This window comes from Camellia sinensis, chromosome 11 (assembly GCF_055761805.1).
Source record: "Camellia sinensis isolate YWXY chromosome 11, ASM5576180v1, whole genome shotgun sequence".
NCBI classification, from domain to species: Eukaryota; Viridiplantae; Streptophyta; class Magnoliopsida; order Ericales; family Theaceae; genus Camellia; species Camellia sinensis.
The window spans coordinates 47,473,117-47,545,205 of NC_138971.1; the positions used below are offsets into that span (position 1 = coordinate 47,473,117).

A 72,089-nucleotide genomic window follows, 5' to 3' on the forward strand; every position below is an offset into this window, starting at 1 on the left:
AGTTCATCTCAAATGAAACTTTTTAGCCCCAAATTAAAATAGTCAAAAAATTAAAAAATTAATCCGCATCCCAAACGAAAGCTTAAGCTAATACAATTGTCCATCAAGTTAATTGAAAGAGTATAAATTTTAAAATAATAATAACAATAATAAATGTTATAAATCTCAAAGATTTTATTAAAATTTTTACCAAATATCTCACAAGCCACTGGGACCCACATGATGTAGGTCTCATACCCATATGAAATATTTGATAAAAATTTTGATGAAACTTTTAAAATCTCTAATATTACTTATAATAATAATAATAATAATAATAATAATAATAATAATAATTTGTACAAAATAATGTTTCATATATATATTCATTGATTTCAAATGAAAAACACTCATTGAAATAGTTTATTATTTTAAGAATGACGTTGTCGCACCTCCTCTACATTTAAAAAAATTAAAAAATTAAAAAAGTAAATTACAAATAAAATAAAATAAAATAAAAATTTGCTAAGGGTAAAAGTGATGTGCGGTTGATGGCATGCCCTCGTGAAACAGTTACATAAATGGAGATAGCAGCAAGGAAGCAGTTTTGTGGTCATATCGACCGCGGCGGTGGTCCACGATGGATCTAAATGTTCTGTCATTTTTTTCCTATGAGGCTGTGAATGAGCCTGAGCATTGGGTAATTCTTATTTATTTTGAAAATTTAATAAATTTTAAAATATATTTAAATTTGACTTATTTATATAATGAGTCAAACTTAAACAAATCAAACGTCAATCTTAATTAATTTAATTTTTATATAATATATAAATTTATCGAATCGAATAGTAAGTTGTTTAAATTTGACTTATAAAATTAATAGGTTTTAAAATTTGTTGAATAACAAATCAATTTTAAATTAGTTTTTAACAAGTCAAATATAAATCCAATTCGGGTAGTTTGGTGTGGTTCCGTTTTCTGCAATGATTTTCTAGGATTTTTTTTTTTTTGTAGATTAAAATCACCAATAGATCTTAAAATTTAGACTTAATTCTTATATAATCTTATTGAAAATAAGTTCTACTAGAATTATCGTTAAAAATAATTTTCTGTTAGAATTGTTTTACACATATACTAAAAATTGACAATTAATGACTTTTTTGTCATGATTTTTATAAATTGTTGCTAAAATTTATAATTAGTGATATTTTTCTGGATAGAATTTTTCAAACTATCACTGAAATTGAAAAATTAGTAATATTTTTTGTGACAATTTTTTTAAATTGTCATTAAAACTTATAATTAGTGACATTTTTTGTGATAAAATATTTAAACTGTCGCCAAAAATTAACAGTTGGTGATTTTTTTTAAGAATGTACAATGAAAAATGTCATTAATTATCATAAGATCTATTGGGCAATAAGTCCACTTAGTAGGACCTACACATAAGTCCATTTTTTTTTATCACACTAAGAAACATCAATAAAATATAGAGATAATTATTGAAAAGTCCAATTTAAGGAGGGTCTAAGGCATTAGTTCTAATGGATATTTTTTATTAGTGAAAGGTCCACTCTTTGTGAAATAGTTTGGCGAGAAGTTTTTTTGTTTATTTTGAAGAATATTTTGCCCTCGTTTGGCATGAAGATTTTTTGGGCTAAAAGGCTAAAATAACCATGAAAAGACAAAATAAGTCAAAAAATTGATAAGACAAAATGTCACATTCAAATCATAATCATTTCATTCTTTTCTCACAAAAGTCAAAAAAATAAAAATAAAAAATTTATCATAAACGAGGCTTTTTAGCCCCAAGCTAAAATAATTAAAAAGCCAAAAAGTCAACACACATCTCAAATGAAGCTTTTGTTTCTAATTTTACCCTTCAATTTATCTGTTGACTTTTTTTTTACTATCTATTCAAATTTAAATATATGTTTAAATTTATATCTATCCGTTCAAATTATTTTTTATCTGTTCAAATTTTGTTGACTATTTATTCAAATTTATATCTATCTGTTGCATTTTTTTCCTTATCTATTCAATTTTTTCCCTATATGTACAAGTTATGTAGGTTTATCTTTTTGTTTGTTCAAAAACTGTGGGTTTCTCTCTGTTATTATCTGTTGAAACAATATCTGTTAAAATATGTGTTTATTTTTTATTATCTGTCCAAAAAATTTCCTTTATCTATTTAATTTTCCTCTTATCTGTCCAAAATCTTTAAAATTTCTCTATATTTGCATACCAAGCCCCTATAGGTTTAAATTTTGAACAGATCTATCCTATTATCTATTCAAAACAAATCAGCCATTTTTGATAAAAATAGATATCAAAAATATATTTTTAAATTAAAAAAAATATTTTTAGCCTCTCAAAAGATAAGATAATATAAAATAATTTATTTTATTTTATTTTATTTATTTCTTTCATTAAATTAATTTTAAATTTTTTAGAAAAAAAATTTGAAACAAGTTTTAGAAAAACCAAACAAAATATAATTATTGATTGAGAGATAGACCGTTTATACTATATAATATAAGAAGTCACTCACGATCTAATTTTGATACTATGTTAACTCAAAACTAATTAATAATGAACAAAAAAATTCTTACATTATATTAATTGATAATGTAAATGACGACGTGAATTTAAGTCTTTAAAAAAACTTCATAAATGTGTTTCTAATTTTTCCTAATTTTTTAACAGTCAATTTTGTCATCATGGGTTTGGATTTTGAAAAATGCGATAAATCTCAAATTTTTTACCAAATGAATAATTAAATGACTCATATAAAGTGAATATTTGATTATTTATTTAATAAATAATTTTATATCTCTAATATCATCCTTAGACTTTAGTGCGGTCAATAGTTGGATTGGAATAGGAGAAGATGTCTGGTCTACACTGCATTAAATGATTGGTTACATGTAAAAGAGTCCTCCGATTCTCATGCTAATACAATTGTCCATCATGTTAATTGAAAGAGTCAATCGTATACAAATTTTAAAATAATAATAATAATTTGTACAAAATGATGTTATATATATATATATATATATTTATTAATTTCAAATGAAAATGACTCATTGAAATAGTTTATTATTTTGAAAATGACGTCACACCTACTTTTCATCTTAAAAAACATATATTAAAAGAAAAAGTAAATTAAAAAAAAAAAATTGCTAAGGGTAAAAGTAATGGTGTGGTTGATGGCATGCCCTCGTGAAACAGTTACATAGATGGAGATAGCTGCCAGAAAGAAGTTTTGTGGACATATGGACCGCGGCGGTGGTTCACGAGGGATCTAAATTCTCTATCATTTTTTTTCCTGTGAGGCTGTGAACGAGCCCGTGTATTAGGTAAATCACATTTATTTTGAAAATTTAATGAATTTTAAAATATATTTAAATTTTTACATAATGTGGTCTCATTTGAGAATATACTATTTTAGTAATTTTTTAATTTTTTAGTTAAAATATGAGGTAAAAAAAATAATATGTTTGGGATAACTTTTTGATTTTTTTATAAAAAGATGTGCAAAAAATAGAGAAAAGAATATTTTTGACTTTTTCTTTTAGGTATAATTTGTTAGATTTTTGACTTTTTTAATGACTTTTTGACTTTTAGATTAACGAGACTTGAGTTGATCTTGAACAAATCAAACGCAAATCAAGCTTGATTAATTTAATTTTTTATAATATATAAACTTATAAAATCAAATAATAGATTGTTTAAATTTGACTTGAAAACTTGACAAGTTTTAAAATATGTCGATTAACAAACCAATTTAAAATTAGTTTTTAACGAGTGGAAAACGAATGCAACTTGAGTAGTTTGGTTTATTCAAGAGTTCTATTTTTTGCAATGATTTTTTTTTTTAAGTAAACTATCAATAAATCTTAATAGTTGGATGTAATTCCTATCAAATCCTATTGAAAATAAGTCCTGCTACAATCGTCGCTAAAAATAATTTGTGTGAGAATTTTTTTACATATATGCTAAAAATTGACAATTTGTGACTTTTTTTTTTGTCATGATTTTTATAATCTGTCGCTAAAATTTATAATTAGTGATTTTTTTTTATAAAAAAAATTTCAAACTGTCGTCGAAAGTTGAAAATTAGTGACATTTTTGGGTGGCATTTTTTTGTAATAAAATTTTTAAACTGTCGCTAAAAATTAACAATTAGTGACTTTTTGTGTATGATGAAAAATTCATTAATTATTATGGAATTTATTAAACAATAAGTTTACTTAATAGGATCTACAAATAAGTTCCCTCTCCACTTCTTCTTTTTTTTTTTTTTTTTATCATATTAAGAAACATCAATAAAATATAGAGATAATTGTTGAAAAGTTCAACTTATGGAGGGTCTAAGGCATTGTACCCGGTAGATATTTTTTTATTAGTGGGAGGTTCACTATTTGCGAAATAGTTTGATGAGAAGCCTTTTTGTTTATTTTGAAGAATATTTTACCCTCATTTGCATGAAGATTTTTGGGCCTAAAAGGCTAAAATAGCTACAAAAAGATAAAATAGGTTAAAAATTCAATAAGACAAAATATCACATCCAAACCATAATCATTTTATTTTTTCTCTCACAAAAAAAAAATGAAAAAAAAAAAGAACAAAAAGCTTATCCTAAATGAGACTTTTTAGCCCCAGGCTATAATAACCAAAAAGTCAAAATGGCAACACACATCCCAAACAAAGCCTTTGTATCCAATTTTATCCTTTAATTTATCTGTTGACTTTTTTTTACTATTTATTCAAATTTATATCTATCTGTTCAAATTATTTTTTATCTGCTTAAATTTTTTTGACTATTTGTTCAAATTTATATCTATCTGTTGAATTGTTTTCCTTATCTATTCAATTTTTTTTTCTGTCTACTCAAATTTTGTGGGTTTCTCTCTCTATCTATTCAAATTCTATGGGTTTCTCTTTGTTCTTCTCTGTTGAAACAATATCTGTTAAAATATGTGTTTATTTTTTTATTATCTATCCAAATTTTTTCCCTTTATCTATTTAATTTTCCCCTTATCCGTTCAAAATCTCAAAATTTCTCCATATTTGCATACCAAGACCCTAAATGTTCAAATTTTGAACGTATATATCCTATTATTTGTTCAAAACAAATCTGTCACTTTTGTTAAATATTTTTATTTTTCTATTTTGTTGCAATCTGTTTTTTTTTTTTTTTCATCATTGTCATCATCATCAACGACAATAACAACAACAAAAAGAATCCCTAAATTATAAACATATAGATCTGGAGTGAGAGACAGATAGTAAATAATGACAACAACAACAAAAACCCTAAAATAATCCTGATCATCGGTGTCCAAACTCTCTACAAGTTTCTCATCTTCAAGGTTACGCAAAATCCCTAACCTCGCCATCACCATTTCCACATCTTCTCTGCATAGATGCTCATTTTTAGGGGTGGTTTGAGATGATCTAAATAAGTGTACTTTTTGACTTTTTATGAAATATGGATTGGGTATGAGTTGGGTTTGAAGTGATGTGATAGAGAGGTGATGTGACTTAACACTACAAGAATTTACACATTTGGCGACCACTTTTGCCGACCAAAAAAATTTTGGACGCAAAAAAATGACATTTGGCGACCAAATATTATTGGTCGCAGAAGGTTATATTTTGGCGACCAAAAAAAGAGTTGGTTGCAGAAAGTGGTATGCTTTTGCCGACCAACTACAAATTTGGTCGCGGAAGGTCACATATTTTTTGGCGACTAAAATTTTGGTCGCCAAAAACTTATTTTCAGCAACCAAAAAAAATTAGTCGCCAAATTTGTATTTTTAGCGACTAATATTTTAGTCGCCGTTGATTGAGATTTCGCGGCTAAAAAAGTTTGTCAGCAAAGATACTTTTTCTGCGACTAATTTGGTCTTTTGGTCGCCAAAAGTTTAGGAGGGAAATTTGAAACATGGAGGGGGGAAATGAAATTTTTTTGGCGACAAAAAAAATTTGGTCGCCAATCTAAAAACGACATCGTTTTGTACCTGGGAAACAGAAAAAAAAATTAAAAAAAGGCAAATCCAGTGAGTAGCTTTTGTGTATGTGAGGCCGATTTGAACCCTTCTTCCTTTGTGGAATCTATGGAAGGGTTGACGAGTGATATTATCGCGATGAGTTGAGATTTGAAAGGGGTTGCATCGTTGGGGTTAGCTTCAGTAGAGGTTACACAGGGGGATCCGTGTCGGCGAGTTACTCAGTCGAAGCCCTTTGAGGAGTTAAGAGAGGAGCTTAATCGTATGAAGGCTTCCATGTCTGGTGTGGATCGGGAGGATCTGATCCCGTGTGATCTTATCCAAGAGGAAACTTCAACCCTAACAGCTTCTGCCCTAAATCTTCTCCAATCTCGGTGGTCAGACATCGTAGAAATGGAGGGGAGTGAGGAAGCTGTTGTAGATCGCTTTAAGTATATCCCAGACAGCCTCTTTCTTGCTAGGGCGAGAAATCTGGTATCGAAGCTTGATGCCCTTCCGATGGCTGGAAGTGTCCATTCTCATGGAGTTGGTGGTGGTATGGCTGATTCGAAGGTTTATATATCTATTGGAGGTCGATCTGGGTCAGGTGGTCGTGGAGGAAGGGGAGGCAAAGGCCAAAATCCTGTGGCCCTAAATCTTGAGTTGAATGTGGTTTCAGCTGTAGACAATGCGGCTCTTGATAAGTCATGGGCTTCAGTGGTGGCATCGAATCAGAGGTCATCTGTCAAACTTAGGTATTTCCCACATTCTTCTTCTGATTCTACCATTGTGGTTGACCTCCCTAGGAGGGAAAGTGTAGAAATGTGGGAGGCTTGTTTAGTGGGGCATTTTTTGGGTAGGAATCTCAATTTTAATTATGTCAAAAATTTTGCTTTCAATCTGTGGAAAAATAAGGGGGTAAGGTAGGTGCTATCTACCTCAAATGGGTTCATCTTTTTCATGTTTGATAACTTGGACAGTAGTAGTGCTGTTTTAGAGGAGGGCCCTAAATGATATTGTTTTTGTAGTTGGTGTAGAAATGATATTGTTTCTCAATTCAGAATTGCAAAAAACACGTACACACAAGATACACAGATATTGCATAGTGTAGACAATTTTCAAGTGACTCATTTATTATTGTCAGCATTCAACTATTAAACTATCTGTGAGCATTCAACTGTCTGACTGTTACTGTACAGCTTCTGAGTGTGGAAGATCCGTGGACATTGATCATTGATGATGCCCTAGCTAATTCTTTTGTCGCACCGGCAACTGACGATGTTAAAGATGACCATCAGTTATCATGTAAGTCCTCCGCACATCTCTATGGCTGGTGTTCTAGTGCAATCTTATTTATATGAGACAACTGTTAGAAGCTTTTTGTGGGTTGTAGCCTTGTATGTCCCTTCTGTGGATGAAGATGTGAATACAAAAATTGCTGATACTTTCCCTACTACTTTGGCACCTAAGTAGGCTAGATTATTATTATTGATTGGGGCTCCATACCTATAAAAATTGTTTGTTGTTGCTACATATGTGGCTCTTTCTGCAAAAATTGCTCTCATGTATTGCCAATGCAAAAATTGCTCTCATGTATTGCCAATGCAAAAATTGCTCTTATGTATTGTCATGGGCAAATTTTAAACAGAGCAAGGATCTTAAGAAAACTGATGGGACAAAGGAGAGAACTTGTGAGTTTTGTGTTTGAGTTTATCATATATATGATAATGGTTTTTAGGATATAGAACTTGATTGAATTTTATAGTTTGTGCATTCAATTTACGAAGATATCTAGATAGATTTTATATTGTTCCATTAGTGACATTGTTTGGTCATTTTTAGGTCTGTGGATAAGTTTTTAGTCAGAATTTAATAGGATTTACAGACTACAAGTCTTCATACTTTTTATGTTTAGGGAAATTTAAGAAACTTTAGAAGTAGGTTGTTTGACAGTTTAGAAAGGTGTTGTTGGATTCTTTGGTTGTCATTATTTTGTGTGAACAATGTTTGGTGGAACACTAGTTGGGGGTGTCATATATTTTCATTCATGTATTTGAGTTGAGATTTTTTATTTTAAAGGAGAAAACAATTGGGTTATCAACGAATTAAAAACTTGGAGTCCTATTGGTTTAAGTCATATTTAGTGAATCTGCATTTATAGGTATGAGACCTGATGTTTTGTTGATAAATAGGTAGAGCATCTATATAGCAATTAGCAATTAGCAATTAGTCTATATAGCAATTGTTGATAAGTAGGCATATGCCTCAGGAAGGGTAGCCAGGGTAATAAGGCTCCCATAGCTCTGTTCACCCTGCTTACTCAAATGTAAGTAAAAAAAGCTTTGGATTTCTAAGATCACCCAGTTCCATAAAGAAAAGAACATGAGAAAAAGAGCACTTCACACGTCAAATGTCATACAGTTGCTCAATAATTGTTCTAGTTTCATTAATAAATGCATTCTAATGTAGAAGCAACAAGATGTATGGTCGTGTGGAATGACTTATCACCATGATAAAATCTAAATTTATTTGCTTGGTACAAATATTTGATTTCATTAATTGTTTGGCCATGATGCGTTACGCTTGGGTGGTACAGGTGCTTCAGTGTCTAGAAGGAAATTTTACTGACATTTATGTTTGGCATTTTGACAGGGGAATGATATGCATAGGACAGAAGCGTTTCCGCAAAGCATTGGAGCTTCTGCACAATGTGGGTCAATATTTTTTAGTTCATCCATATTATATATATGTTTATATATATATATATATATATATATATATATTTTTATGTAAAGTTTGTGACAATTGACTTGTTACATCATCCTTATGGTTTGCTGCTATCAGGTTGTAACTGCACCAATGTCTACTATAAATGCTTTTGTTGTTGAAGCGTATAAGAAATACATACTTGTCTCTCTTATTCACCTTGGGCATGTTGGCTTTATTTTTCTTCTTAATCATTCTATTTGATATTTATGTCTTGTAGAATAAGGAGAAGGTTTAAAAAGAAGTGGCTGAATGAGTTGGGAAGATGTTGTTGTTATAAGTGAATCTTGTCCAGTGTAGTGCTTTTGTTTTGAAGAAGAAATTATCCAATTGTTAATTAAGTTGCTAATTCTCTTGGACTTATTAACATGTTACTTCATCGAGTGGTTATCCCACATAATTTTGTTCCACTTTGTCATTGTTTCAGAATATTTTATGGCACAGCTAGACCTAGTTATTTCAATAGAAAGATTTAGATCTAGCCACTTTAGGTACTATTACATGTTAAATACGACTAACTTGAGCATTTCCAACAAAAACAAAAAAAAAACCCAAAATTGCCGAATTGGCGTATAGCATTTAATATTGTTGACCACCCCAACTGCTGCTCATTAACTTTGGTTTCTTGTAGGTAAGTAAGAAATTTGAAAAGAAAGAATTTAAGGTTAATCTTTATTGAATTACAAGGAGGTCATTTAGGTAGGTAAGAAATTTGAAAAGAAATAATTTTAGGTTAATCTTTATTGAATTACAAGGAGGTCAGTAGAGTAGAGGGGTCCAAATGAGTGGCATTTGTAATTAACTCTGATGTGTCCAGTTTGGTCATTGTGAGAATGAGGTCATCACCAACACTCTTTATGAAACCTTACCGATACCCTTGAAGATGGGGTTTGAAATATGATGTCACTGTCAATGTCTTTAAAAACACACACTACTGCAGTGCAAAATTAACACTATCATAGACAATAAATACTGCTGGATTGTCGATTCCAAAGTTCACAAACCAGGTGGACCATAGCATAGAACACCCTTAGGGGCGTCGATTCCGAGGTTCACAAACTTTTCAGGATCATTCCTTTGAAGTAACTACATAAGGAGAAATAAATAAACCATAAACAAAGAAAAAGTTTGTCAAGCTTGATTGTGTTTGCCATGACCATATATGAACCTTGCACTTTTCCCTGTGTAAACATGAGTCTCATTGTCCAATCTGTTAATACCCATTTCAAATTTGTAATTAGCAGCTTATACTCTGAAATTGATAATTTAATTACCTGCAAATGAGTTAGAAATTTTGATTTGAACTTACGATTCTCTGAAATTGATAATTTAATTACCCATTTTAAATATTTTCATTAAAAACAAACCTAACATTATTTCTCATTTTCTTTGGTATAGATGGATGATGGATGATCTCGTGCACGAAGCTAAATTGCACAAGACTGCTTGGCAGTATACGCATTTTTGGGAGGATTAAATATTTTTGGATGGATGTGTATGGATAACAAATATTAGTAGTTTTATTTGTTGATAGTTGCGCATGGATAACAAATAGTTATGTTTCAAATTGTTATGCTAGATGGATGTGACTTGTGAATGAAAACTTAGAATAGTTGTATTGTGTCGAATGTTAATGAATTATGTATTGTGTCGAATGTTAATGATTCAGTTGATTTGAATGATGCTTTAAAATTATAGGTTTATTATGGATTGAATGTTAATGATTCAATTATGTATTGTGTTGAATGTTAATGATTCAGTCGCGACAAATAAATAATTTTTTTTTTCGCAAAAAATGACAATTGCCGACCAAGAGTTTTGGTCGCAAAAAATACATCTATTGCCGATCAAAACAGGTCTTGGTCGTGGAATCTCACTTTTGCCGACCAAAAGTTTTGGTCGCGAAAAGTAACAAATGGCGACCAAAATTTTTGGTAGTAGAAACTATTATTTAGCGACGAAGAAGTTTTGATCGTTGAATGTAATTTTTGCCAACCAATTTTGTTGGTCGCTGAAAGTAATTTTTGCCAACCAAATTAGCGACTAACATGTATGGTCGTTGAATGTAATTTTTACCGACCAAAGTCTTTTTGCGACTAAATAGGTTAGTCGCGATAATTATATATTTAGCGACCAACAATTTAGTTGCCAAATAGAACGTTTTGCTGACTAAAAATCTTTTTAGTTGCTAATTACTTTCCGTGACCCTCAATTGCCGACCAAATTGGCGACCAAAAAAATTGGTCAGGAATATGTTTTGCTGACCAAAAATGGACTTTTAGCGACCAATTTTTTGGTCGGCAAATGTGTTTATTTTTGTAGTGTAAATAAGATGATGTGACTTAAATAGGATAGTGACTTTTTGACTTTTTAACTTTTTTAGTGTACCCCAAACCAAGCCTTAATCTTCTTAAGCCAGTCGGTTGCAGTTCGACAACTCAAAATCCTGAATCTTATTCTTCACCGCCTAAAATATATATCAAATATATATTCGGACACATTATACAAACACAACATCAAATACACATACATATATATATATATATATATAGAGATAGAGAGAGAGAGAGAGAGAGAGAGAGAGAGAGATGTATTGAAACTTCAAAACCTTTAATCTAAGATTTTCAATCTTGTGTAGGCCTACGGTGTTCAGATCTTCTCGGATCCAACAGATCCACTAGTAGAGGAAGAGGAGGATGTGGTGGTACGGCGGTAGTGGTGCGGATTCACTACAAGACCGTTTGATCTAATTCTCTTTGGAGATTTCAATGTCGTCGTTGTTCTTTGGCAGCGGATGTGGATGTAGTGGTGAAAGCCATGTTTAGATCTGTGACCCCATTGTCGCCACCATCATCGACGGTCTTGGTTAGGGAATTCCACTGAAATCAATGGTGAGAAAGTCCCAGAGAATGTCAGCGGTGGCAAAGTCGAACCCTTCTAATCCTATGTTTGGGAAGTTGGTTTTGGAGCTTTTTTGGTTCAAATAGCCACAAAAAACAAAATAGGTTTTTTAGCTTAATAAGACAAAACATTACATTCAATTCATAATCATTACATTCTTTCTCTCACAAAAAAATCATAAAAGCCAAAAGCCCTTCCTAAACCAGGTTTTTTAGCCCCAGCTAAAAATAGCCAAAAAAGTCAAAAAGTCAAAAAGTCAACCCACTTTCCAAACGAAGCCTTAGCAAAGTTGTTACGATATGATGATTCAAAAGCTATGCTCAGAGTTCGAAAACGATGTTTGTGTTTAGGGGAGAGAGAGAGAGAGAGAGAAGGAGATCGACAACTAAAAAAGGCGGAGAAGGGAGATCACCGGAGCAGATCGACAGAGTGATGAGTGAGAGAAAGAGAAAGAGAGACGAGCGGTTTGGTTGGGTTACGAATTTGGTTTGGTTTCAGAAAGGATATATATATATATATATATATAGGTGGTTTGGTCATTTTATGGAAGTTTGTCTTTATGGACAAAGTATTTCAGTGTTTGAACCTTTGGCCAAACAAAATTCAAAATTGAATTTACGGATCGAGTGCCCTAAAATATATAACTAATTATCTATTCAATCTATCCATTTATACTACACTCAATATGGTGCATTTTAGTAATTAAATGTGTTAAGTTAATACCCATAAGGAATTTTATGATATTCAATTATCTATATAATCTATCCATTTATACTACACTCAATATGGTACATTTTAGTAATTAAATGTGTTCTTTTAATATCGTTAAGGAATTTTATGATATTCAATTTATATGGCCTTTTATTTTTTATTTTTTATTTTTTAATTCGAAGAATCAAAGTGATACTTGACAACAATTTAAAAGGTTTCGTGTAAATAACCCTTAATTTATTTTATTTTATTTTATTTTATTTTTTTTTTTGGAGATTTGGTCAATGCACCCTCATAATAAAACTTTCATGCATTAAGAACAAGTATAAAAAGTTTTCTTGAAAAGTCCAGTACATACCACTATTACCAAAATAACCTTAGTGATGAGTTATTTAATATTTTAAATTTTAAAATAATATAATTTTTGATCTAAATGTCAGTTTTTAATAAAATTAATACTTTTAGAATATGCTCATCAAGATCTATCAAACAAGATGCAGATTGACTATTAAATTCTTAAAAATAAATAAATTACTGTTGAAATTGACGTAAATAGTAACATGTTACTCTGTTTTACAGTAAAATGTTACTCTGGTTGATAGTAAGATTTTATTATTAGTTCTGAATAGAGCATCAGCAACAAAAACAAAGTATGAGCCTCCCTGCATGTGAACTCACACTACTTCTAGAAATTCAGACCCATACTCGTAGAATACTCAATTGCAGCTTCAAAAACCCTCTTTGTACTAATTGAAAATGACACATCAGTAGCAGAAGAAGCCCCGTAATCAACTGAATTTTGATCATTACTTTACTGTCATTCTTGAACACATATTTTGCTTAGTTAATATGAGTTTTTCGTATCTTCAACACATATCACCTTCACTCCAACTCACAAAAAACTTACACAATGCAATACCAATTCGAAATTTGCAATGTCAAACCCTAACTGAGATTAAATTAATATATTCTATATATCAAAATGCAAATTCAACAGTTTCTCTATCCATAAAACACAAAGAATCATGAATTTTAACCATTAATCTTTAACATAAAGAATCAATTTCTTTGGTGTTGAAAAGCGTCGAGTTGAATCAAAATTGAAGAACATATGAGTCCAAAAGTAAGATACTGCATAGATACAAAGTGTCCAATACACCGTTCGAAGCTTAGCTTCTTCAATTAGATCTTGCAAGGCCTCTAACGGCTTCATTGTCACAACAACCTCCAATTTCCTTTCAAAAAGCACCAAACGGGCACAATTTTGAATCGAATTTTAATCTTTCAACACCAAAGAAATTGAAGGAAAGAATGTTTCGTTGGTCGTCGCTGAAATATACATCTAGGGCAAGATTGTCCTTCATGAAGAAAAAGAAGAAAAAATATTAATTTGTCTTTCGTGAAAAACATGCTTCTTGTTTAAGGGATTTAGGAAGTAAAATATTTTGAGTTGTCCTTTATACATTAACATGTTGGGCCTAGGGGGTTTTGGCCAAATTACCCAAAAAAATCTCAAAGTTTGAGTTTTATAACAAAATAAATAATAAATTTTTTATTTTATCAATTCAAATTCTAAAATTTTGATTTGTTTCCAATTTAAACTGGCTATTCACCTATTTTTGTTATGTAAAATTATCGGAAAAAATGTATTTTAGTCAATAAACTCAATAAAAATATGTATTTTAGACATTTTTCATACACTAACATTAAGTTTAAGGTTTGATTAAAATACAGATTATCCCTTGTAATTTAAAAAATTACAAATACCCCATTATTAGAAATTTTTTTAACATAATTAACTAAAAAAATAAAATTCATAATTGCTCTCCTATACAATAATAAAATTACCTAAATTATTAATTGAAACATATTTTGAACATCATTAAAAAATGTTAATTGACTTGATGATTTATTAATAAAATGAGTGATTTGTTATGAAATTAGAAATCTTAAGAGGTGAAATGTAATTTTCAAAATCACAGAGGGTGATTCGTATTTTAATCAAATTTTAAGGCGTGTATTTATAATTTATCCTAAATTTATTCATAATGATTTGACAAAAGAGTATTTTTTTACAACTTGGTAAACTAATCCCAAGAACTAATCATGCCGTTTACCAGTAATGAATTCAATTAAAGTTAAGGCAACGTATAAACTTATCTTAAGAAATTGTTTGAACTCGAGATTTTAAACTTAAGACCAAGTCAATCCTTTTGGGATTGATGTGACAAAGGAATTAAGTTGTATATCGTTTAAATTTATAACAAATTAAAAGATATATCTATTATACTATATATTGTGGGGCCAAAATAAAAAGTTTTTTAAAAGTATTTCAAACATTTTTCGTAGAATTAACTTCATAATTTAACCACATAAAAGATCTGAATCAATTATAAGCTGATATATCCTTCAAAGTCACAGAAAACAAAAATGTGAATTTTCCACAGGACTGGTTAATTCTTGTTCTTGTCCCATTCAACAAGGACAAATCAGTCCTTCCACTTTCCTTCGCGTTATGAGTGTGAAAGCTATAAAAATGGCTTATAAAAATCAAGAGAGAGAGAGAGAAGAACAGAGAAAGAAGAGAGAGAGAATGGTCAAAGTAAGAGTTTATTGTTAACCAAAGAAACAAGAAAAAAGGAACAAGAAAGGGAATTAAGAAATTAAAGAAAGTTCCCACCTATTCTATCCCTCTCTTTCAAACTTCCCATAAAGACATTTATATAGTTATCTTACACATTCCCTATTACACATTCTCTCTCTCTCTCTCTCTCTGTCTCTCTCTCTCTAAACAATCAAAGAGATGAGCGATAATGGAATTGTAGAGAAAGCTCTTAGCTGCCTGGGTAAAGGGTTTGATATAACATCTGATTTTAGACAAAAATACCACAAGGGAAAAGATAGATTAGTTTTGCTCAATGAAACAGAAACAAGAGAGCTTGTGGTACCGGGTTTCGGAACCTACAAGGATGTCTCTGTCGACATAAAATGCGACAAAGGTGATCGAACTCGATTCCAATCCGACATCCTCGACTTCAACCAGGTTTCTTTTTCTTCTCCATTTTCATCGTTGTTGTTGCCATTGATTGTTTTTTATTATACATAACAAAGATGTTATCTGTCATTTTTTTTTTGTGTGTGTGTGTGTGTTTGTGTATATTCTTGAAATTTGTTTCTTGTATAGAAATGATTATGAAGGGAGAAAAATGGAAGAGAATAAAATCTTAATATATAATTTAAGTTCTAATACTTTGTTTGGTAGAAAAGAAATGGGAGGATTACGGTTGGTAAGAAAAGAAAAAATGAGTGATTTGTTATTATTTAATTAGGATGAACAAGAACTATAAGAGGACAGCTATGTTATTTTTTTTTTCTTTATTTTATATTTAAATGGGTAATTGAGATATTATGAAATTCTATGTATAATAACTTCTTCTTTTTTTTTTTTTTAAGTGGTAAGCGAAAATAATATTATTACTGTTATTGGAAAGGTACCCCTATTGCAACTCAAATTACAATAATTTAGTAACTTTGGTTTATTACCAATTCATTTTCATTTTGATAAAAACAATTAAATCTTTTAAGTGATTTATTTTTCTCATAATTTCTCACATTCATCCAAATAAGACTATATTGTTCACTTTATTTTCATTTCTTTTGTTTTCTCACTAAATTCTTCGGTCTAAATGGACTATAGACGATGAATAATTGATATAGTGAAAAAAGTTAGTGATATATAAAATATTTATAGACATAAGAGTTATTTTTATTGCCTTAAAATTATGAGATAGTATATCGATGCAGATGTCGGAACTTTTCAACCAAAAATCCTCGGTGTCAGGGAAAATTCCTTCCGGTCAATTCAACTCTATGTTTGGTTTCCAGAGCGGATCATGGGCATTTGATGCACAAAAAACCAAATACTTAGCGTTTGATGGTTACTTCATAGTACTCTTCATTGTTCATATTGACCGGTACCCTCTTGTACTCTCCGATGAGGTCCGAAATGCAGTTCCCTCCACTTGGGATCCATGTGCTCTTGCAAGGTAACCCTAAAACAACGGTGCCATTTTTTTCTTTTAATCATAGAAAAAGCAAATTTCTTACTAAGAAAATTTGGTAAGAAATCCGTTTATATATAATATTGCTTTCTACTCATTCTCAATAGTTGTAGATTATAGCATGCTTTTAAATATCGGTGGCTACCTATTATATCGGGTCCGTGTTTTTGATATTGAAATATGTGGTTGATGATTTTAAAAAATTCACTATCGTAATTCCTAGTACATATTACTGATATTTTTAATATTATTAAGACATAATCATTACCAAATCCTACTACATATATAATTTTTTTATTTTTTATTTTAAAATTGATAAGAAGGGATTAGAGAAACAAAAACGCTACATAACACAATAATAATACTCAAATCTAGACGTGGCCCTTGATAACGAAATCTTTATCAAGTAGATTAACTTGTAATCTTCTGATACTCCTATTTAATACCGTGAATTGCTGGCAATTTTGATCTAGAAAAAAAGTAGTGCATTTTTAGTGGTTTTAAGTAGGCCATGACATCTTAGGAGCATTGAACTAGTCCACCGAGTTTCATTTTAACCATCTGTAGATACAGTTGAACTCATTTTCCGTGAATTTAATTCAATTCAACAAACTACTTTATTACTACTTCAACAAACTATTTGGTATGTGGTTAGATGTCCCTTTAGCAGCCGTATCTCAGTCCATCGTGACTTGCTGAGCTTTGGATCGGTCAATGGTTGGTGTCGTAATAAACGATTGATGCCCAATTTTTTAAAAGTATCACTCAGGTAATGCCACGCTGTTTTTGAGGACTATTTAATAATTTTTCCTCTCATTCAATTGACCATGATAGGCCAAATAAGTCCCACTCAACCCATTACTAATCCAGTGATAAATATATATATATATATATATTTATTAGGAAATTATTTTTTAAATACTTATATTTTAATTTTAGTTTTATTTCAATAAGTCTTATTATTTAGATATTTGATCTATTAAATCCTAATTTTCATATTTAAGATATTTTATAGATAATTTTACTGTTACAAATATTTTTTGAACGTTTAGTCATTTGGTAATATGAATCTTCATATGTTACAGTGTGAATATTCACATTGACATGCGAATGTTCATTTGACAATTTAAATGTTCACATCATAGAACATTCACACTGTTAATATGAATATATATTATTAGTTGAGATATTTTGATAATTATGTTACTCATAAAATTTATTAGAATATAATAAAATAATTTAGAATAAATGAAATATAAATGAGTGGAAAGAGATTTATAAATAAATATTAAAAAAAATTCAAAATTTGAATTATATGTCCTAAATTCACTCCAAATATGGCCCCACAATAAAAACTTAAAATATACTACTGACCAATTTTTTATGGTAATTTTCTGGGACCATTTCAGTGCGTTGAGTTGGTAATTTGATTATTCCTTTTGAACTAGAGTTTGTAAAAAATACCCAAAAAATAAATAAATAAATAAATAAATTAAAAATAATGAAAAAAATTATCAAATGTCATTGTATTGTCATGCAGTGGTGGGTGCATCGGTTGGTGAATGTAACCTCTAAAGAAAGGCAATCTTGACATATTACAAATAAAATAAACCTCTAAAGAGAGGACCAAGTCCAATGTAGAAATCCAAGCGGGTGTGACACCTTAGCTCTCGTTTGGCAATGTACTAAAATGAGATTGGTTACATTTTTAGTCAAAAAAAAAAAGAAAGAATGAAAGAGTAGTTAAAAAATTAATAAGGTAAAATATTACATTCAAACCATAATTATTTTACTTTTTCTCTCATAAAAGTTAAAAAAATAAAAAAAAGCCTACCTAAACGAACTTTTTAGCCTCAAGCTAAAATAACCAAAAAAGCGTAAAAGTTAACCCACTTCTCAAATAAAGCTTAATAAGACTTTGGGACATGGGTTTTGAGATTTCAAGTTCCATTCTTTTCGGAGTTAGCGATTTAGGTGATATAGTTGGTAGGACGAACTTTTTAGTCTAAAACAAACGTTTTAGTCTTTGATAAACCGTACCTAGTGTCAAGTGTGTGGATTTGAATCGCCACATGTGTGCGAATTCATAGCTTACCACTATATGATTGAGTGACTCTACTATGCAACAATCACCTAAGAATGACCTCTGGAACCTCGGTTCTTTATAAGGTCTAACTCCAAATATTACTCCTATGTGATTAGGCCTTCTAAATCAAATAGAGAAATTGTGTCCAATGATCTATTATTGTCATTTGCCATAATAATACAAACTACATAATTAAGGGGTTGTTTGGAATGATCTAAATAAGTGTACTTTTTGACTTTTTATGAAATATGGGTTGGGTTTGGGTTGGGTTTGAAGTGATGTGTTAGAGAGGTGATGTGACTTAAATAAGATGAAGCGACTTAAATAAGATAGTGACTTTTTGACTTTTGTCTTTTTCAAGACATGCCAAACTTGGCCTAAGGGCCATTTTGGGATCAAGTTTATAAGTTAACTTAGATTTTTGACTTATTTAAGGGTTCGTTTGGCAAGAAGAGTTTGAGGCTTTTTTAGCTATTTTAGTCACAAAAGACAAAATAGGCTATTTTAGCCACAAAAAACAAAACATCACATCCAATCCATAATCATTACACTCTTCTCTCACAAAAAAAATTAAAAAAGTCAAAAAGTCAAAAAATCCTTCCAAAACCAAGCTTTTTAGCCCAGGCTAAAATAGTCAAAAAAATCAAAAAGCCAAAAAACTAACCCATTTCTCAAACGGAGGCTAAATCATATAATTTTTTTTTATATTTTATACCTTTTTTTTATAATAAATAAAAAAAAATCAGTTTCTAGCTGATCCTCCAAAATAATCTTTAGAATCTCATCTTTTTGCATATGAAATTCAACATGTGTCAGATGGAGCCTCCACGCTTGATTGATTACTAGTACTTACTAATATTTTGATTTGAAACAGTCAATGTCAAACTTATGATGTAAAAAAAAAAAAGTAAAGTCAACAATATCAACGGCAGACACGGTGGCGTTTTGTGTATTGCATTGAATGTTTGTTAAGACGAATTGTATAAGGGGTGATTGGAATTCATGTAATCTTGAGATTCATAATTTTGAAATTATTTGGTTGGATAATATATGTATCTTATATTTATTTAGTTATGAGATTAGATGTGTAATTAAAGACTATTTGGTTAATTAGGATATGAATCTTATATTTATTTGGGATATTATGGAGAAGAATAAATGGTCAAATGACTATTTTATCCTTTTTAATTATTTACTAAGAAATAGAAATATTAAACATATCTTTAATATTTTAATTATTTTTAGTTAGATTAAATAAAAATTTATTTTATTTTATTTTTTACACAATTAAATAATTTTTTTAAATTAAATAAATAAAATATAAATAAAAATATATGCTATTTTTTAAATTAAAATTTTAAATAAATTTATTTTAAAAAATAATAATAATTAAATAATGAAATTAAAGAAAACATCTATTAAAAGTTAAATAATGAAATTAAATAAAATATCAACAAAATTTTAAAAAAAAAAATCAATAAAATATTTATAAAAAATTATTTTAAAAAATTAAATAAATAAAACATCAATAAAAATTAAATAAAATTATTTTATTTTTAAATTGAGACTACTTTATTAAGTATAATTAATACTATGAGGAAAAAGATATTTAGGGGTTGTTTGGGATGACCTAAATAAGTGCACTTTTTATCTTTTTACGAAAAGATGTGCAGAAAAATAAAGAGATGATGTGATGGAAAAAAGATAAAAAGATAAAAAGTGTGTACTTATTTAGGATAGCCAAACTTGACCTTAACACTAGACAATCAACAATGTAATTTGGCAGCCTAATCGCATGGGATGAGTTATCCCATGATTTGTGTCCCACCCCCTCCTCCCATATGATACAATAGTCTAATAGATTTGAAATTAATAGATAAGTGTAAAAAATTTAAAATAAACAACGGACTATTAATTCGAATAAATTATTAGTTCAATCTCAACCTTCAATCTCACCAAACAAACATGCTGTTAGTGCTGTGGAGAATGTGGTCATTCCTCTGGTATGTAAGAACGTTTTGGAAATGCAAGTTATTAAATATATAAGTTGGATGCTTCGGTTCGGCTTATTTTGAATCTATTTTGATAATTTAAATTATTCAATATATAAATTTTATTGATTATTTTATTTATGTAAAATATCATGTTAATCTAATATTAATAACTATTTGATTAGATTACATTTGTGCCAATAAATTATTTTTAAAATTATGCTTAATTTTGACACAAAATTGATTGATCAAGTAGTTATCGATATTCAATTAACATAATTTTTTGCAAAGATAAAATACTCGACAAAATTTACACATTAAATGATTTGAATTATCAATGTGGATTCCGTGATAGATCTACGGATGCTCAATAGCATGCTCACTGCCTTATTAAAATTAGTTGTGAAGTGTTGTTGTATGTGTTTACCCAATAGGCATTTGCCACGTCAAATATTTATTTATTTATTTTCTTTTGAATTCATTATTAGTTTATTAAATAAAGGGAGGGATTAAGCTTTTCTTCCATTGGTGATCTAATGTAGTGGTATTGTTAGGTTTGAATTATTCATACTGTAAGATTCATTAACAAGATCTCATCTATGAAAAAAAAATAAAAATAATAATAATTAGATATAATCTGATCACATGTCTTAAAATTTATTTTTTTCAAAAGATAAATAATTTTTTTAGATGAATAATTTATTTAAACGTTACAAAATAAATAATTCAAATCACTAAAATGGATCCTAAAGGATTCACCAAGCTTGAACAACACAAACGGATAGGGAATGGGGTAGCTCTTGTACAACAGCCATTATTGTTCTCGCGGGGATGAAAGATCAGCAAGAGTAAGAAAAAACAAGTAGGTAGGCGGGCGTAGCAGTTAGCAAGACCAGTAGACAGTATGAGCATGTTTTTCTAAGCTAGCAAGCATTCTGCACAAAATTAGCCCCTACCCCCACACAGGTGTAAGTTTCTATCTACAATAAGATCTTTCCCCTCCTATTACTGCTATCAAAGAGAAGCTTTTTCCTATACACTCGGTGGGACTCACTCCGAGTCCTATCTCGATTATCTGAGCCATTTATTTTGTGGAGTTTGTCAAGTAATACATTCATGCATAGAATTAAGTTGATCGGATAGCGATAACATTTTGATCAAATCATATTTATAGTTGAGTTAACACTTAAAATCAAACTTACTATTTATTTTTTAGATAGAAATATATTTTGATCAAAAGATTATCAATATTCCATTAATTTGATTTTTACAAAAATATACTATTTAGATAAATTTTTAAAAACAAACAATTCAAATTATTCAGATGAAATGAAGAATGGGTCCCACTAAAAAGACAACTGTAATTGCTTGCCCTCGCACACTAATCACTCAAAAGTCCAAAGGGAAGTTGTAGTTGGCGGGAATTGAAATCTCGCTAAATAAGCACATGAGATGGCCTGAGCATTGGGTTTTTGTTTCAGAAGTTTATTCTTTTGGTCTTTGACATTTGGTTGCTAATTTACCAAATTGTCAAAAAGATTTTGGATTAATATATATATATATATATATATATATTAAACTGTCAAAAAAATGTAAAGTAAATATAGATCTTAGATCTAGCCGTATCATAACCTTAATTGGGGTTTGGTCAAATTCCTAATAGGAACTCACAATTTCATGGTTTATTTATGTATAATAACAAAAGAAATAGCTGAATAAAGAGTATCACATCATTAAATTATTTGAAGAAAACAATCTCCCTCCTAAAAATCTATTATAATTATAACAAAAAAAAAAAAGGCAAAAAAAAGAAGGAAATATCAAGTGCTTTGCAAAAATACAAGGTTTGGTGTAAAACAATAAATAAATAAATAAAATAAATTAAAAAGCAAAAATACAAGGTCAAGAGTCGAATTCTCACATTACATTTTTTAAAAATAAAATTATTAAACTCGTATTTTAAATAAGCTTGATTCTATTTAAATTTTTTATCATTCTTTTAAAAAACATAATTAAAAAATATTGTATATTTGGAAAGATGGTTAAAAATCATCTTTCAGCTTTTAACACATTTTGAGTCACATCTTCTCTCTCATTTTTTATATGTTTTTTCTTTTAACCATCTTTTCAAAATAATCTGAATTTTTTACTTGATTTTTTTACCATTAGGCATAATAAAATTGCACGAGTCTCACATGTATTTAATAATATAAATATTATTACTTTTGTGTTTAATTGATAAGATGAAAATCAATTTATGTATATAATTACTCTTGACAATTTGGTGCAAGTTAAGTTTTTTGAGTTAACAAATCAAGCCAAGAATAGGACCTAAAAAGAAAAATGGAAATCAAAGCAAAATCTTTATAATATAATATAATATAATATAATATTACATTGTGGATGATAAAGTTTTGTGGAAATTATATACAGATTTATAGAGAAATATGGGACCCACATAGTAGTGGGGCTGGGCGTTGGAGGGCAGGATGTGGTGCTGCTTAGGCAAGACAGGTCATCAGATTTTGATCCAACACTGCTCAAAAACCACTTGGATGATCTTTGTGATCAATTGTTCACTGGCACTTGTACCTTCTCTCCTCACCATTGCAAGGCCAAAGAACACAAAAACAAGGTTCTACCTCTTCTCTTCTCCCTCCCCATTACATCATTACATATAAATACATACATTTTTAATGAGTGTAATGTTTGTAGACACATTATGAACATACATGTGTATTTAATTATTTCAAAATATTTTTAAGGATTTTCATATTATAATTTTAAAAAATTAATTTGGAGTCAATATAATCATAAAGAAACAATAAGGAAAAATGTGTCCGTGTATGCATTGATATTTTTTGTATCTTTGTGTCGGAAGTTACTCTCATATATAACAAAACAAAACAAAAGCAAAACAACGCCCAATAAGTACACATTAATGTGTGTTTGGGAGGGAAAAGATTCAGTACACACCTAACCTTTAGCATAATACGTAAAGTGGTGTTATATATATATATATAAAACAAAATATATATATATATATATATATATAAAATAATTCTTGTCAATAAGTGCCACAAAAAATAATATAAAAAAAGTGAAGAGCGCAATGTACTTTTCACTAATTTTATAATATTTTTGATTATTTTATAATTGATTTAATTCTTTTAACATTTTCAAAATACTTTTATAATTAAACAATACCCCCATAGGCTCTTGTTATGTATTTGTTTGGTGAATCTTAGTTGTGGCCGGTTTATATTCTAATTTTTTTAAAATCATTTCGTTTGGAAAGTGAGTTGACTTTTTAATTTTTTGATTTTTTTAATTATTTTAACCCGGGCTAAAAAGCTTAGTTTGGGAAGGGATTTTTGACTTTTTAGATTTTTTGACTTTTTTTGTGAGAGAAGAGTGTAATGATTATGAATTGGATGTGATATTTTGTTTGTTATGACTAAAATAACTTATTTTGTCTTTTGTGGTTATTTTAGCAAAAAAAAATCCAAAAAACCTCTTCCCAAACATAGGCTTCATCCGATATTGTGTTTTTACGTTTGCTTCTTAGTTTATACATATATTAATGTAGGTATTATTATATCCAAGAAAATATTCTTACATAATATTTAATTTTACTTGTAATAATACTGTTTATGTAAATTAATTACAGGCACCGCAGGCTTTCAACGTGTTTGACCCGCAACCTATTGGGTTCAACAGCTACTCAGCTATCTCCTCTAAAGATGTAGGTTTGGCCCATATCATTGACTAATCTTTTCAATTTGAGACTTTATTTATTATTAGTTTATTACAATTATTGAATTAATTAATTATTTACAAATCACAAGAAAAGACACATAGCAAAATGATATTGATGCATTGATTACCTTACTAATAATTTGCCCTAAAGTATTCTTGTTTGTGTTGGTCAAAGTTTTTGTGCCCATCAATAATTAGGTTGGGGTTGGTTTTGAAGATTTGATAACTGAGATTAATACATATTTGACTCTTATACCCTTCTAGTTTGTGAGCCAACTCTACCAAAAACAAATAAATAAGGAAAATGCTAGAGGTCCCAAATTTTCTACTAAATAAATGACCAAAGGTCTCACATGGGTGTGGGGCCCACAAAATTGCGGACCCCACACCCATGTGAGACATTTGGTCATTTATTTGGTAGAAAATTTGGTGTCCCTAGCATTACCCAATAAATAAATGTGGTTGTAATTAATATTGGTTGCTGCAATGGCCTTGCAACCATTTCTTAAGGTCAATAACAAAGTTCTATGTTAAATTAAATGACAAAAAAAAAAAAAAAAACCCAAGAACACATAATAACTCTCCTAGAAAAAAATAATCATTATTTAATGAAGAAATCATACACAGAGAAAAATTAAAAAAAAAAAATGGCATATAGTTCAGATTTCAATTTAATTATAGGTCCCACCATAAATGCGTGGAATCTAGACCTCAAATTATTTTTCTAGTTATTTTTCTATGTTTGAGTTCTTAATCCCTAATATTATTGTTCTTGATAACATTTTCATGGTGATCATTGTTATCTCTGGTGTTTTTTATAGTCAAAAGAAAACAAAAGAATAAATTAATTCTATGGAAAAATTAATAAGAAATCACGAAAAAGGGAGGAGAGAAAATATTTAGAATTGAAAAAGATGTTTATGCATTTTATTTTTTTATTTTTATTTTTTTGCAGGGTATAAGTGTAATATGCTCAAAAAGGGGAGGAGATACAACAATGAGTAGCCATTGTGAGTGGCTGCCAACAGTGCCATCAATGCCAGATGCAGTTCACTACAGCTTCATTCCCATCACCTCTCTCCTCAAAGGTGTCCCTGGCAGAGGCTTCTTATCCCATGCGATCAACCTCTACATGAGATGTAAGTACCTTTTCTTTTCTTCCTACACACTTAACACAAAATTCATACACAGAAAAATATTGAAAAAAATTTAATCCGCGATCTAAATTCATTTAAAATTGAATCCGACTCACATATTACTTTTTTAAATATATTTATGTTCACAAATTTTGTGCTCTTCATAACCTTGTGTTCTGTAAAACTTTGGACTACTTCAATTGAAAACTATGCATGAAACCATAAGAACAAAACACTAATAAGATTATAATAAAACGTACTTGTTCTCTTTATCCCTTAACTAATGGCTAGCGCGTCTAATTCAAATAAGTAAAAACAAAACAAAACATTTACTATATATTGTTTGCTACTCAAGTGATAAGAATCTTTTTTGCTAAACCTAAATTCTTAAGTTTGAATCCCGAGTTGCACTCTCTTCTTTATCTAATTTTTTATTTTACAAAAAAATTAGACACTTGACATAAAAATATATATATATATATATTTCAACAGATAGTATATAGAAGAAAAGTATTGATCATGACTAATTTTTAATTAGTAATTTTTCATTTCAAGCATTCCATATCACATATGCAACATTATTGGGGGCAGTGGAAGCATAAAAAACAAAAACTAAAAAAATGTAAGTGGTGTCACAAAGTGTGGAAACTCTTAACCTTGATATACTGATATATTATAATATTATTTACTTGATTGATATGGATCACATGACATTTTATATAAGATTACATAGAAGATTTGAGTCAATGTATCTCACAGTCTTAGATGAACATTTCATATTCTTATGTGTATTTATATTAAATATTTTTATGCATTATATAGATAAATGAACCATCCGGCTTGTTGAAAACTACAGATTACATTTTTCAAAAAGACATTATTACTCCCTAAAATTAGAAAATATTAAAAAAAGATAAAAATTTATTTGTTAATCATGTAAAACAAAAAATTCTCTTCTAGAAGAATCTTAAGCAAATGAAGAGATTTTGCTCAGATCAACTCCATTTGTTTCAATATCTACAATTGTAATAATTTATCTGTGAGTATTGATGACTTCTTGTATTTAACTAAAATTCTCTTCTCTTTTATCATCAATTTAACTCAATTTTATTTTAACATTTGATATGATATGATGATATATGTGCAGACAAGCCTCCAATATCAGATTTACAGTACTTTCTAGACTTCCAAGGGCACAAGCTTTGGGCTCCAGTCCACAATGATCTTCCACTAGGCCCAAACACTAGCAAGTCCATTCCTACCCTTTCCCTTCAATTCAAACTCATGGGTCCTAAACTTTTAGTCAACACTTCACAGGTTCATATGTTATTATAATTCTTGCAATATTCACAAAAGTATTAAACCATATATATATATATATATATAATTGAATTTTTTTGTTTGTTTCTCAGGTCACAGCTGGAAAGAGACCTGTTACAGGGATGAGGTTGTATCTTGAGGGCATGAAATGCAATAGGTAAATGACTAATGTACCCTTCATTCAATCATTGGTTTTAATGTTCATATGATGTTCTTGGAATCCAGCTCACACGCCCCTTTCTATGTTTCTTTTTCTTTCCCCTACAATTTTGTTGGCTCAATTTGATAACTAGTTAAAAAAACCAATTTTTTAATTTTTTAACTTTTTTTAATAAAAAAGTCAATTTTTTGACTTTTTTTAGTTTTTTTTAGTAAAAACAATCAATTTTTTTACTCAAAAGAAACCAGTTTTTTGTCAAAAAAAAATCAAAAAATTAAAAAATTAATTTTTTACCAACTTTCCAAAACACTCCAAAATCAATTTTGTTGACATGAAGAATTCTATGAACCAATAAAATTCAAGAGAAACAAAGAAGGGAGAAGACATTTATAGTATTTTGTAATATTGCTATCACATATTTTTGGTTTTATAGGCCTTGTTCTTCTTCTTTGTGGGGCTGAAGTATAGCCCGTTTAAACTGTTTGTATTGTAAAAAATTCGTATACAAAATTAGATTAATAATAGATTTCTTGAATTTTTTTTTTTTTTTTGAAAATAAATGTGATGATATGATTACGTGATTTCTGATATTCGATCAATTTTTTTTCATGCTCAAAATTGATCAAACATGATCGTTTATCAGGTTAGCCATACACCTCCAACATCTATTAAACACACCAATTCTCCTCCAAAACAAGATCGCCGATTCACCAACATGGCGCGGATCAGAAGAACTCTCCGACGTCCGCTACTTCGAGCCCATCCAATGGAAAAAATTCTCTCACGTATGCACAGCTCCAGTCAAGTACGACCCCAACTGGACCACAACCCGTGACGACTCCGCCTTCATCGTCACTGGGGTCCAACTCCACGTTAAAAAGCACGACTCTAAAAGCGTGTTGCACCTACGTCTCTTATTCTCTAAGGTCTCAAATTTTTACGTGGCGCAATCTAATTGGGTCCGGAGCTCGTCAGAGAATTCTCAAAAATCAGGTTTTTTTTCTGCGATTAGTACTTCGATTACGGGTAATGGAGAGAAGGAGAAAACACCAGTGGTGGTTGTGGATTCTAGTGTTTACCCGACGGGTCCGCCTGTGCCGGTGCAGACTCAGAAGCTATTGAAGTTTGTGGATATATCACAGTTGTGTAGAGGACCGTTGGATAGTCCTGGGCATTGGTTGGTGACTGGGGCGAGGTTGGTTTTGGAAAAAGGGAAGATTTGCCTGAATGTTAAGTTCTCTTTGCTCAACATGTGTTCATAGCTACTGAGGAAGGTAACAAAAATGTTAAATGCATAGAAATAGAACACAGGAATTTTTTTTTTTACTATTTAGAAGAAATCTTAGCCGTACAATATGCTTTTGGTGCATTTTTTGTATTCTGTTTCTAGCATCGTAGGGAAGGTAAAGCTCAATGACGGTGAACATGTTGGTTTTGTGGAGTTGTGTATAGCTTGGTCAAGGGTTCTAGTCCTAAAGTTTTATGTTCTTTTCGCTCGAGATACTGGCAATTATTGGATTATGTAAAAATCTCAAAATGACAATTTTAAAGTATAATGTAATAGTTGTGAGTATTTTAGAACAAAAATAGAAAAATACAAGGATAAAGGATCGTGTATGAAGTCTAGCTAGCTACATCAAAAGGAGGCATCCATAATTTGTTCTAAAACGGTCAACACTTGGCGTGTGGGATGAAGAGGTCATACTCTCTTGATGTGGAGGCACAAAATGTGAACTCAAGTCTTGTAGATATGAACAAAGAATTTAGGTTCAAAGGGAAGCAATTTATATATTAATTCTTGGGTAATTTGTAAGAGATTTTACCTGAGTAGGCCCAAAGTTGGACAGTTGGAGGCTTTTTATATTTAAGTAATAAATAATCTATGTCTTGGATTGTTTTGTTTAAAATTAATTTTCTTTTTGTAGAAATTTTTTATTTAAACATTTGTTATTATTTATATTGTGGATTGTTTTATTTAATATTTATTTTTCAATTCGATTCTCGTAACTAAAATGTCAACAGTTTATTTGTTTAATGATTTTTTTTTTTTTTTACACATCATAGAGTTTTTTTTTTTATTATTTATTTGTTGCATCTTTGGATGAATAAATTTTTTATTTTCATTTTATTCAATTGGGTTCTTTTCGACAATAACGTTTTTTTTACCGGGCTTTGTATCAAATTGTTTTGGGGGACAAGGATGTTATTTTTGGGCTGGCCTCTTTCAAATTATCGCCAAAAATCTAGATCCAAGTGAACGATATTATTATTATTTTATTTATTTATTTATTTTGTTGTTGTTGTTGATAAGAATGCACAGCAGTTGTGTTTGGCTCGTCCTATTAATTAAAAGATTATATTCTTAGGAAGTGAAAAAAGTTTGGAAAAATTGTAAATAAGTGGTGTCTTTTCAAAATGTTTGTAAATTTATAATTCTAATGGCTGGTAATTGCCTGGAACTGTTTTGGACCAGTTTCTTAATTTTAGCATTCTTTGTTATAATTTCTTGCAAACATAATTGCCAATAACTGTCTTGTCTGTCAGCCTTGCATCATGCCAATAGAGCTACTATGAACTGCCATTTATGTCAGCCTTTGAACCCCCTTGAGTTTGACCCATAAATTTGTAAGTCTTGGTTTGTCATTAATTGTCAAGCCCACTGATTTGTCTAACCTAACAAGCCTATGCTACTAGCAGCATTCGGGCCAAGTATAGCCTTGTATTTGCCCACATGATGCATCACTTGTCTTTGAGCCTCGTGATATTGTAGACACCCCATTTTTGACCGTCCTCAAGACTTGGACGTCATCGTTTGAACACTCGATGATTATCCATGTTCGTGTTCGTCTTGAAGTTCTCGGAGGTTTCGGCCGCGCGCTTTGCCTCTCGACTTGTTTGTTTTGTGCTTGGTTGTAGACCAAACACTTGTGTGATTGCTTCTAAGGGTAGGGAATGACTTGTTGGCCATCCCCATACCTCACCGGCCATGGCTTGAGACCACCGGTCCTGTTTTCTTGCTACCGGCCAAAGGTGTTGGCCGGTCGGCATTTTTTTTGGTCGGCCGGCCATTGTTTCGATCAATCGGCCACTTTTTCTGGCCGAGACCTTTTTTTGGGAAGGCTTGACCCTTCTGAACCTTTGGTTTAGCTTCTTGTGGAAGGCTTGACCCTTTTGAACCTTTGATTTAGTTTCTTGAGAGAGGCTTGACCCTTTTGAACCTTTGCCTAGCTTCTCCAAAAAGCTTGACCCTTTTCTCCAAGCTTCTAAGAGAAGCTTGAATCTTTCTTAGTTTCTTGAGGAAACTTGACCCCTTTGCTCTTACTTCCTCAAGAAGCTTGACCCTTTTTGCTTTAGCTTCTAAGAGAAGCTTAGCCCTTTTGCTCAAGCTTCTAAAAGAAGCTTAGACCTTTGTTCTTCTATAAGAGGGAGCCTCTTCCTCATTAAAAAAGGTTCAGATTTTTGGCCAAGGCTCCATACACATATATCTCTCTCTATATCTCCTCCATTTTAGCTCAAAAGTGTAAGGTTCTTGGCTCCATTGCATTACAACTCTTAGCCTAACCCTTTCACCTTCGGTCTAAGCATCTTGGAGGCCATTTTCAGAGGCTAAGGGACTAGTTTTTGGGTCCAGAGCTGCTGGAGTTCTTGGCTACAAGGGTAACACTCATTTTCCCTCTTTTATTCCCCAATTTTGCACAAGCTTTTAGCCTGTTTTGCATGCTGTTTTGAGCTTAGTGTATAACTGATAAAAGTTCTGACTTTTGCATGATTTTGATCTTTGTTTGATGTCACTTTTGTGTTTGGGGTTATTTACCCCCTTTTAGGCCTTGTTTGGCCTCTTTTTTGGGCCTTTTTTGTAAGCTTTGGAACCACCTTGTATTGGCCTTCTCACCACTGAATGGTGTTTTTAGGTCCTAAGAAGGAGAGGGCCATCCCCTCTTCTTGTTGTCTTGTTTGTTGGCATTTTTGGCCTTACAAAGGAGCCCCTATTTGCACACTTCTTGAGCATATTTCAGGCTATTTTTAGTGAGTTTTAAGACCCGCATAGGCTCTATCCAGAGCCCTTTTTGCCATTTTAAGTGTCCATCGTGCATGTGTAGAACAACCCTCTTTATAGCCTATCAAAAGAGCCTATCATTCTTGCATGCATGGACCATGTTTCAGTGGGTTTTTGGGCTTTCTTTGACTTGTCATACCTTCGAATTTTGTTGGTTTGGTGGCCTCTTGATTGCCTTATATACTTGTAGTGTAAACCCCCTTCACTAACTTGTATTGCATGCCATTTTAGCCTATGATTCTAGCACTTTTTAGCCATGCCTTAAACTGATATTGTTCATGATTTAGGCTGCCTAAGCTCTGTTTTGTGGCCTCATGGTCAAAAAATGCTTGCCATGCATACTTGTTGTGTAATAGCCTTGCATAGCTTTGAGTTTCGGGGTCCCTTGCATGCTTGACTTGAGCTATTTACATGTTTTGGCATCATTGGGTATGATATTTGAGAGCTTATACTTGTGCCATACTCCCATGTTTTCCATGCTTTAAGTGCTATTGAGAGTTGTGCTTGTATGCCTCATTTACCGACCATTGCATGAGCTTCATTTGAATGCATTCCGAGCCACCATCCCAACACGTTTTGCCGCTGATTTTGGCCTACATTAGGTCTGTTTGGGGTTGGTTTCATCATTTGAGCATTGCTTTGCATACCTATAGTGTAATGTGCTTCACTAGTTTTGGTACTTGAGCCTATCAACATGCATTGCATGAGTTGTTGCATCATTTCGGAGTCATTTTGTATGCTATTTCAGAGCTGGAGTGTATGCCATTGTGCCTCATGTTTCATCCTTGCCATGCTTTTTGAGAGTTGTATCCTGTGCCCTTGGCTTGGAGCCTTTGCATTGTGCATGCTTGTGTATGTCTTGTTGCTTTGATTTCATTATTTCAACACTATTGGCCACTGATTTTGGCATACTTGAGAGCTACCCATGTTAGTGTACGTCCATCTTACCATGTTGTTGCATTCTTGTTTCATTTTGCATGTTGTTGCATGCTATACATGTCCACATGTTTAGGTTGTATGCCTATTGCATATTGCATGTTAACATGCTCATGTTTCATTAGATTTGTTGCACACTTGAGTTATTTGTATGCTTGCTTGCTTGCCTAGGTTGCATTGCATTGTGTGTGCATCTCTTGCCTCTTGATCAATTTGATAGAGGTTGGGGCCCTTTATGTGTTTTGTGCATTTCATTTCATATTGAGTTGCACACTTGACTCTTTGGCCATCATGCATGGAAATGCGTGATTGGTGGCCCGAGGGTCGAGGACCATCCTCCCTTGAGTTCATAACATGATAAGGAGGGTAGTCGTGCACACATTGCTTTGAAAATACATTGCCATGCTCTGTTTGCCCTCTGATGCTGCAAAACAGGATTCAGCAAGAAGAGTTGGCCGACCGACCACATTCAGTGCCGGCCAAGAACTATACAACTGGTCGATGACCACTTTTCCATGGCCGGTGACTATTCCTCTTGGCTGGTGACCTTCCACAGTGCTTAGAAGGTGGTTCAGAAACATCCTGGAGACTTGTGCAGTTTTCAGAAGTGCAGAGCAGTGTAAACAGAGGCAGCATGAGTATGGCGATGGATTTCCGAGCGAAACCGAACATGCATGCATTCATCCCTCTTCCCGAGGCCTCTTTACTGCTTTCTTAGCTTAATTAATTCATTTAATTAGTTAAGTGTTTTGTAGTAATTAATTAGCTTGTTAGTTAGTTAATTTGTATTATTCTTTCGGTCCCTCTGAAAGAGGGCAAATTGTGTAATAAGCGTGCGTGTGTGTGATGCATGTCTTCCAACCCCACGTCTTTCTCCCTTTTATTTAACCGCTTACAATGGTTAGTTTTAGGGCACGTTTCAATTAGCATACTTATGATAGCATGTTTGCACACATTCATTCGTATTGCATGCACTGGGCTCGGCGCATCATGCTAACTGCATTGTATTTCAATTCCAATTTGAATACATGTATCAAGTTGCATTTCACATGACATCTTAGAATAGCCGAGCCTATTTCTAGTTGCATTTTGCATATGTTGCATTAGCCATCTTAACATGAACTAGGATCATGCATTTGATTACTAACTAGTTTCTGTTTTGGCTTGGAGCATTAGGTAAACATTTACGCTTTAGCATCCTTACATGTGTGTGAGTGTTGCCATGACAGCATGCTTACCACGAGGCTATGTGCGTATGTGATATAACTGCCTGAAATGCCTGTGAGTGAAGGTTGGATTGCTTGAATTGGGACAATTCATTGAAATCTGTATTTTAGCCTACTTGCGAGTAGCAAAACTCAAACCATTTTTCCGAACAAACGGATATGTAATGCTTTGTTCCAAATTAGGCGATCTAGTCTATACTTGTTTTACTGTGCGCATCACATAGTAATTCTAGCTAATTAACCGGAATAAGAACACATGTGTTTTCAAAAAACAAGATATCATGTTAAGTAGTGGCCGATCTTTGATCGGACGAGCAGGGGTGCTCATAGCTGACCTTCCCCAATCGTACCCAAGTTCTCGAGCCGAGGCAACTTTGGTGATGACGGACACATGGCCTTAGGCACGAGTCAGGGTTTCCTAAATTCCCCCAAAATAAAATATTTAGGTGACAACTCTGTATCTGGCAAAGCAGTCCATGTTTGGCACTTCTTTCTAAAAATCTATTTTCAAAACGATTTACTGGATTTCGACTCTTTGGTGATTTATCAGTCTTGCACTGCACTTTGCGAGACTAGATTCAGAACCGTGACAATTTGAGTCTGAACTGTAGTGAGCCCAAATGAACAAAACGAGGGGGGGGGGAGAGGGGATTCTTCCCAGGACGTTCAGAGACGTCTACAGGTATTGTCCCCACCACATTGTTACGTTGACTTAGGCATGCCTCCCTTATGCCGACTTGGACAGTTAACATAGGTGCAAGGTGCCACAACATGCCAACCTAAGTGTCCAAGTCCTAAGGTGCTAACAACTAGACACATGACCATCATATCATTTACATTAAATATAATAATAAAAAAGGTAGATCATTTTAGAAAAATATCTCCTTTTTGGTAAGGTTAATGTAATCAAAACTAATCTAAATATACAGTAGATATTGAAATAAACAAAGTTAGATATACATTTTAAAAGAAAATAGATGATGTCATCAATTTATTTATTTATTTTACTAATAAATTATGAGAGATTTATTTATAAATCTCATTTATAGAATTTATAGTCCAATAAGTCCAAAAAGTATTCTTATGCTTCACCTAATCCCATATATTTGAACTTATATTCTGATAATGCGGTTTGGTCGGTAGGGGATCGGTCAGACAGGATCCAAATGCTCTATTGGTTACCTTCGTCTTCCCAGTGATACCTGAAACAAGTCCAGTAAGAAGGTTCCAAAGAGCGGGTGGTTCTTTCCTAAGGACCCTCCAACGATTAAGTTAGTTTGAGTGTATAAAGAAAATAAGAAGCTTAGAGAGGAATTAAGAGTAGAGTGAGAGAGTGAGAAGATGACTTGTTACCAAATGGCCTCCAACAGCTTTCCTATATCTCTTACCAATCATTCCCTTGTCCATTCACGTTATCTTATTGGCTGAAAGTCTACGGCTTATTCACCTTCAGCCATGGTGGTTTCACCACACCCTAGAGGAGGGGCCTTATTGCATTTAGTGCTTGTCAATCTCATTTAATGCTTGGCACGTGGGCTCAATGACTTGTAAGATCTTTGTCTACCACGTGGCTAGTTCTCTGCCCGACATGTATCCGACTAGTAATTGGGTTTAACTACCATGGGTTCTCTGATTGGGCCAGTGGGAGCCAAAAAAATGTATATATCAGTTTATTAGGGTTAACCCAAACAAAGCCTACAACGGGTCTAGTCTAAACAAATATCACACCCCTTATCTATATAAAGGGGGGGCATCCCATAAGAGGAGGTATGCGCTCTCTCCCTACACTACACACCAACACTTTTGATTTCTATAGCTTCATTCTTTCAATCAAGTGACTAACTTTATCATCAGAGTGTCTCCGGCTGGCAAACCCAGTTAGGTGGCGCCGACTATGTTCATCTTTGCAGATATACAGGGGCAAAGCTCATCTCTTCATTAGATCTCTACAATCCATATGAGAGGATTTTCCCGGTCTCACAGTTGGCGTGGTCTGTGGGAAAGAGCTACAGAATTCAATGAAGAGAAGAATAAATATGACACTCAAGGTGCTCAGACCAGTGAGCTCTAAGGTTAACCAATCTCTTTCTAAAAAGGAAGACCCATAGCTGGGTCTTTGGCTTCTTTCATTTTGATTATGTTTATTGCAAAAGTTCAAGTATACATATATATATATATATATATATATGTATGTATCTATTTACGCTCATAGATTTGATCAAAGCCTTGCTGAATATCAATATTGCTTACAAAGGTTGACAAAACAAGATGAAGTTAGTAGCTCTACAATTGGGTCTTGACTCTCTCTCTCTCTCTCTCTCTCTCTCCCTCTCACTCTCTCTCTCTCGCTAGAATTGTTCTTGGCAAGCTAATAAAAAATAAAAATGCTGCCAACCAAGGGGCCGAGTAGCTCATTCACTGCTTCACTGGTTCGAACAACTGCTGGAATTATAAGATGCCGAATGTACTCCAATTTCTCCAAACCCAAACTCGTATCACATCCCATCCTCGAAATCGGGTTCTGTGAACATAATATAATCCATATGTGCCAAACTCCCCAAACGTAATCGTGAAACAGTCTCGGCAAAGAATGAGGCTTGTTCGGTGTCGATGAAAGGCTGAGAATAAGCCTCATCGAGCACGTAAAATCGAAGATCATCCTCCCTATTTCACATTAAGGTTCTTTGGCAAGATTGCCCGTGTCACTCGGCGATGTTGTCATTCCGCAGGAAGACCCGTTTTCTAGCAAAGGCATCGGCCACCTTGACCAAGCTCAGCGAGGAAAGCTAAAGTTCACCAATGCTAAACCATGCCGAGTAGAATAGAGCACTAACGTTTTACACAACCGAAGTATTTTTCATTCGGAAAACTGTTTCAACAGTCAGAATCCAACACCTTGAATTGCCTAGTAGCCCACAATTGCAAAGGCCGAGAATAAGTTTCATCGAGCACGCGCCAAATCCTCATTCCAACCACACCAAGATTCTTCGGTGAGATCACCCATGTTACTCAACCATATCATCATCTCACAGGAACCATTTTCTAGCAATGGCTTTAGCCACCTTGGTCAAGCTTGGCAACAGATCATCGCAACACTTCCGTTATAGGAAATCACAACCTGTTTAGAAAAATCTTTAGCTGCAGCAAGTTTGCCGAGTTACTTATATTGCACAACCATACCACTACTTACTTCGCAACATTGAAGAGCCGAACACACAAGGACCAAAATAAGGGAGATACAAGGGCTCAAAGTCAAGAGCTTGAATCTAAAAATTCTGCATTGCACGACCTGCTACATGAAGGAGATAGCATTAGGATTTATTGTGCGCTTCTCGGCACAAGGTGTTCCATCGCATCTTAGCGCGTTCGGGTTAATCGGGTGGTCCGATAACTTCATGCATGACTACCCTCAAGGTTTTCACCATGTAGAATCCATTTTTGGAGTCCAATTTTGTGAATTTTGAGTATCAGATTGGGACCAATAAACTGGCAGATCGAGAACATTAAATAATAGATCAACGGTCAAATCAAGTCCGATTAGCATGCAATTTTGACAGCGGGCTCTAGGAGATAGGCCACAATTATCCATCTTCACCGATCATTCATGCCGTCTACTGCTATTTGGGGCAGGACCCACAACTTGAATTTCTTTTGTATTCGGCTTCGCACCATTTGTCATCTTTTTGAACACCAATAAACAAATATATATATATATATATAGCTATTAGCCGGCAATATTATTCTGCACCATTATTAATTCAACATTATCTATGAACCTTATTCGGCTTCGACAACTTATTCAGCAAAACATTACACCGCAACATTGCTTATTTAGCACATTATCTGGCAATATTGCTCGGCACTAATACCTCGGCATTTCGGCATTTCGACATCTCGGCATCTAGGCTTGGCACCTTTTTTCACAAGCATCATTGTTTATACATCTTGCCCGATACAGACATGTTACTCGGCACATTAACATTATTCGGCACGTTATTTGGCAATGTTGCTCGGCACTACTATCTTGGTCTAACACTAGTATCTCGGCTTGCCGAAATCTACATCTAAAAATACTAGCAGATTCGTGTCAACTCAAGGAGTCCAAACCTACTAACCTGAGGAGCTAAGAAGTAACCAAAGTTCTCTGATAGTTGCGAAACAGACCAAATTGCAGAAAACTAAAATTTTCCAAATCGTCGAAATCAAGTTTTGGCCATACCAGTATGAAGTACTCATTAAGCCTAGTCCAACATAACAAACCACGTCAAAATCAGAGCTAAAACGAAGCCGTACGAGCTAGGTGAAATTTGCCTAGAAATTCACTTATTTTGCCGAATAAGACGACCACAAGTTGGCAAACAAAAGAAATTATTGTGTACATTATAGCTAAGTTACATAATGTCATAGCCAAACAATCAAGTTCAAATATATAATGTGCAAAATATATACACAAGGATATGTTATGGAAACGTGGTTTAGTATTATTATTTCACCATGAGAGCAAAAGTTCAATTCTCACCAACAATTTCTTTTTATTTTTTGCTGAGCAATTATCCAGTGCTTCGCGGAGCACTATTCTCAACTGATCTGAGCCATCAGCTCTATTTTGGCTACAATTATGCCATCAGGAGTCCGATTACAACAATCCAATGGTCGTTTCCAACTATTTGGAGCCTTCTGAACACATTCGTACGGTCTAAGTTTGCAAGTTCTAAGTCGCATGTTGAGATCAATACATCGGCCAATCGGGAACATTAAATGCAAAATCAGATGTCAAATCCTATTCGATCGGCATGCAATTTTAGCGGCAGGATGTTGGGGCGAGGAAATAATCCTCCGTCTTCCCTGATCATTCATTGCGTTACTTGTGTTACCTTGGCCATTTATTGCCCACTGGGACATCTTAGTCAATTTTTCACTTTCCAATTGGGGCATATCAGTTGATCATCATCTCGGCACCTCTGCTATGCATGCATACTCGGCCAACTTGGTCCAAACATTATAACGATATTTACTTGAGTTACATACTCCCGCTTCTTTTCACACAGCTCCAAGCAAGCGCCAGTTTTGGGGTAATACATGACACTTGGCAGTTCTTCGCATATTTTTGCGCCCCGTCATTCTTATAGTTTTTACAGCTTCCCACTTTTTTGGCTGATATATCTACATTACTTAATCTATCTTTTTTGGTTCAGGCAATCATTTTCGTGCCCGGCACATAGAAATATCTCTAGCTCGGCACGAAAGTCCATATTTGGACACAATCTTTACACTAGGCAATATACTACACCCTCGTCCATGGGTTATAATACCGCGGCCTACACCCTCATCCGGGGGTTATAATACCGTGGCCTACACCCTTGTCTGGGGGTCATAAGACCGCGGCCTACACTCTCGTCCGGGGGTCATAATACCGTGGCCTACACCCTCGCCTGGGGGTCATAATACCGCGGCCTACAACCCTTACCCGAGGGTAACAATACCGTGGCCCATCGTTATGATTTGTTTGGAACTCATATGATATAATTTCATCCTATGATCGCCATCCTTTATTTAACCTCTCTATACTATATTCCTTTCTGGGTTTTAGCTCACCCCCTATCCTGTGATAGACATATATACATTTATACATACATTCAAGACATACGTACATTTATACATACATTTATACATACATTCAAGCATACATGCATTCATACAGTCATTCATTCATACATTTTATTCATTTATCCAGAGTGTTCTTTATCAAAATACCTAATAGCTATTTGAACAGTGTAACTCAGCAAGAAAAACTCTCATTCCTTCTACCGCAGACAATGAAAGTTTTGGGAAAATTGTGGGAGCCAGAAAAAAATATATATCGGCTTATTGGGGTTAACTCAAACAAGGCCTACAATGGGTCCATCCCAAATAAATATCACACCCCCCCATCTATATAAAGGGGAGGCATCCCAAAAGAGAAGGTATGTGCTCTCTCTTTACACTACACACCAACACTCTTGATTTCTATAGCTTCATTCTTTCAATCAAGTGACTAACTTTATCATTGGAGTGTCTCTGGCTGGCAAACCCAGTTGGGTGGCGCCGACTATGTTCATCTTTGCAGATATATAGGGGCAAAGCTTATCTCCTCGTTGGATCTCTACAATCCATGTGAGAGGATTTTCCTGGTCTTATAGAGCCTATTACTGGGCCTTATGGTCATAGGTGATAGCTAATCAAACAATTATTTAGGTAGCCCATGCCAACTATGGATTGGGCTTTCTTAGGCCATGCCCATCAGTAGTCTCTCATTCTTGAGTGCAGCTTTAGTCCAATGAAGGTAATAAGAATAGCAAGGGTAGTCCCCCAAGTCGTGGAGAGGGCACTGATCGATCGACCGTCTTATAGTTGGGGAGTGAAGAATCCGAACGCGAGGGCTGACTGTTGATGCGGGTCATGCGGGCAAGTTGTGGAAGTATGGGAGATTGCTGAAGTTGGTTGACTGCTGAAGGTGGTTGAACACTGAAGCTGACCGACCAATGAATCTAACCGACCGGTAGGCTGGTCGATCGATGGACCTAACTAACCGAGGGTTAGTCGATCGATGGACTTAACCGACCGAGGGTTGGCTGATCACCCTCCAAAATGTGGTGTTATGGCTAAGCACTTGAATGCATCTATGGGGAGCGAGGCTCGAGGAATAGTGATTCACTTCATGACATGATATGGATTGGACGTGGAGCATAAAGAGAGGACTGGTAGTTAGGGGAATTAATTTTGTCCGTCCACGTGGAAGAATCCAGTCGGTTGATACAGATTTGAACCGTTTGGGATGTGAAGGGTTTCTGAAGGGCATGAATTTGAAGAGTTTTGGCCATTAACCTGTTGGTTTTCCTCTTTCTCTCTACACTCAGCAATTTTCAAACTGGCAAATTTTAATCACGATTAGTGGAATATTGGCAAACCCTGGGCCTTCTCACTTGTGCTATTTGTATACTTGATTGTAAAAAACCAAACCATTCCAGACTTATCATCTTTTGTCTTTCCTAACTCCCCCATCTTTAATATCTGAAATTTTTTAGCTCCTGTTTCTGAAGCAATGTACCGTAACGTGAAAGAGATGGCACAAGAGAACACTCATTCTCTGATCATTGACCAACTGGGGGACGATGATGGAGTTGGCTTGGCAGAGAAGTACATGGTGAAGGAAATAGTGGAGAGGAGGGTCGAGAGACCACCGCACCCAATTCCGTCGACCATGGTATCAGCTGCTCAACCTATTATCCAAGTGGGGCCTGGCCATTGACACACCAAAGCGGACAAGTCGACGCTAACAACATTGGATCTAGAAGAGATCCCAACAAAGTACCAAATCCCTGAAAATATAAATCTGAGGCTTCTTACAGCGGAAGAATGAGCTTCTGATGCCAAGTCAATGGAGTTCTCGCAATACGAAGAGGCGCTTCATGGGGGTTTAAGGCTACCGCTCCCCTAACTAGCCGTGGATATACTGAATCAGCTGGAGGTGGCTTCATACCAACTAGTGCCGAACACTTGTCAAATCCTGTTCACGAGTGCTATTTCATAGCCACAGGCTATGGAAGGGGAGAAGATGACAACAAACAAATTCTTCTTCGGCTATAAGGCGTCTGGCCAATAGGAGATGTAGGTGGCCCTATAAGTAGTGTCTAGTCGAGGGCTGGTGACTGGTCTGCCCTCCTCAGTGAAGAGATGGAGGACCAAATGTTTCTTCGTATCTCTAAATAGAAGTAGGGGAGTTTGCACCACCTGGAAGATTTCAACGTAGTCAATGGAGCCCACCTTAACTACTACAGAAGAGAGGAGGGTGCAGATGGTCAAAAAATTCAAGGACAAAGAAGGGTTGAAGTAGGACGACTTAGTGAATCCTTCAACTCTATTTGCTCTTGGGCTGGGTCCTGAACCAACTGAAGGGGATCATACACCTAAAGAAATGGAGACAAGGAGAAAGGCGCATGAGGTGGACAATTGGCGAGCGTTCACGGCGACGGAGAAGCAATTGGGCCCACCTTAAAATCATACGTCTACAGAGCCGCTCGCCCTCTCCCAAAAGACTTGGCTGAGCAGGACTTGAAGAACTTTGTTCCGTTTGAGCCTCTAGTGGATCCCTTCAAGTAGAAGAGCAAAGCTGAGTTAGAGTGGCTGAAAAAGAAGAGAGCTGCTCAAAAATATGGTGAAGATGGGCAAAAAAAAAAAGGCTAAGGAGGTGGTGGCTAAGCAGGTTGTAGTGGCGGGAGAAAATGAGGAGGAAATGTAGTAGGTTGAGCCTCTATAGCCTAAGGCAAAAGCTGAAGAGGCTGAGGCAGACCCCCCTATTGCTGAGCTGATTGAGCTAGGAGAGTCTAACGACAAAGGAATTGATCAAGTGGCAGTCCCCCAGTAATCAGAGAAGGCAGATACTGCTGAAGAGGCAGCAACAAGTGCTGAACAAATGGCGGAGGTTGAATGCAACCAATCATAACTTGGGCAAGCTTTGCCGTCAGAAGAGTGAGCATCGCCGCCCAGTATCTGAGCGCCGTGCTCGGCATGTGTAAATACCCTATTTTTTACCGCCCTTAGGACTTGGGTGCTTCATTCCGAACACTCGATGATGAAATATTATACTGTGTAATCTTTCGAATCTTCAGCAAAAGAATTCAATTTTGAGTTTCTAATCCCAACCTTACACCCCATTTTGACCAAAATGTTTTAGACCCTTAAAAATCCTCTTTTCAAAAATTAAGACCCGATCGTGTGTATTTTGGTTCGGCCGACTCTCAGTGGCAACAAAACCAAAAAATGACCGACATGCTACTTTTTTGGGCCTGTCGTACAATTGATTAGCCGACTAGCAGACCATGTTCAGCAAATCAGATATTTTGCAGCAGCCACTTGCTCTCATGCACATGCTTTGGACTAGCTGTCTTTGTGTCAGATATTTCTGACGTGAGAAGTTGTTTGTCTATAAATACAACACCCCCCTTATGGTTTGGGGTTAGAAAAAATCTCCAAGAGCCTATAGTTTGTCCAACAAACTTTTCTCCTCTCTTGCAATATACATACACAATAGATACACCACACGAGCTTAAACTTGAAGCTTTTGCTAAAGTTCTTGAACATAATTTCAGCCCTTTAAGAGTGCTTAGTTTGTGGTTTGTGGTTTGTGAACTAAGAAGCTTTTTCTCTTTTTCAAGAGGTAAACTTTGACCTTTTTCACCATTTTTTCTCTCCTTTTTGTTTTTATTTACATAGTGATTTCAGAGTAATTCTTGAGCTTAAAATGTGATTAAAACCTCCTTAAAAGTGGGTGGGCTAGCCATCTTTCCATTGGCTAGCTCACTAGTTGTATATCCTTTGCTTTCTGTCATTTTTTTTTTTTTATTTTTCACTTTCTTTTCACTTCATTTGATTAAATTTCAATACCTTTTAGCACTATTTTAAGACTTGTTTTGTGTGATATGATTTGAATATGGGCTTATAAAAGGGTCCTAGTCCTCCCCGCTACATGTGCTCTTACTTCTTATGCTTTGAATATCACATTTGTGTTGTTGTAAGTCCTCTCGGATTTGCCATGTATAGGATATAGTGGCCAATCAGTTGAGTTGATCGTCTTTACCTTGTTATAGCTTTACTTGGAACCTTGTGGTTATGTGAGAATTAGAGCTTAGGCTTAGCCATCCCGCCACAAGTTTGCTTATCTAGCAATAAATTTCTTGCTTTCATATTCTTGTTGTCCACCTTGAAGCTAGGTAGTAGCTTCCGTGTTCAAAGTGTTGAAAAACTCTCTTATTGATCATTTTTGAAACATGGAAATGGATATCTCATCCTTGTTCCATGAAAAAGAGGAGTTGTCAACAACTTTGGCGAGTTGTGTGTTTAACCTTTGATAGATAGCTTGCTTTGTGTCTTTTTTTCCTTACTTGCTTTGTTGCTCCTAGAGAGCTCTTTCTTGAGAAGTGTTGAAAACTCTCTCATAGTTCCACTTTGTAGCATGGAAATGGATGTTTCATCCTTATTCCATGAGTAAGGAGATGAGTTGACAACAATTCTTGAGTTGTTACTTTTTTTCATTTCAACTGCTCTATGATTATCACATACTATCTAATGATGTTTGATGATTTGTGGAGCACTTCTACCTCTTTCTTTAATAATTTAGTGATAGGAAGTAAGGAGAATAGCACTTTTGGTGTCTAGCTAAGTGTAGCTCGACTTTTTCACGCCCCGTTTCGGAAGTCGAAATAAGCCCTACAGTTCAAACTCCAGCGATTCTGAATCTAATCTCACAAGTGCAATGTGAAATTGATAAACACCAAAGAGTTCAAATGCAACAAATCTTTTGGAAAATCGATTTTGAATCAAATTTTCAAAAATGGACTACTTTGCCAGATACAGAGTCACTACCTAAATATTTTATTTTGGAAAAATTTAGAAAATCTATGACTCATGCCAAAGGCCATGTGTCCGTCATCACCAAGATTGTCTCGGCTCGGGAACTTAGGTACAATAGGGGAAGGTCATTAATGCATTTGAGCACCCCTGCTCGCCCGATCAAAGATCGACCTCTACTAATCATGATATGAATCTTATGTACATTATATGCTCTTGTTCCGATTTGTTAGGCTAGCATTACTATGTGATGCGCACACACAAGTATAGACTAAAATTGCAAGAATCAGAACACTTTATTCATGTATGTTTTGCAAAATTGTTTTGAAATATGTACCACTTGAAAAAGCGATCGCATATAAACATTTCTCAAATTATTCAAATTCAAGCAACAAGCCTTCATCCGCAGGCATTCAAACAGTTACAGCATTTAAGCAATTCGCCTCATGGCAAGCATGTTAGAGATGGCAACAATCACACGCATGCGATATGCTAAAGCGAGTAAAGGCTTACCTAGTTCTCCAAGCCAAAAGAGTAATGAGTTAGAAAAATGAATGATTCCTACCTATGCAATATGACTAATGCAACGCATACAAAAATATAACTAATAGGCTCGGCTACTAATATGACATATGAATCAATGAAATAACATGCGGTCTATGCACGTATTCAAAGAAGAAGTAAGCTAACAATGCAAGTTAGAATGATGAACCGAGCCTCGGTGCATGCAATACGAGTGGATGCAAACATGGAGTATGCTAAACAAAACATGATGCCCCTAAACTAACCATCATAGGCAATTAAATAAAATGGAGAAAAACGTGGGGCTGGAAGACATACACATTATTACATTGTGCTCTCACGAAAGAGAGTCCGAATGAATAAACTAACTAACTAGTTAACTAATTAAAGCTAAGCTAATTAAGCTAATTATTACAAACTGAAATGAATAAACTTGCTAGCTACTTAACTAATTATTACAACAACAGCAAATGAATTAAAACTAGTTAATTAATTATTACAACACAACTAGTTAACTAACTAATTAAATAATTACAACACAAGTGCAATTAAAATAAGTAATTAAACTAAACCACTAACTACTTCGCCTTGGGAAACGAGGGATGTTCATGCGCATGCTCAGTTTCCACCCGAAAATGCCATTGTTTTGCTTCCAGAGAGCCTCTGTTGCATAGAGAACACCTATACTATTGTCCACTTCCAGAACCACTCTGCTCTGCCAAAGGGACACACTGCTAAATTTTGCATCAGTGGCTGGTTGGCCAATGATGAGTGTTGCCAGCCTTCAAAGGTAGTCTGTCGGCCACCTGCCGGCCATGGAAAGTGGCCTGCCGGCCACTGCTGCCCAGTTCTCCTTGCTGCAGCAGAGGACAAACAGAGCATACACAGGGTATTTCATGGGTTTGTTTGCACAACCCACCCCTCCTTTTCATGAGCAAATCAAAGGAGTAGCAAGCTCGGTTCACAAACCATCAATGGGTGCAATTTCATTGCATGATGGCTTATGAAACCAAGTGTGCAAGTTCAATAAATGCAAAACAAGACACAAACCTCCTCTCTTTCATGAATGATCAAGAGAAGTAGTGACCTTGGAACCTTGAATCATTTCACCACTAATAAGTATGAAATGGTTCAAGTTTCCATGTGTTCAATTAACGTCTGATTGAACACAACCAAATTATTATCTTGCTCACTTTTAATTCCAAGTTTTAGTTACTCCATTTTAGATTATCATCCATCCTTTAATCAATTGAGTCCAAAGGATGAGATTAAGTCCTCTAATGGAAATAGAGCTTAAACTAAGAGTTGTTTTAGGCATGAAAGAGACATCACGCCGTTGGTAATGAACCCCCTAAGGGATTAAACCATTAAGCATGATACCTCAATCTCATGCTTTCAACAAACAAGTAGTTTGAACAACTTTCAAAGCAAAACAAAAAGTCAACAAAGGAGGGAGGTTGTAGAGATTGTTAGTACTGAAAATGAGTGAGAAAAGCATAAATAAATGCTGTCAACTCGAATAAGATGGTGTCTAAGGCCTAGAACACCAAGCTTATGAGGACTATTACACTATAAGCATGCTAAACAAAGCTCAAATGCAACTATCAACAAAAAATAGTGCTAAAACAGGTCTAATACAGTCCTAAAACATGCTAGAATTGAGTTAAAAATAGCTAGATTAACATGCTAAAACATGGCACAAACTAGGCTAGTAAGCAAGACAAAAGGAGGGAAGGCTAACCCCTCTAAATTTGGACTTCAAAACATGATTTTGACCACTGAAAAAGCTCTGAAAATCAGTGTTTAAAAGCTTAGTAAAAGGGTGGGAAACACAAGGGCAAAGGCCTCTAAAACAAGGTACAAAGAAGGGCTATCAACCCCTCAACCTTTAATGGCCCTTAGACGCAAGCTTTAGCCAAAAAATACAGAGTATTGACAGCCCAAAAACAATGGAAAAACAGTAGGAATAATAGCAAAGAAAGCAAGCAAATAGGTAAAGCCTTATACCTTTTGAAGAGTAGACCAATTCTAGGAAATAAAACCAAGTAGACACACTCTCTAGAGCTCAAACCAAGCTCAAAAGTACCTCAGCTCAAAGATAGTGAGATTTGGTTAAGGGTGTATAGGCAAAGGTTAAGGATTTGTAGGCAAAAGTGTAGGAATTTGCTAGAGAGAGAGAGAATTGTAAAGAGAGGAAAAATTTTGATCTCAAAATTTTTTATCCTTAAAACATGAGAGGGAGGTCTCCTATATATAGAAAACATGAATTCTCTACAAGGATATCCAGCCCTATACGTGGGTAAAGATGCATGCATCTATGTAAACAGCTGACACAGCTGGCATAAAATATCTGCAAACGAAACTGGTGGTTGGCTCGCAGCCCAAAAGTAATGGTCGGCAACCTCAAAAGCCACCAAAAGCTGCAGGCTTAAAAGGCCAAGGCTTGGTCCATGAATGAGGTAACAGGGGTATAGGGCTTGAAAGTTTCAAAGCTGTGGCATTCCGCTGAGAATTTCGAGCACTTGGCAAGCATATAAACTCATCATCGGGTGTGCATTCAATGGTATCTAAGTCGTAAGGGCCGTAAAAAATGGGGTGTCTACACTAAGTCTTTTCCTTTTTCTCTTAAGATCATCACGCAAGCAAACTTGCCATGGTTTATGGTTTGGGAAGCAAACCTACTCCCTCCTTGAAAATGTTCATGACAGAAGGGAGCAGGAAGGATGAATAGTTTTTGGAAACCCTCTGTTTTACTCTGTTCCAATTTTGTTGTAGCAGGGTTTTCCTCAGAAACAGTGGCCAGCCGACCATTATTATGTACGATCGACCACCAAATTAGGTTGGCCGGCCAAGCATGTTGTACGACAGTGGTAATTTTTCAGCAAAACAAAACAGGTTTTTTGGGCCAAACTGAGGCACGACTGTATTTTATTAGATCTGGCCGGCCCTCATTGTGGTCCAGTCGGGCTTCAGAATGTATACACAAAGGACTATTGTTGGCAAAATAGAGCAACTTCTGGCAGCAAACAAAGAGGTTTCCAGAGGATGTTCTCACTTTTGTGCGCAAGCGACTCGCCGCTTATTTAAGCCCATTAGATTAGTAGCTTTGATATTTGTATTTTGTAATAATTTGTAAGTAATTAGTTACTTTCACTTGAATTTGTAATAATTAATTAAGTATTTAGTTCATTTGGTGTTGTAATCATTAGTTGATTAGGACATTCGGACCCTTTTGTACAATGTCAAATTTGTAATATTCGTATGTCTTTCAATCCCCATTTCTTTCTCCCTTTTATTTATATGCTTACCGTGATTGCATATAGTATCATGTTTTCATTTCATATCGTTGCCATGCTTTGTATCCATGTTTGCATACATTAAGGTTTGGTTCATCATTCTTAAATATCATTGTCGTTTTCTACTTACTTGAATATGTGAGTTACCGCATGTTTTAAGTTAATCCATATGACATGTTAATAAGTCGAGCTTGGTAGTTGCGTTCTTGTATGTGTTGCATTAGCCATTTTGCATATAGGATCACGCATTTTTCTAACTATATTATTTTTCTTTGGCTTACCTCGAAGTACTAGGTATGGAATTTTTGGCTTTAGCACATTCATGTGTGTAATTATTGTCATGTCAAGCATACTACCATGAGGCTACATACTTATTTAAAATACCTCTTTGAATGCCTCTGGATGAAGGTTATTTCACTTAGGTTGGAATGACTTTGATTAGTGTATGTATGAGCTCGCTTTTCATTCAAGTAGCAAATATTCAAAACTCTTTTTAAACAAGCATGAAATCAAAGCATTCCGAAGCAAGCGAAGCAGTCTATACTTGTGTGCCTCATATAGTAAGTTAGCATAATAAAATCAGAACAAAAGCATGTATTGTTGATAAAATTCACATCATGATTAGTAGAGGCTGATCTTTGATCGAATGAGGGGGGTGCTCAATTCATAACCTTCTCCTCTCATATCTAAAGTTCCTGAACCGAGACAACTTTGGTTACGACAAACAAGTGGCCTTTGGCACGAGTCACGGGTTTTCTAAATTTCTCAAAAATATTTAGGTGGCGACTCTGAAATCTGGCAATGCAGTATATTTTTGGCATCTTTGATGATTAATGAATTTTTTAGGATTTGCCGGATTTGAACTCATTCATTTTTCTGTTTCACATTGCACTTGTGAAACTAGATTCAGAACCACGAAAGTCCAAACTGTAAGGCTATCATACCCGAGGAGACTAAACCCCTCTGAGGAGTGCGAAAAACCAGCTATAGTTTCTGGCGACTCCACTGGGGATTTAGAGAACTTGACTCGAACTTCATGCTGTGATATTTTATTTACATATATATATTCTTTACATTGCATTTATATGGTGCTCTTAAGGTACTGTGTTTACTAGCTGATATCTTGGACGATTTGTCGGAGGCTTGCCAAAAGGCTGGTCGGACGTAGGCAATGCCATATTGGAAACACAACTCTTGGATCTGGATTATCGCTGTACCGCTTGATCCTCCTTTTACTTTTCAGTGTTAGGTGTGAAAGGTATATTAGGTAACCTTGTTAAGGTACCTTTTTATTGGCCTAGTACATGTAGTGAGCTCTAGTAACCATTCAAAATAGGATAGGATACTCTCCCACATTCAGGATGTTATGATACCGCTTGTTTGAAGTAGTGAACCTCTAGATCATGCCAAAGCTAGGACAGGGTAACCCTACCCCCTTCATAGGGGTGTTTTGGCTCTCTTTACCTGCTATGTGCTATACTCTGGATCTATATAGGGGTTCTTGAATTCAGATTATCAGTTCGGTAGTAGTTTGTGGGGCAAAATTCAGTTTCATCAGTAAAGAGTACGGTCATATGGTTGTGATCATATCTGTTGCAAATTTGGGCTGGTGTGCTGTCCGTTTTTTTTATTATTGCTTTTCTTTTTCTTTATTTCTTTTGCTAGGTAGTCTTGATATCATAGTTTCAGAGAGACCTGATATCCCCCAAGTTTTATGGACTCACGTCAGTAGGCTTTTCAAAATCCGAGATCTAATTAATGGTCAGCCAGTGTTAGTCTCTCTCCTACCAGTTGTTTGAAAGAGAAGAACCACGCAATTATCACCAGTATAGAGCACTTATTAGTCACCCATTCATTTCCACCCTCTTAGTTCACCAATATCTGACTTGCCTAGATCTATAATGGCACAAAGTGTGGAAGAAGTTACGGCTACGATGACGGCATTCCAATAGGCCATGGATACACTGAACCAGAGGATAGTTGTGCAAGATCAGACAATTGCTGAAATATAACGCCCATTTGGGGTATCAGCATCTACCACACATCTAGTCCCGGCTGCCTAGCCAAATCTTGTTCCACCTCCGCTAGCTGAAAACCTTCAAGTTCCGGATCCCCAAGAGATGTTAGCTCAAGCTCAAGCTCAAGCTTTCAGGCCTCCGACGTAGCCTTATAGAGGGCTTCTTCCTTTCGACATCAATGACATTGATCCTGCAATGATAAAAATCGCCAAGCTAGAGAAGATGCTTAAGAAATCTCAAGGCTTCAAATCTATCCCAGACATTGAAGACGGTTATACTAAGGCTTCTGTAAGATTGCCAGAGAAGTTCAAAATGCCACACATTGACAGATTTGATGGAAGCAAAGATCCTATCATGCACATCCGTCTCTTCTTAGATATCTTGAAACCAATAGACTTGACGCGGGCTCAGAAATTGTTATTATTTGGAAGGACCTTATCAAAAGTGGCAACCACCTGGTATGCCAAATTGGAAGACTCGACCAAGTGGAACGGGGAAAAACTATCTGAGGGATTTGTTAATTAGTATTCCTTCAATACTCAGATGGAGATAACGATCAGCAAACTGGAGGCAACCTCTCAAAATCCCAAGGAACCCTTTATCGACTTCGTTGACAGATGGAGGACAAAGGCCACCCGAATGACAAACAGGCCTTCAGAGAGGGAATAGGTTTGATTGTTAGTACAAAACCTTGAACCAGACATGTTACAGAGGATGATAGTTATGCCACTATCTACCTTCGCTGCTTTACATGAATTGGGGGTTCAGATTAAGAATGCTTTCAAGAAGGGAATTATCCAGAGAACAAGTGAACCGACAAAGAGGTTGTTTACTAAGGATACCAATGCTAGCAATAACACTATTCCTGGGCCTACCGAAATCAGTACTGTCACCACCACAACCAAGATAGCCGATCCATTCGCTGGCATAATCCCACAAACCACCAGCCCAGCCCAAAACCAATTTAGAACCTTCACCCTTCTTCACATGAGTCCAACTCGTGCTCTCAAAGTTCTAATGGACAAAAGGCATCTTAAGCCCCTTGATCCTCGACCACTCCTTGACCCACTTCCAACCAAACATGACCCCACTCAATACTATATCTTCTATTAGCAGCATGACCATCACACCGACCATTGCTTTTGCCTTCGTCATGAGATCCAGGATCTCATCGACAATAAGATAGCTCTACCTTATAAACCCAATGTAACCAATAACCGATTTCTCGTACATGATCGCGTACCTCCTTCGCCTCAAAATCTGAACCTAATCTATACACTGCCATCCACCTACAACCCCAGCATATACATCACCTTAGCCCATTTACCCAAACCTGAGGTGTTCATTCCAGCATGCACGAACTTGTGTATGATGGATGCACTTGAACTCAATCATCTAAAATCCCAAAGATGTAACTCCATAATAGCCCAATTCTAGTCTAACCTACTCCAAAGAGCCCAAGCCAACCGATTCATCAAGACCAAGTTGGTTCAAATACACTGTAGGTACCAATGGCCGAACCCACTACTTCTGAGCTAATAAGCATGATTGAAAATCTTTAGAGAACTGTGGAAAATTTAGCCTTTGGGATTTTGGCTCCATCATCAACTGCATCACATGCTAGAAATTTTACGTCAAAAAGCTCCCCAATCTCGGGGTAAGCTGCAATTGGAAAAGGCCAACCCGAAGTTATCTCAAGTCTGGGTGATGACACGTCAACAATGAATAGGCCTTGTCCTGATATTGCCATCCAATCCCTTAGCAAAGCTAAAACAAGTGGCAAGAATAAGATTGGGGCAAGTATTGACCCTTATGCACATCTCCAGTAGGTTATTGAGGCTTTAAAGGTCAAAGAGTTGAACAAACAGCAAGTGCTTGCAGTTGTAGCAAAAAATGTAGACGACACTTTTGTCACTCAGGTTGGAAGCATTTTGTATTAGGGAATAAGCTATGAAAAGGGATGTCGTACCAGAAACACCTCTTTCAGTTCCAATCTTACATCTGTAGGAGGTCTCCAAACCCAGTCAACACCTATTAACCCCTCCGTTAATACTTCCAGGGCTTGTAGTCGCACTTTCAATCCCCTTTACATGACCTTGTCTAAAGCTCTCCAAATCCTCATAGTATAAGGCCATCTCAAATCCCTTGACTCTTAACCTCTCCCTGATCGCCTTCCAGGCAGGCATGATACCGCCAAGTATTGCACCCTCCATTAGCAATTCGTCCATGACACTGACCGTTGTTTTCGTCTTCACCATAAAATTCAAGACCTAATTGACAACAAGATCATCACCTCACCAGGTCCTGCAAAGTCTATCAGCACTGGATCAATGAACTTGGGGGATAATGTGACTTTGTGATCGAGAATGAATCACTTACTGATGGTGCTCATTTTACTTTGAACATGGTAGATGGCACACATTGATTTTAGCAATTTGAAAATGTTGTTTATTTTACTTTCTGAACTGGGTGTTGAGTCAGCCTTATTGTGTCAAAGTTTGGTGATTTTGAAGGTGTTAACTCGAACATCACTATCTTGTATGTGTTTGTCTTTTCACTCTTTTGAGTCTGTTTCCATCATTGAGCCAGGAGTTCTGAATGAAACGATGGTAATTTTCACCTACTTCTCTTTGCCTTTAAATCATTGCATTGACTAAAGGTTTTCAAAACTGTTTCCAAAACTATGATGAAAACAAAGACGAAGGAATTCATTAAGATTTGCAAAATTTGATCGTCTGAGAGGAAGAGATGTGTGCTAAGCCCTTAATAAATGAGAACATGTTGGTTAATGTGGATACTGAGAAGGATTCTAACTTGGTCCAAACTGGTTCCACATTGCCTTCAAGGAGCACGAGCGACCTGTCGTTTTATTAAAAGATTTCAAAAATATTTTTGGGTGGTCCCACGAAGACATGCCTACAATCGTTCATGAGATTGTACAACATAGGATCACTTTCGACCTAAAGACTCGACCCCTTTGCTTTCAAACCTTGATTCAGAATGTTTAACAGTCAACCAAAATATAAGGCTTGCACGGCCGAATTGGAAGCAACTCTTGAACTAAAGGCAATAAGGTCGGACGTGATTGAAAGAAGCTTGCATAGCTAGACGAGGAGCAGACCTTAAACTGGGGGAAAAAAGGTTAGATGTGCTCGAAGATTCAAAACTAGGTCATTTCTCAAGCCAATAGAGATCGACAAGAAAGCAAAATCCCAGAATCTGAGAGAAGAAAATTTATTGCTGAAGGACAATCAAGTTCCTATCCACGACACTAGGGGAAAATTCAGACCCAATTGGATGGGCCCTTACATCATTAAGACTATTTGATTAGGAACAACAGCCATTCTCGTGGATTTAGATGGTTTAGAGATCTCATAACCGATCAATATGGACAAGTTAAACTTTTCTATCATTAAGAGGCTCGCTAGGCCGAAAACCCGAAAGGGTGACCCAGGCAAAAGTTAGAGCAAGAAATAAAAAGAAATAAAAAAAAAACAAAAAAAGAAGAAGAAAGAAAAATTAAAAGAAAAATAGAGCTCCAAGGTTGAAAACCCGGAAGGGTGGCTTTGGCAAAAGTTAGAGCGCAAAAGGAGAAAGAGTTAATACCCGAGTGTACCTTAACACTGGAACTACGTAAGGCCTGATTTCCATCTTTAGGATACATTGGCAACTTCATCCTGAATTTAGGCCCTAACCATTTTTAGTCTGCTTGTCTCCTCCATGTTGATCGGCTTATCCTTATTCAACTCGACTATCCTATCCATGTCCAATTGGCTCATCTTCGTTCAAATTCGGTTGTCCTATTCCAATAAAAGATTTAGCTACAAGATAAATCAAGTTCAAATCTGAGGTTGTGCATCTTGAGAATTAATTCTACGTTGGCCAGGTGGTGACCATTTGCAAAAACAGTTTTTGAGGAATTTTAGTGAAGTTGACTAATTTTCTTAGAAATTATTCAATTTTTTCCAAAATCGGACCTTTTTGTAAACCCAAAAAAGAAAATTTTCAGTGCTCACAACTTGACTTACATGATTTCAAAACAGAAAGTAGAACAACCATGTTAATCTAAACTCTCATGTTGGTCAAAATTGTTTTAGCAGAAAGCCAAAACCAAATATATATATGTATGGTCAAAGTGGTGAACTAGGGGCATAATCGAGTCAGGTTTTCTGTCTTTTCCCCATTGTTAGCACACTCGCCAGAAAGGGCACAATTGAAGCTAACAGCAGAAGCCAAAAGCTCTCTCATCCTTCAAGTAGTCAGATATCGAGCCAAGTTTGAAGCACGGATTGAAATGAGCCCAAATACTCTCAGCAGGGTGTGGACACCCCATTTTTGACCACCCGCAAGGCTCAAGCGCTTTGTTTGGCACACTCAATGATGAAAGTGATATTATGCATGGTTCGAGGTCTCAACGAAGGAGCCTTGTTTAAGCTTCGAAATAGCCCCAAACCTCCCATATTCCCATTGATTATACCCAAGAAATTCTCTTTTACACCTTGTGCCACCCTATGTTGAGGCTGAAATAGAAAAACAAGGGAATGCATTGAGGCCCGACCGTGCCTCAGTGAGGGCCGACTGGGCCTTGGTAGCAAGAAACACTGTTCTGGGCGGGAGGCTGCCAACTGTCCATTTTTGAAGATATTTATGATATTTCTGGCTCAAATTCTATAAAAACAACCATATACCTCTGTTTTGAGGGTGGAAGAATTTCAAGAAAGCCTATATATCACCTTGAGAGCTCCTTCTCCTCCTTCTTCTTGTGCAAGCAACACTTTGAGTTAACCTACCACCTTGAACCTATATTCATACACCATACACACCTTCATACCTTGGTTTGGGAACCTTGGTTGAGCCTTGCACACCATAATTTAAGCTTGAGAGTGTGTTAGAGCTTAGTTTGATCACAAACAAAAAGCTTACTCCCTTAAGAGGTATAAGCTTGCTATCTTCTCTCTTGCTTTCATTTCTTTCATTTGCTACATAATTCTTATTGTTTTGTGTTGTTTTGATCCTATTTTAAGTGTTTAAATTTGGGGTTTGAAGAGCTACCAAAAGGGTAGAGAGAGTTTGCTCTTTCTACACCTTTACCTATAGCTTAAACCCTTACTTTTACACTCTTTTTCTTTGTTCTCTACATTGATTTTTAGAGTTTTAAAAAGGCTAAAAACCATGTTTTTAGGTTTCAAAAGTGGATGCGTTAGCCACCTCTCCTTGTTCTTGTTTACTAGCCTTGTTTCCTCTCTTTGTTGTTTAGCTTTTTAGGTTCTTTTCATGCATTTTTAGCCACTGTTTTTCATCACTAGAAGGCTGTTTTAGGGTTGTTCTAAGTTGTTTAAATAGTTCATGCATTGATTAGCTTGGTTGTTGTTTCATAAGCTTACATACATAGCTTGTAATATATCGTTTTAAGCTTTTCTTCAATTCATTTCCATGTTTAAGAACCTCATTTTAATAATCAACTTACCATTCATCTCTTTCATTTGAGAGTTATTTCAATCGGTTGACAGTTATTCAAAACGTGAACTAGAGATTTACGCTTAATGGCTTAATCTCTACGGAGGTTCATTGCCAATGGTGTAATTTCTCTCTCACATTGAGAATCACCTCCCGATTGACATATTTCTCACTTAGGGGACGTAACAATCATCTTGGACTCAATGGATTAAATGATGGCAAAGACTAATGAATTTGGCTTAAAATGAACCAACTCATATAAAGAAAATGAGTTATCTAATTTGGGGGTTCGACCGGACGTTATGTCGAATCCTTTGTGTCAAGAATTGTCTTACATCAATTCATGATGTTTTGATGGATCTTGAAGCGTCTCTACCTCCCTCTTTGAGTTCACTCCACGATAGGAGGGAGGGGTGGTTGTTGTTCATTTCATTTATTGATTTTTGTCCAAAATTGTGCATCGAAATCATCAAGCAATCAACTTGCTCATTGATGATTTTGGAAACAATTCTAACCTTCTATAGAGGCTTTCCCATGACAGAGAAGTGTAAGAGAGACAAACAGAGTCCAAAACACTCTGTCTGCACTATTTTCATTTCAGAACACAAAATAGAATTTGGCATGAAATTGAGGCATGATCGACCTTCTTTAGGCCTGGCCGGGCTTTATTGAGGGCCAGATGGTCCTCAATGTTTGGTCAGCAATGTATTTTTGCAGAAAATAGAAAGCAGTGACTGAAAGTGAAACAGAATGCTCTAAGCAGATAGTGCTGTTCTTGGATGCTGCACATGCGAACATTATGCATCCTTATGCATCCTTGTTTGATGATTAAATTGTTAGTTATTATTGTTGTAATTAATTATCATTATTGTAATTAATTATTGTTATTATAATTAACCTTGTTTATTTGTAATTGTTGTAGTTAATTAGCTTAAATAGCTAGTTTATTTCTCACTATTACCCTTGTTATAATAGCATAGTTAGCTAGTTAGTGCTTTAATGATTTCATTTGGTTTTGCAATAAGTAGTTTAATTCAGACTTTCGGACTTTGATTCGCACCCTCTTGCATGAGGGAAATGTTGTAATAAGTTGTATGTCTTCCAACCCCACGTCTTTCTCCCTTTTACTTATTTCCTTATGATGGTTAGTTTAGAAACATCACGTGTTTTTAGCATACTCCATGTTTCACATCCATTTGTCTTATATGCATCCAAAGTTCGGCTCATCACGCTAACCCAATATCAATGTTCAAATTCATTGCTTGAATACGTGATTCATCACATGTCTTGAATGGAACCATATGCCATGCCCATAGCCGAGCCTATAAATTACATAATGTGTGCATTGCATTTAATCATATTGCATTAATTAGGAACATGCATATTTTTCTAATTATTTTGCTTTGTTTTTGCTTGGAGTACTAGATGAGCGATATTGAGTTTTAGCATCTTGCATCGAATGTTTGTGTTGCCATGCCAAGCATATTTCCATGAGGCTAATTGCTTAAATGATATAACTGTTTGAATGCCTGTGAATGAAGGCTAGTTGCTTGAATTGGGATAGTTTGATTAATGTCCATTTTAAGCCCTCTTTTTCAAGTGGCAAATTCACAAAACAGTTTCAAATAAAACACAAAATCAGATGTTCCAAATCTTGCAAATTAGTCTATATTTGTGTGTGCGTCACATAGTAAAATAGCCTAATAAATTGGAACAAGAGCATATAATGTAAATAAAAATCACATCATGATTAGTAGAGGTCTATCTTTAATCGAGCAAGTGGGGTGCTCAATTCATGACCTTCCCCTCTCATACCTCAGTTCCTGAGCTAAGACACATTGGTGATGATGGACTAATGGCCTTTGGCACGAATCTCAGGTTTCTTAAATTTTTCAAAAATATTTAGGTGGCGATTCTATAATCTGGCAAAGCAATCCATTTTTGGTATTTGATTCAAACATCGATTTTTCAAAAAGAATTGCCGAATTTGGACTCTTTTGAGTTTTCACTATTTCACATTGCACTTTGTGAAATTAGATTCAGAACCACGGGAGTCCGAACTGTAGGGCTAGTCATATTCAAAAGGAGCACAAAAAGCAAGCAACATAGGGCGGGAAAAGAAAAAACACAGTGTGTCAGGCTAATCAGTTTCGGTCCAAGTTAAGCCAAGGTGTCACCAAGCGATGTCAGTTGTAGATCTACTACACACCATAACCCCTCTATAGGAAAACTCACTAGCTGCGAGCGAAAGAAGTAGGATCTAGCAAAGTACTCAGCTTATCTATCAGCCACACCTGGGAAGGGATGAAAAAAATAAGAGAGATTAAAGAATAAAGAGATGTGCACTGAGAGGAAAAGTAAGGAAAGGGCTTTTGAGAGAAAATAGAGGTTGAGTGCCAAAGTGATGTGAGAATCACAAATAAGAAAGGGTGGAAAATAGAACCTGAAGAAGCAGCGGGCTCCCTGCAAACCGAGAAGTCTCCCACCGATGGAAAAGATCCAAGCCCATTAAGGTTTCAGCCAATGCCAAGCCTATACGGCTTTGACCTTCTTTTATGCATTGGGCAAGTTCAATCAGCCTAATGTTGGCTCCGCTGCAACTAAGGGCAAGTAAGAAGCACCTTTTATAGAGATTGGGAATAGGTGAGTGCATGACAGTTGTATCATAGTGCCCAACCGCTACTTGGATCTAGCCGTCCTCATTTAGATCCGGCCCTGTGTATCTTAGACTTGGTCGGATCTCAGTTCCTACCAAACCTGCAGAAGTAGCGAACCTCATCGTTGTGTTTCGAGGTCTTGTTTTAAGTGTTGTTTTAGTTTCAACAAGTGTAAATAGGTGTGTTTTGGTTGTTTTTACTTTGTTTGTCTTTTATCGGGTTGTATTTTGCATTTTGGTCAGTTGTAGGTTCTTTATCTGGTTTAGAACAAAATTCAAAAACAATCATTCTCAGTTTTAATAGAAAACATTTTTGCGCAAGTGCCATGCCATTCACCACTTTTTTTGCAAAGAAACAAAATCTCTTTCATAAACTGTAGGGTTCAACCCCGATTATAGTTTTACAAAAGAATGTACAAGTTTTCAAGAGCAAGCAAAATAAGGACCTATCTGAAGCTACATAGGTTCCTGACTACAAAGCAAAAAGAAAAGAAAAAGGTAAAATCAACCCTTGCCAGCCCTCTTCATCCTTGATTGTGGGGAAGGGGACTCATCACTATCACCGCTATCTTTAGTAGACTGGATATCAACGCTAGCATCCCTCTCGCCCTCAGAGGCGGTGTATGCAGCATAATCATCAAGGGTTTCCTCTGAAGAAGGCGAGCGTTGTCCCGCTCTACCTCTATCATGTCTCCCATGGTCATCTCACTCTCTACCTCTCACTGGGGCTCATCTTTCTCTCCTCCCTTTAGCTGGAGGAGGTCCCACAGGTACAGCTGGTACCAGCTCAAGCTGAAAAGATACAGGGCGTCAAAACAAATGTAATGGACTTATAAACAAGATATCAGAGTATATTAGGGCCGAAGAATGAATGAATTGCAAATTATTTGACTATAGAGGGAGTGGGTACGTGTACCTCGATCCCATGAGCAATCAATGCAGTCTGTCTCCTCCGCACCATGAGAAGTAGACAGTCAACCGTCCGCAGGAGATCATCAACATACCCCACGAGCACCTGCAAGTGAGAGAAGGCATGAGTAGACAGAACAAAATTGTGAAGTGCAATGGGCAAACACAAAGAAGAAATGTTTATTTGTGCAACATCAGGAGCAATCACCAACCTACGATCCCTCTCCTCAAAATGATCAAGAAGGATCTGCTCAATCACCCCATCTGGTCGCATATGTACAACCTCAGTAAGAATCATAAGAAGGCCAGGAATGGGAGCTACGGTGAGAATAACTCCAGTATCAGCGGTAGTAGCAGCAATAAGGAGCACACGAACCACACCCCTGGTAAGAGGAGCCATCACACAGGTCTGCAAGAATGTAATGAAGTCACCACCTCCATGATGTAGATCGCTGTCCTCCCCCAACATAAGGTGGTCAATTAGGTGTCCAGCATGAAGATCATCGACAATCCTCATGCCCAGAAGAGGGGGATGTGGAACGTCAGGATCGACTTGGTCCCAAGTCTGATGGATGAACCTCTCTCCTAATTAATAGGCCCTGCCGAAAGGACCCTCAAATAAAATCCGCATGGTAGAGGCGTTCCATGCAGCGATATAGATCACCCTCAATGCCTGGGGGATGCTCGTCCAAGGGTGCCAATCAATCTGTAAGTAGAGGATGCAAGTCAAATATCAGATATCAAGGGTTGAACAGTATAAAAACAATGAAAGCAATAAAAGACAAAGATCAGTATGTGGTTTTGTTACCCTCTTCGCGGTGATTGTATTGAAGAAGTGGCAGAAGTAGGCAAAGTCGCGATCCCCGTGTCTCTGGCGCTCCAATCTGGAGTTGTAGTACCATGAGCAGGGTACAGACAACTCACTAGGTCGCATGAGAACAGGGGCAATAGATGTGAAATATGTGTAAACCTACAGCTGCAAAAAGAAAACAAGTTTATGAATTAAGTGGACAAATGAACTAGATATAAACAAAAAGTGCTTAGCAGAAAGCATGGTTTATAACAGAATAGAAAATGAAGTGTAAGGTTTACCTCCCAGACTCTCTAGTATCCACCAAACGAGTCTGCCTTTCGGCGAGATGCCAAACTCATATAGCAATAGAGGGTGGCCAGGCTGGTGCTGCCCCAATCATACTCCCCCACCTACGGGAGGTGCACCAATGCTCCCAGAAAGTAAAGCTTTGCTGTATTCTCCCTGTTTACAAACAGGGTAGTACTGAGAAGATACATAAGGAATCAGCAGGTGCACTGTGCAATCTCATCTAGAGTAACTGGGTGGAAGGTAGAAGAATGATCTAAGAACTAGCTATAGTGCACCATCCTATGTCCCGCGACATCTGGGATCGCCCCAAAAAGGTAAAGCTGCGTAGCTCTCCACTGAATCATGTCGGGATCAAAAAGGATCGAGTCACCAACTACTACCCGCAAGCCAATGAGCATCAAGAAGTCATAGGGAGTCATGGTCTTCTCCTTAGTTGATAAGAAGTGAAAAGAGTTAGTGGTGTCCCATCACCTCTTCACCAAAGCACCGCATTGCAGTGGCTTTGCCTTCATCTGTATGAGCCCTGAGCAGAAAGGTCCAAAGCCGACATCATCAATCGAAGTGCGAACCTCTTGAAAGAGCCTCTTGTACCTGCCCGCGGTTAGAAAATGGTCCCATATCTGCTTATCTTCCGGGCTATGACCCGTGGCAGGAACTGTTGTTAGCATTTTGAACAAAGGAGCTATAATGGAATTCAAGTAAAACATGCTTAAGAGGGAAGATCTCTTACCGTGGAGACATCAGTGGATAGATGCTCCGTAGGCTCTCGTAGAAGCATGTACTTATCAGCCCCAGGAATGGGCCCCTCAAATCTCAAAATACCACTAGGAGTCAAGGCATGAGTGCGTAGCTGGTAGGTGGCTGGATCAAAAGGTCTATCGGTGAGAGGGAGCAACTTGGGCTCTGGCACGAGAGGAGGAATGTCCTCAGCCACTAAGTCCTCTCCAAGGAAGGCTCCAATATCCGTGGCAGGGTCCAGAATGAGAACCTCGTCATTAGCTACGGGAGAAAATGAGAAAATATGAGAGAAAAGTAAATGGGTAAATGAAATGGAGTGAAAAATCCCAAAATCCAAACCCTATGAGAGAGAAAATAAAGAGAGAATGGAAAATCAAAGGATGAAAAGGGAAAAGCTTGGGTAAACCCATGGGAACCCAAGAAAAACTAAGAGAAATCCTAAACTCAACCAAGCAAAATCGAATCAATCCAAAATGTAAAGGAATGAAAGGGATTTCAAGGAAAAATTCGCAAGGGTTATTGGGTAATGCGAATGGAGGGGAAATCTAGAGAGAGAGAATACCTAGAAAGAAAATGAGAGAATTTTAGCATGGTGTGGGTGTGGAATAAGAGTCCAAAAGTGCGTTTAAAAGAGCCACAGGTCATGTTTTACCGATCTGCCCTTGTGTCGTTACCTAGATTCGGCCGTGTCTATTTGGGTCTGGCCGTGTGTTGTTAGACCCTGCCAGATCTAAATGCAGTTTTGCTTCAATTCACCATGTGCATAGGTGAGCCCCTCCTAACTAAAAATAAGGTATTTTTCGCATTAGGTCCTGCTCCAGATTTCAAGGATTACGGAGCAATTGTTCATAATAAATTTCTATTCATCTCGTTATTTTCTAGGGACATATTAAACCATGGTTTTGGGCCCATTTTCAAGAGTAAAATTAGCAGAGTTGTTTCTATTTTGTATATATGCATCACTTTCCCATAGCATGGTACGCATAAGTCCAAATTTGGTTCACATACAAAACAGAGTAACCTCTATAAGCATCACTCTTCAGCACATTTTCTAAAAATGTTGCTTTCTGGAACGGGTTAGTTTCATACATCGGGTTCCAGAAACCTTATGCACTTTTAATATTCGAAGAGCATTAACCCCCAGTGAAACTTCCACTATTTTCACAGTAAGTGCATCTAGGCTAGTTGTCATAACCATTTCATCACTTTCACCCGTTCTGCATGGAAAATGTAGTTTGGCTTGAACTCTTCCCCTTTCTGTGTGGAAACGTAGGTTAGCTTTGCATGCACCATTTTTCGCATTTCCTGAGTTTAGGCTTGTAATTTCACCCTTATCACACTTGTGTGATTTGGCTTTCACCTTTACCCTTTTCGCATTTCCTGCGCTTATTTTACGCTTATCACACGAGTGTGATTTGGCTTGCACCTTCACCCTTTTCCCATTTCCTGCATTTAGCTTATAATTTCACCCTTATCACATGAGTGTGATTTGGCTTGCACCTTTACCCTTTTCGCATTTCCTACATCTAGGCTTGTAATTTAACCCTTGTCACACGAGTGTGATTTGGCTTGTATCTTTCACCCTTTGTACGTGATGCGTAGTTTGGCTTGTATCTTTCACCCTTTCTGCATAATGCCTTTTTGGCTTGTATCTTTTACCATTTCTACATGATGCGTAGTTTGGCTTGTATCTTTCATCCTTTCTATGTGATATGTAGTTTGGCTTGTATCTTTTACCCTTTCTACGTGATGCGTACCTTGGCTTATATCTTTCACCCTTTTTACATAATGCGTAGTTTGGCTTGTATCTTTCACCCTTTTTGCGTGATGCGTAGTCTGGCTTGTACCTTTCACCACTATCACACGAGTGTGATTTGGCTTGTATCTTTTACCCTTTCTATGTGATGCGTAGTTTGGCTTGCACCCTCCACCATTTCTGTGTGAAGCGTAGTTTGGCATGGAGCTCGTTCCCCCTTTCTATGTGATACGTAGTTTGGCTTGTCCCTCATCTCATCTTCATGATTTTCGGGCGATATGCTCGTTTGTGGTTTCAACTGTTGCATTGTATTTGAATATCGTTTGTATCCTGCCCTGAACTACGCTGGTTTGATTCCTTGCAAAGGGATACGTAGGCACCCCTCGAGTTTAACCAACTGCATGTATATTTTGTTTGTTTGCCCAAGTCTTATGGCCTTGTCAAATGGGTCATCTTCGAGCTTTGGCATTCACTCATGTCATGAAATGACTCCGAGCTCTGTCAAAGAAGGGGCAACTGTAGACACCCCATTTTTGACCGCCATTAAGACTTGGGCGCTTCATTCCAAACACTCGATAATGAAATGTTATACTGTGTATCTTTCGAATCTTCAGCAAAAGGATTTAGTTTTGAGCTTCTGATCACAACCATACACCCTATTTTGACCAAAATGTTTTAGACCCTTAAAAATTCTCTTTTCAAAATCTGAACCTAATCCATATACTGCCATCCACTTACAACCCCAACATATACATCACCCCGGTCCATTACCCAAGTCTAAGGTGTTTATTCCAGAAAGCACATACTGGCGCATGATGGATGCACTTGAACCCCAATCATCTCAAGCCCCATCAAATACACTGCGGGCACCAATGGTCAAACCTACTACTTCTGAGCTGATAAAAATGATTGATGATCTTCAGAGAACTGTGGTAGATTTAACCATTGGGATCTTGACTCTATCATCGACTACATCACATGCCAAGAAGTTCACATCAAAAAGCTCCCCAATCTTGGGGCTAGCTACAATTAAAAAGGGCCAACCCAAAGCCATCTCAAGTCTGGGTGATGACATGTCAACAACAAATGGGCCTTGGTTCGATATAGCGACCGAATCCCTCGTGTAACGCCCTCAAAATAATACATAAAATCCCACATTCTTGACAAGCATTGATATAAGAAAAATAAACATTTTTCCATTCATCAGAGTAGTCCTTACAAATGTATTACATGTTGACAACAAAAGTAAATACCCAACGGCTTACAACTTTCCAAGTCAACACTTGGTTACACAAAAGAGAGTACTATCTCACATCATATTAAGCCCTTTGGCCTAAATTTACATGTAATACAACAAAAGATAACAAAATAACAAAAAGAGTCTTCAACTCCCAAACCTTCAAAGCTATGTCCTTGGAGGTGGCATATCACCTGGACTTGAAAATGATGTCCCAGTAGAGATATACTAAACCAAATATAAGCAATGACTAAAACAATAGCATTTGATAGATGGTTAACACACATAAACCAGTTATATCACAATACAGTTCCATGACACTTGTGTCCATGTTATATTTCACCTTACTTTACTTATCAACTCATTTTATAAACGTGGCTCAGAACCTGGCTTGATAATTTAAATGAGATTACATCTCACATTAATAGTACATCCATTTCAATTGGAATAACAACTCATATTAGACACTTCTTACTTCACAATAGATACGTACAATTGCTGTATCAATCTCAAACAACACTTCCATACTTCATATATGATATACAGAGTTGCTATATCAATACTTCAATAGATACACGTATTTGCTGTATCAATAGAGTACATCCCCTATCTCCTCCCAAACAATGTCCGGTTTAGGAGTCCATCCCTTATTTTCCCCTAAACCGTGGAGTACATCCCCTATCTCCTCTCACACAACACAATGTATATAAACACGTATCATATACAAGAATAAATTAATACACATATTTGATGTATTATTCCAACTGTCATATTCAATGTGATTAGTTTCAGTTTTCCCTAATCAACATGCAGTGTCTACAACAATCAAGACTATCCCCCACCGATAGCTCAAAGCAGATATTTCTAAACAGAACATAAATGCATTAACAGATATAATATCAACTTGCTCCATAGGTGAGTAATTAATTCATTCGACTACACCATTCAATCCCATGCTTTCCCAATTTCATTATTCTCAACTCAATTTCATATTTCCACATTTTTCCCAAAATTAATTATACAAATTAATTTATTTCAAAATTAGGGCATTCTCCTCCCTTTATCATATATCAACCCAAAGACGCAAATTCAACAATTTGACAACAATAGTCCCATTTTCTAACCCTTGCATACACATGGAGTTTAATATCATAAAACCCCTCTTTTATAAATTACAAACCAAACCCTAACTTTTCCTAAAATTACCCAACACCACCAACTACTCAAAATGACCAAAATTTAAGACAAAGCTCATAAGATGGAGTAGGGTATCCCTACCTCGAAATAAAGGGACCAAATGAAGAAGATGACCAAAACCCAAAGTGCTCCAAATCCACAAACTTTCAGATTAAAAGAAAGCCCAAGTCGCCCTCTACCTTTCTTACAAAGAGATTAGGGTAGGAACTCACTAGAAGTAGATCAATCCCTAGAGAGAAGGTAAGTGTAGAGAGAGAGAGAGCCGAATTCTAGGGTTTTGAAATCAAAAGAGATGAAAAAGTGAAGTGTTCCCCGCTGCTGCCTACTGATGTAACACAGGCTCGCTCGAGCGAAGGATTGGTCACTTGAGCGACCAGACACAAAGAACTCTCGCTCGAGCATAGAAAGTCTCGCTCGAGCCAACAATTCGAAGCTTTAGGTCTACAACCCAGAAGCACGCTCGAGCGGCAGAATGCTCGCTCGAGCGAAGAAGCTCAAAACATACACCTCGCTCGCTCGAGCGAAGGAAAGCTCGCTCGAGCCAAGAAATGTAACTCTCAGGTCCAGAACCAGACGCAGACACAAGCTCGAGCGAAGGACTTCTCACTCGAGCCACCAAATACAAACTCAACTCTCGCTCGAGCGAACAAAACCTGGTTCGAGCGAAGGATCTAAGACAAAGAGCTCGCTCGAGCGACAAAGTGCTCGCTCGAGCAAAGACACCGAATTCTGAGCAGCAACCATTTGCTCCCAATCACACTCAACCTGTAACAAACCTGCCCAACACATCCTATAACTCATAAATAAGGAATTAAAGGATGAAAACAAGATATATACAACAACAAGCTCCATGGAACCTAAGTCTGGATACAACAACCAAATGGGGAAAGACTGGGATCGCTATAACCTCCCCCCCTTAAAGAATTTCATCCCCGAAATTAGGCACAAGTTTTTCAAAAACAAGTTTTTCTCAATTCTCAACATCATAGTTCAACATTCCACATCTTGACCATTACCGGTCATCCCATCTCTATTCAAGAGGCATTGCACAATATAATTTTCAACATGTATTACCAACATGTATTCATTTCAAGTCCAACAATTCCCAATTCCATATCATAGTCAATGTTCATGATATATTTCCATTTTTACAATACATTCAACATATGTAACGTTAACAACATACTTGCATTTCTACAACATATTTAACATACACAATGTTAAAATAAACTCCAATTTTAAGGCAAGTTCTACAATACTTCCATAAACCGAAACATATACAATGTTTTACAACCTAAGACATATTCAATGCTCTTAAGGTTTATCAATACAACCAAAATTTACAACATATGCTCAAACATCCACAAATAGGTCCTGATATTTCTCTCAGACCTCCAAGTCACGTTCCCAAGTGACTTCCTCCACCCCGTGATGTTTCCACAAAACTTTCACCAATGGGATGGTCATGCCACGCAAGACTTGATCCCGCCTATCCAAGACCCGAACCGGTCTCTCCTCATACGAGGCATCCTCGTCAACCTCTAAGTCGGTCCAATCCAATATATGCGATGGATCCGGCTCGTACTTCCGAAGTATACTAACATGAAACACGTCATGAACTCCGAACAACTGCGGCAGCAAAGCCAATCGGTAGGCAATCTCGCCAATCCTCTCAAGAATCTCGAAAGGGCTAATAAATCGAGGGGACAACTTCCCTCTCTTACCAAATCTCATCAAACCCCGCTTGGGTGATATCTTCAGAAACACGTGATCACCCACCTCAAATACCAAAGGCCTCCTTCTACGGTCGGCATAACACTTCTGACGACTCTGGGCTATAACAAGCCTCCTACGGATAAGCTCAACTTTCTCCGTCGTTTCCCTTACCAACTCCGGACCCAACAAAGGTGCATCACCCAACTCGGCCCAACAAACAGGAGACCTACAAGGTTGGCCATACAAGGCCTCAAACGGTGCCATACCGATACTCGACTGAAAACTGTTGTTGTAGGCAAACTCCGCCAAGGGCAAGTGCCTCTCCCACGACCCACTGATGTCAAGGACACAACCTCGAAGCATATCCTCCAGGATCTGAATAATACGCTCGGACTGTTCGTCAGTCTGAGGATGGTAAGCCGTGCTAAAGGTCAACTTAGTACCCAAGGCACTCTACAAACTCTGCCACAACCTAGCAGTAAAGCGTGGATCTCTATTTGAGACAATCGACACTAGGACCCCGTGCAACCTCACTATGTCCCGAATATACAAGTCGGCAAGATGATCTACCGAATCTCTCATGCGCATAAGGATAAAGTGCGCCGCCTTAGTCAACCGGTCTACAACCACCTAAATAGCATCACTACTCCGCTGAGTCCTCGGAAGACCTACAACGAAGTCCATAGTGACATGCTCCCACTTCCACTCGGCAATAGGCAAGGGTTGCAACAAATCCGCTGGTCTCTGATATTGGGCCTTCACTTGCTGACAAGTAAGGCACTTAGACACAAAAACTGCCACATCTCTCTTCATGCCCCTCCACCAAAACTGGCGACCCAAATCACGATGCATCTTAGTGCCTCCCGGATACACCGCAAGGCGTAAATGATGAAACTCTCGGAGTACTTCCTTTCGGCAAGACTCTGGCACAAACAATCGGTCTCGGTATCTCACACTCAGGTCGGGATACACAAACAAAACCTTCTCAACCTTCTCACTGGAGATCTTCTCTCGAAGGGATTCTACCTCATGGTCACCTCTCTGTGCGTCTAACACTTGAGTCACAAGTGTAGGCTACGCAACAACAGAAAACAAGGCTGCAGCCTCAACGGATTCGCCTAGTAGCAAATCAAACTCGCCAAGCGCACCCAACATCTCCCACTCCTGGATGGCTATACCAGCTACATTACTGATGGATTTTCTGCTGAGGACATCGGCCACAACATTGGCCTTCCCTGGATGATAATGCAACTTAAAGTCATAATCCTCAATAAACTTCATCCGCCTCCTCTGCCTCAAGTTCAAGTCTTTCTATGTAAACAGATATTTCAGACTCTTATGATCCGAGAATACCTCGAACCTCTCACCATAAAGGTAGTGCCTCCAAATCTTCAAGGCAAAAATCACAGCTGCTAACTCTAGGTCATGTGTAGGGTAATTCCTCTCGTATATTTTCAACTGACGTGAGCCATAGGCCACCACTTTCCCCTTTTGTATCAACACACAACCCAAACCCTCTCGTGATGCATCACAATAAACAGCATAACCCAAGCCTCTCTCCGGGATAATCAACACTGGAGCGGTGGTAAGTCTAACTTTCAATTCCTGGAACGACTTTTCACAAGTCTCACTCCATACAAATTTGACCCCTTTCCGTGTCAATCTAGTCAAAGGCGAAGCTAGCCTGGAGAAATCTTTCACAAACCGACGGTAATACCCAGCTAATCCTAGAAAACTGCGGGTCTCAAAAACACTCTTAGGATGTGTCCAATCTTGCACTGCCTCAATCTTGGATGTATCAGCAGACACCTCTTCCCCGAAGACCACATAGCCTAAGAATTTGACCTCTCCTAGCCAGAACTCGCACTTCCCAAACTTGGCATACAGCCTATGGGCTCTAAGCAACTCAAGCACCACTCTCAAGTGTTCCTCGTTCTCCTCCTCAGAAGACGAATAAATCAGCATGTCGTCCACGAAAACGACCACAAAACAATCCAAGAATTCCCGGAATATCCGCTTCATCAAGTCCATAAAGACTGCCGGTGCATTGGTGAGCCCAAAAGGCATCACCAGAAACTCATAGTGGCCATACCGCGTACGGAATGCCGTCTTCGGAATATCCTCCTGCCTGACCCTCAACTGGTGGCAACCCGATCTCAAGTCTATCTTAGAGAAACAACGGGAACCCTTCAACTGGTCAAACAAATCATCAATACGAGACATAGGGTACTTGTTCTTGACCGTAGCCCGATTCAATTTCCGGTAATCGATACAAAGTCTCAAGGCACCATCTTTCTTTTTAGCAAAGAGGGCCGGTGCTCTCCACGGCGAAACACTAGGGCGAATAAAGCCCTTATCTAGCAACTCCTGGAGTTGAATCTTCAACTCACTCAACTCGGCTGGGGCAAAATGATAAGGTGCCATAGAAATCGGCGCCATGCCGGGCACTAGATCAATAGAGAACTCAATCTCTCGATGAGGTGGTAAACTAACAAGATCCTCGGGGAAAACATCTGAATACTCACAAACCACCCTCGGCAATACAGTCTGGGTCTCATCACACTCACTACTCATAAAGCTAGCAAGAAGACCACTAAGCTCACTCCGCCCTCATGGATCATACACCGGTGGCAAAAACATTTTTATGTACTTTAGAGGAGCACGAGCGACAAGTCACTTTATTAAAAGATTTCAAAAATATTTTTGTGTGGTTCCACAAAGACATGCTTGGAATTGATCTTGAAATTCTACAGCATAGGATTACTCTCGGCCTTGAGACTCAACCCTTTTGTTTTCAAACATTGATTTAGAATGTTCAACGGTCAGTCAAAATAAGAGGCTTGCATGGCTGAATTGGAAGCAAGTCTTGAACTAGGGGCAATAAGGTCGGATGTAATCAATGGAAGCTTACATAGTTGGATGAGGAACAACCCTTGAACTAGGGGCAAAAAAGGTCAGATGTGCTCGAAGATTCAAAGATGGGTCACTTCTCAAGCCAATAGAGATTTGCAAGAAAGCCAAATCTCAAAATTTCAAAAAAGAAAATTTATTACTGAAGGACAATCAAGTTTCCATCCACGACACTAGAGGCAAATTCAGACCCAATTGGATAGGCCCTACATCATCAAGACTATTTGGTCAGGAATAGCAGCCATTCTTGTGGATTTAGAAGGCTTAGAGATCTCGCAACTGATCAACATGGACAAGTTAATGAAATTCTCTACCCTTGAGAGGCTCGTTGGGCTGAAAACCTGGAAGGATGACCTAGGCAAAAGTAAAGCATGAAAAAAAGAACAAAAATGAAAAAAAATGAAAAATAGAAAAAGAAAAATAGAGATCGCAAGGTTGAAAACCCAGAAAAGCGGCTTTGGCAAAAGTTAGAGCACAAAAAGAGAGAGTTAATACCCGAGTGCACCTTAACCCGGGAACTATGTAAGGCCTGATTCCTATCCTTAGGATACATTGGCAACTTCATCCCAATGTTCGACACTAACCATTTTCTCTCTGCTTGTCTCATCCATGTTGATTGGCTTATCCTTATTCAACTCGGCTATCCTAACCATGTCTAAATTGGCTCATCTTCGTTCAAATTTGGTTATCCTATTCCGATAAAAGAATTCAACTGCAAGAGAAATCAAGTTCAAATCTGAGGTTATGCATCTCGAGAGTTAATTCCACGTTGGTCGAGTAGTGGTCATTTGCAAAAATAGTTTTGAGGATTTTTAGTAAAGTTGACTAATTTTCTCAGAAATTATTCCATTTCTCCAAAACTGAACCATTTCATAGAAAAAAAAAATTCAGTGCTCATGCCTGACTTACATGATTTCAAAGCAGAAAGTCAAACAAGCATGTTAATCTAAATTCTCATGTTGGTCAAAATCGTTTTAGCAAAAAATCAAAAAAAAAAAAAAAATGGTCAAAGTGATGAACTAGGGGCATAGTCAAGTCAAGTTTTCTGTCTTTTTCCCATTGTCAACGCACTCACCAGAAAGGGCACAACTGAAGCTAGCAGTAGGGGCCAAAATCTCTCTCATCCTCCAAGTGGTAAGGTATCGAGCCAAGTGTGATGCATGGACTAGAAGTAGAGCTGGATATTCGACCCCCTCATAGGGTCCACAACTTCTAGCTTATCCATCAACCACACTTAGGGAGGGATAAAAAAAATGAGAGAGATTAAAGAATAGAGAGATGTGCTCTAAGAGAAAAAGTAAAGAAAGGGATTTTGAGATAAAATAGAGATGAGTGCCAAAGTGATGTGAGGATCACAAATAAGAAAGGGTGGGAAACAAAACCTAAAGAAGTAGCGGGCTCCCCGTGAACCGAAAAGTCTCCCACTGATGGAAAACATCCAAGCCCATTAAGGTTTCGACCAATGCCAGCCGTATGCTACTTTAACCCTTCTTGAGGCATTGGGCCATTTTAATCAGCCTAATGATGGCCCCGCTGCAACTAGGGGCAAGTAAGAATAGGCGAGGGCATGACAGTTGTATCAGAGTGCCCAGCCACTACTTGGATCTGGCTGTCCTCATTTAGATCTGGCCATGCGTATTTTAGATCCGGTCGGATCTCAATTCTTACCAAAACAGCACAACAGCTGTAGAAGCCGCGAACTTCATCATTGTGCTTTGAGGGCTTGTTTTAGGTGTTGCTTTAGGTCCAGCAAGTGTAAATAGGTGTGTTTAGGTTGTTTTCTTTGTTTTTCTTTTATCGAGTAGTATTTTGCATTTTGGTCGGTTGTAGGTTGTTTATCCAGTTTAAAACTCAATTCAAAAGCATTCATTCTCAGTTTCAATTTTTCAGAAATAAATCATTTTTGTGCAAGTGTCGTGCCATTCACCACATGTTTTGCAAAGAAATAAAAGGTCTTTCTTTCATAAACTGTAGGGTTCAACCCTTATCATTGTTTTATAAAAGAAAATATAGGTTTTCAAGAACAAACAAAGTAAGGACCTATCTGAAGCCACATAGATTCCTGACTACAAAGCATAAAAATAAAAAAAATAAAAAACGTAAAGTCAATCCCTCCTAGCCCTCTTCATCCTCGGTCGTGGAGGAGAGGACTCATCACTCTCACTGTTATCTCCAGTAGACTGGATATCAACACTAGCATCCCTCTCACCCTCAGAGGCGGTGTACTCAACATAATCACGAAGGGTCTCCTCTAAAGAAGGCAAGCACTGTCTCGCTCTACCTCTACCACGTCTCCCGTGGACAGCTCGCCCTCTATGTCTCACTGAGGCTCATCTCTCTCTCTCTCTCTCTCTCTCTCATTCCTTTAGCCGGAGGAGGTACCACTAGTGCTGCTGGTGTTGGCTCAAGATAAAAGTATACAAGGCGTTAGAACAAATACAACAGAATTGTGAATAGGATATCAAAGTATATCAGGGCCAAAGAATGAATGAATTGCAAAGTATTTGACTATGGAGAGAGTGGATAAGTGTACCTCGATCCCATAAGCAGCCAAGGTAGTCTGTCTCCTCCGTATCATGAGAAGTAGACGGTCAACCCTCCTTAAGAGATCATCAACATACTCCACGGGCACCTAAAACTGAAAGAAGATATGAGTAGACAGAACAAAATTGTGAAGCGTAGTAGGTAGATACAAAGAAGAAATGTTTACTTGTGCAACATTAGGAGCAATCACCAACCTGCGATTCCTCTCCTCACTAGGATCAAGAGGGATCTGCTCAATCACCCCATCTAGTCACATGTGTACGACCTCAGTAGGAATCACAGAAAGCCCAGGAATAGGAACTGCCGTAGGAACACCTCCAGCAGCAGCTGCAGCAGCAGCGACAAGGAGCACATGAACCACACCCCTGGTGAGAGGAGCCATCACACGGGTTTGCAAGAATGTAATGAAGTCACCGCCTTCATGATGCAAATCTTTGTCCTCCTCCAACATAAGGTGGTCAATCTGGTGTCCATCACGAAAACCATCAACGATCCTTATGCTCGGAGGAGGAGGATGTGGAATGTCAGGATCGGCTCAGCCCTAAGTCTGATAGATGAGCCTC

The 72,089-nt window shown here is 36.5% G+C and overlaps 1 protein-coding gene across 2 annotated transcripts; it reads left to right on the plus strand.

The window, feature by feature from the left end:
* The first annotated feature begins 14,893 nt into the window (after positions 1-14,893).
* On the plus strand, positions 14,894-28,458 carry LOC114280347 (MAC/Perforin domain-containing protein). 2 transcript variants are annotated; one of them, XM_028222704.2, is made up of 8 exons: positions 14,894-15,393; positions 16,155-16,396; positions 22,922-23,123; positions 24,159-24,233; positions 25,203-25,386; positions 26,531-26,700; positions 26,796-26,860; positions 27,507-28,458. In XM_028222704.2, the coding sequence occupies exons 1-8, from the start codon at positions 15,154-15,156 to the stop codon at positions 28,123-28,125; spliced, it is 1,797 nt and encodes a 598-aa protein (XP_028078505.2). In that variant the 5' UTR covers positions 14,894-15,153; the 3' UTR covers positions 28,126-28,458. The 2 variants fall into 2 exon arrangements, with proteins under 2 accessions (XP_028078505.2, XP_028078506.1); XM_028222705.2 differs by having other exon boundaries at positions 14,927-15,393; positions 16,142-16,396.
* The last annotated feature ends 43,631 nt before the right edge of the window (positions 28,459-72,089 follow it).

What these genes read in the sequence shown, in the direction of transcription:
- LOC114280347 (XM_028222704.2), top strand. Translation starts at nt 15,154, where the DNA reads ATGAGCGATAATGGAATTGTAGAGAAAGCTCTTAGCTGCCTGGGTAAA. An exon ending in GATCAACCTCTACATGAGAT is followed by an intron (nt 25,387 to 26,530) that starts GTAAGTACCTTT and finishes ATATATGTGCAG; the next exon opens with ACAAGCCTCCAATATCAGAT. An exon ending in GAGGGCATGAAATGCAATAG is followed by an intron (nt 26,861 to 27,506) that starts GTAAATGACTAA and finishes ATCGTTTATCAG; the next exon opens with GTTAGCCATACACCTCCAAC.